Raw genomic sequence first — 72,089 nt, forward strand, 5'->3', positions numbered from 1 at the left:
CAAACTGTAAAAAACAAAAGGAAAAAACACAGATTATTTAATGTCTGATTTATGCAGATTGAAGGAATTCGATAACAAAGCAAACGGCTCTAGCATTCGAGCAAGCTAAACATCTTTGTCGTCCTTGTGCTCAATTTTGACACGAACAACTCTGGTAGGTTTTGTGGCCGACGTCTGGCCAGCTTCATCATCATCAACAGCCACATAGTCAATGCTTTTAGAGGACCTCTTAGCACCTGTTTTGGTGGTTGGTGTGTCAATCACACATGTATTGCTGCATGAGTCCTCAGCCTCTGGTACATCCTGCAGACATTGGCGGCAAACAATTTGATCAATTGTGTTACGGATTAAACCTTTACGGACTCATGAAAGATTAATGTAATAATTACCATCTGAACATTTGAATTGTTTGGCGCAGCACAATCCACACTAAGCTCAACAACAGATCCATCGTCGGAGTTATTAATTGTATTTGTTTCTCTACTGACTTTAGTCTCGTAGAGCTAACGTGCCTGCATGCACCTTCCATTCCACCGTAAAGACTCATCGCCACTGTATCAGAACACTTTTCACCACCGTTGCCTCCATCGATTCCTCACCGAACAAATCAGTTACCATACATTGATTGATTAGTAACTAATTTAGTAAGGGAACCATAGTTTCAATTATAAAATTAAAAAAGTATACCAAAAATTATATTAGGAGAATACCAGCACACATATTTGTTAGCAAACAAATGAATAGTCACATAACCGTTTAAAATTCCAGAGTAAACTTAAAAATGTCGTGATTTTATAGGAACTAAACATATTTATTTATAAACATAAAATTTCATTAGATATAGATAAAGAAACTATAAATTGTAATAAGTTAAATATAAAGTATGTAAATAAATTAAAAATTAAAAATATAATTATGTCTATATATACTATATTTTATTACCGTGTTTTTTAAATTCGTTTAAATATTATTTTAATTAATGGTTAAGAAAAGGGAAAATTTCTTATACGATATTTAGTGTGACAATAACAATAGTTAAATATCATAGTAATATGAAATCATGAATATAAATATGATAAAGGGCGACAACGGATTATACCCATGTTGGAGAATCGACTTAAACTAAACAATTTTAGAAGCTACTATGCATGTGTTTGATTATGCGGTGACCAAAATTGAGTTTGATTGAATTGATTTTATATATTTTTTTTGAAAAATAAAAGAAGGATTATATTAATTGGAAATGGATCCCAAATTTCTTTTGGATTTTCTTCTACCCAAATCTTATTTAAAAGACTTAAACGCACTTTTGGCCCCTAACTTTATCATAGTTGCAATTTTGGTCCCCTATTAAAAAAAACCACTTTTTAACCCCCTAAGTTTACCCTTTTTTTTCAACTTTAAGGTCCCCTTAATCTTGACTCTATCAACGCCCACGTGGCTCATCACTTAAGTGAGTTGGACGCCACATGCATTATTTTTCAATTAAATTTAAAAGAAAAAGCCACATGTGTATATTATAATTAAAGAAACAAAAAAGAAAAAGGTAATGGGAAGGGGCGCACGTGACAATCTTCATCTAAAACACAAACAACGATGTGAGCAGTTCAACATCTTACAACATGAACAACAACAAACCACTTATTATCAAAAGAAAAAAAAACTATGGTCCTCTTTAGAAAGAATTTATCAGGCCACACTCATGCTTTCTCACCTACCATTTCTTCTTCTTTTTCATGGATAAGAAAATTCAAGGATGAAGGTTACATTCACAGCCATGGTCATGTGTATTTATAGTTATACCGTATGAAAGAAAGAAGTAACAAACAACACCTTTGTGTTCTTAGTAAAGTGGATGAAAAAATGGGGGGAAAAAATTAGGTTTAGGGTTAGCTTTACGGATTAAGCATTTACCACGGTTTAGGGTTTATTTTTATCGAGAGAAACAGGTTTAGGGCTTCGTATATATAACCAAAATATTTGCTTCATAAAAAAAAGGCGAGGATAAGAATAAAATTTGTGCGATGCATTTTTTTAGATGGAATTTGTTATGTTAAATTGCAATCGTAAAAGTGTAGAAAATATTTGTTTCAAAAAAAAAAAAAGGAGGATACGAATGAAATTTGTTAGGTTAATTTTTTTTTTTTTTGAAAGGGAAATTTGTTAGGTTAATTAATAAATAAGGATTCGGATGGCCAAAACTATAGGAAAACAAATTTCGGATTTAAGTGAATTGATAACAAATTTCGGATATGACCAAAATTATAATTAGAGATAAATATGAAATAGTTGTTTCGGAAAATAGAAGAGATAAATACGAAATAGTTGTTTTGGAAAATAGAAGAGATAAATATAATATGATCAATGGCTAAAATTGAATGACGCCTAAATGCGCAAGATCCAATGGCTTAGAAAAGTGGATGAAAAAATGGGAGGAAAAATTAGGTTTAGGGTTAGCTTTACGGATTAAGCATTTACCACGGTTTAGGGTTTATTTTTATCGAGAGAAACAGGTTTAGGGCTTCGTATATATAACCAAAATATTTGCTTCATAAAAAAAAAAGGCGAGGATAAGAATAAAATTTGTGCGATGCATTTTTTTAGATGGAATTTGTTATGTTAAATTGCAATCGTAAAAGTGTAGAAAATATTTGTTTCAAAAAAAAAAAAAAAGGAGGATACGAATGAAATTTGTTAGGTTAATTTTTTTTTTTTGAAAGGGAAATTTGTTAGGTTAATTAATAAATAAGGATTCGGATGGCCAAAACTATAGGAAAACAAATTTCGGATTTAAGTGAATTGATAACAAATTTCGGATATGACCAAAATTATAATTAGAGATAAATATGAAATAGTTGTTTCGGAAAATAGAAGAGATAAATACGAAATAGTTGTTTCGGAAAATAGAAGAGAAAAATATAATATGATCAATGGCTAAAATTGAATGGCGCCTAAATGCGCAAGATCCAATGGTTTAGAAAAGTGGATGAAAAAATGGGGGGAAAATTAGGTTTAGGGTTAGCTTTACGGGTTAAGCTTTAGTAAACTAGACCATTGACCCGTGCTATCGCACGGGTCCTACTACATAAAAGTTAATCGAATCAATGAAAAATAATGTAACCATACATTGCCAAATTGTACAATCAACACAACAGACTTAGTGTTGTCATGGGTTGCAAAGTAGTTTTCAATATCAGTTGCAAATTCACCCCAAAGAGAGCAACGGATCCTGGTATTCTTGAAACACCAAATAACACAATCAACTCGATCATGAGAATAAAGTCATCAATTGAAATAAACCGATAAGTTATATATTGCACATCTTACTCTAAATCCTCGAGTGTAAGATCAATGACTTTGTTTTTTCTTCCATTCTTTTCGGTTTCGCGTACACCATCTTTCTCAACTACATGACCAATGACATCTACAACAAAAAAATATGCATTAACATTACAGCTAGTAACAAATTCGCAAAAAAAAAAGTTAGGATTTCATACCAGCAACCACGTCCTCTGATGGAGAGATCAAAATGTCTTTGAAAGACATGAATTCAAACACGTTCCGAGGTAAATTGCCTGCATTCACCTTAGTAAATCTCGCATTTGCCGCCATGTTAAGTTTGTGCTTGTGTGGCAAGAGTTTGTAAGGTCCCTCATTAAATCCTACCATGACATTCTCTAACTTATATGTTCCTCCTTCTTCAACCATTCCTTGAATCGTTGGCACCAGGAACTTACGAACAGTGGCATGGATCCTTCCTCGCTAAACAAAAAATAACATGTCATCAAAAATAAACCATATTATATGTTATCATAGTGGCAACTTGAAAAAAGGATCATTTATTTATACAATTGAAACATATAATATACCTTCTCATCAACCAATATCATGTTCATGAAGCTAACATCGGCTGGATTTTCCTTATCACGGATCAGCCATATATGGGCCACACAGACAATCAACTTCAAATACCTCCTTCCACCTGTCACAGCTGAGATGGGGTGAAAGTGTTTGCCATATTAGCAAGTGCAAGAAAGAGTTATATTTGATATATATTTGCTTAAAGTAGAGAATGGTTGTAATAGCACAACTAAGTGGTATTTAAATAGGTAATTGGCAATTCTCTTCGTCAGTTTCAAATGTGAATAATCGTAGTGTTCTAAAGGTAATAATTACTATTCAAAAGTTTTTAATTGTCATTAACGACGTTTTAAAGCCATTAACTACGTTTCTAATTGCCATTAATACTACGTCATAATTACTATTCAAAATCGAATCAACCTTCCCTAAAAAAAAAAAATCGAATCAACCTTTAAACAACAATAATTTTTTGAAATAAGTATGTCATAATTGTATTTAATAGGTAGTAATTGGTAGAGTGGTTAGTGCATAATGCGTAAAATCAACTAAAAGCGTGGAGTACCGTGGATTAAAAGGACGTTAACGACGTTTTTAATGGCCATTAACGGCGTTTTTAAGCCATTAATTACGTTCATAATTGCCATTAACAGTACGCAATAATTACTATTCAAAATCGGATCAACCATGATATGTGTTATTTTTTGAAATAAGTACGTCATAATTAATTTTAATAGGTAGTAATTGGTAGAGTGATTAGTGCATATTTTAGTGGTAAAATTCGAGGGAAATTTCACCTTGAAACGCATATCATCCTACCAATCTGTATGAGATAGCACAATATGGTGTAAATAATCCATGTGTGAAACATTGAAATGTCAGTAGCCTAATGCGACATGAATTAGTGTATGCGTGAAACAGCAAGGCCTAAAAAATGTATGCGCGAAACATCTTCAATTGCCATAAACTTAGGGATGTTTATGTGTATGCGTGAAACATTTTTAATGGCCATTAATAACGTTTTCAAGCCATTAACTACGTTCTTAATTGCCATTATAAGTGAGCATTAATAGGTATTCAATTGGCAGTAATTGGTAGAGTGATTAGTACATGTTTCGACTTGATTAGGCTTTAATAGGTATTCAATTGCATTAACGAAGTGAGAGAACTTTTTTCAAGGTCGAATAAACGGATGTGATCAAATGCTTGAACGGATGAGATTACTCGAGCAATTACTACATGTTTAGGAGGGAAAAAAGCTAGGGAATTAGGGCAAAATAGGGAGGATTAGGGCAAACATGCTAGTCAAGCAAGTCTAGCTTTTATAATAAAGGATAAGATGTTTGAACAAATCTAGGTTAATCAAATTGGGGTAGATGCCCCTACTTGTTTATTTATTTCGTTGTAAGCTAATTGATAGTTTTTTTTTTTTTCTACTAAAAAGTTTATGTTGCGCTCATAAAAATTATTGAATACTTTACTTGTGAAAACTTAAGTATACAATGATATAATAAATAATTCTTGAATGATTATTCGGTCATTTATACATATAAAATTATTTGACAGTGTAAAAAATTAAAATATCATGTAATAATTTCAAAATATAAAGATAGGTAAAGAAATGCCATTTGACATCTTGTTTTTGCACTCTTTTTTTTTTAACACATTTTTTGCACTATAACTCTACACTTGGTGATAATTAAATGATTGTATATAAACATCTGTAATATATAATTTTCTCTCCACAAATCAGTTTTTTTGGATCTCTCATTGATATATTTATAATTGTTTTCCCTCTTGCCTGAAAAATATTCCACTCGTGTTTGCGGTGCGGTTTGAATTGATAATGAGATAAGAATTCATCTGATCCAAAAATTTAAATACTTCGGGCTTGCGTTAGGATGCCTTTTAAAATAAATTTGATGAAATCCAGTTCTATGAAATTTAGTTTTTATAGATTTTTGGATATGCAAATTACAATTTTATGACAAATCTACTAAAAGTAATATTATATGGCCAAATGTTAAGGATACATATAGTAATTATGTCTCAAAAAATTTGTATTCATATTCTTAAAAGTACAACAAAAAATAAAATCAATGTAAAATTTTTTGTCTTTGAGTTTCTTAAACAAGTGTCGTTAGCATAAAGTTAGCAAGACGCGGTAAAATCATAGGCTTGATGTTAAATATAATATAATATACTATTTTTTTAGAGAAACATAATATACTAAAAATTAACAATTAAGAATGAAAATAATTGATTATGTTTGAAACATATGAAATAGTAAAAAAAAAAATTAAATTTAACTAATAAGTATTATTTATTTTTTGGGGAAACTAATAAGTATTATTAAAAAAATTAAAAACCAACAACTAATATATTATCGCAGTCCTTAATGTTATTCCCTCTTTTTTCCTCATAACTCCCGAACAAAGTTCTTTTTAAAGATGACACCAATGATAAATTTAATGATACAACCACATAACATGAGACAATTTATGTAACATCATACAATTCTCATTTAAGGAACCATATCTTATGATGAAACACACGCTTCTTAACACAATAACTAGTTAATATTTTGTCTTACAATTTGCATTCCATTATTCAACATTTCGATGTAAGTTTTATAATAAAATTAGCATTTCTTGATACAATTTTCAATGCGACATAAATTATGTGCATTTTCATACATGTTTCTTGTATGATTATTAACTTAACTACTCGCAATTTCTTCAAAATAGTAATTTTTTGAAGTTTGTTATAATAAAAAAAAAATTGTATTTTAAGTTAAAACCATACAAAAAGCACATAAGAAAATAGACCTAAGTTCTCCCCTTTCAATATTCTATCTTAGAAATAAGGATGTATTAATTTAAAAATATAATAAAGTAATCAAAGATGATTATATGAAGAAAAAAAAAATTGTTGAGAAAGTTCACTGACCGGATACGTTAGGTAAAAATCTTTCTAAATTTTGTTTCATGATGGAATGTTGTTTTTGATTACATGGGTGTGTCAAATTACTTTGTTGTTTCACACTTATTAATTGGAATGTAATAGACCAAAGGAATGAGAATGGAGGGAGTAATTATTTAGTGAACGATGGTCATACGCAAAAGTGATGAGAATCAAAATTATTCATTGTATTTTTTGTTTTGATTGAAAAAAGGATTTATTGAAAATTTGGAAAATGAATGTACACTTTGGCATGGATATCTATTGGACAGTATTCTTTCCATATCCTATAGTTCTCTACTTGATAGGTTTTATGAAGAGTGTTATAGACTTTTTTTTCTAAAACTCTTTTTAAAACTCACTCTCTTATTCGAGATTGTAACACATATTAGAAATGGATCCCAAGTAATCCAATGGAAGAGTGAATTTAGAAATTGTTAAAAAGATAATGTTCTTAACATTTCTCTATATTTTATTGGACTGTTGTGCTAGATGCCTAGATGTTAGGAAATAACAGGGTTGAAGAAGAAAAAATAAACACAATCACAACACAAGAATATAACGTGGAAACTCCAAAACCGGAGAAAAAATCATGACCGTTGTCTAAACCGACAGCCAGAGAATTATTACTATGTGAAAATTTTTACAGCACATAAATTTCTCTCACTCGCACCCCAATGCTTCGGTACAACCACACTCTCACAAAGCAAATATTTAAAGGTCAAATGCATCTAAAGGTCCTTTAAGTTTTTCGTTTTTCCCAAAGTGGTCATTTAAGTTCCAAACAAGTCCTTTAAGTTTCAAAAGTCCCAAACAAGTCCTTTTAGTTTTTGGATAGTTTCAAACAAGTCTTTTAAGAGAATGATGGTGATGATTCAGATGATAGCAACAAAGAGCATTATCCACCATTTGCCATGCCTAAAAAGATGACTAATTTTAAGTGGGTGTTAGGAGTCAGATTTGGTACCAAAGATGAGTTCAAGGGAGCAATTACCAACTATGCTATCTACAATAGGACTTGTTTGAAACGAATCAAAAACTAAAAGGACTTGTTTGGGACTTTTGAAACTTAAAGGACCACTTTGGGAAAAACGAAAAACTTAAAGGACCTTTAGATGCATTTGACCATATTTAAACTACTGATTGGTGCATCTAAAAACAAAGAACCTAGGTTCAATATATAGCTTTGGTCTTCCCCAAAGCTATATATAAAATTACAGTTGCATCGTATTGAAAACTACAGTCAAATACAACCGTATTGAAAACTACTAGAACTTGTACCCGTGCTACCGCCCGGGTCATAAATAATGGAGAAGCAAATATATTTATAATAATTTCTCATGTCTACAAATTTCACAAAATTGCTTTAAACACTATGATTTTAATATTTATACAATAAGAAAAATTGTTCAAACTTTTTAACTCAACATTAAATAAAATTAGTATATTGTAAACAAAAAAAAAAATATAGTTGCAATTTTGGTCTCCCTAATCGGCAAGACACTCAAAAATCAATTGCGGATAAAGTTAATAAGGCAAAATACAAATAAGGTGTCGTATATAGACGGATCACCGGACAAAATCAAACAAACCTCCCAACACCCCAAAGAAAAAGCTGCCAAAAAATCCAAGCAAAACAGCAACCCAGCCAAAGCCAAAATAACATTATGATGTGGTATAAATGAGAACAAAAGGCCAAACATGACAACAACTATATAGTCATCAAAACAATAGCATACCCACGAATACTCATGCATCACAGTCATCACTATAGCAGAAAGAACTTGGAGGCATAGCAGAACCGATAGGGAGATTTCAGCACCAAAAGGAAAGCCAAAGGCAGCCACCACAGCTGCTGAAACTGCAGCAGCACCTAAACCCAAACACGCCAACCAACATCACCCACCAATCCACATACACAATAGCCTCTCTTAAAATATTGTTCTGTCTAAAAAAGAGGTTTGATTGAAGGATTTCCTATAGGTGTGACTAATCTAGTTCACAGACCAAATCGTAGGGCAGTCCTCACATGTATGACATTGTTATTAGATGCTTCCAAGCTTGATAGACAATCCTTCAAAGAACCTTCGTACTTTGCAAAAATTAGCCCACTCTCCAAAAATTGTGCAAGTCATATCTGAATCATGGAGAAACTTCAATACACATTTCCATCTTAGCCAAAGTAAACCACCAAATCAGTTATGTCTCATTATTTAGCAGAGCATTTCGACAAAATCCAAACCAAGTTTAAGTTTATTTTCATATTACAAATTAAAAAGAAACTTGAAACTAAGTGCATACCAGAATTCTAGAAGTTACATCAGTCATCAGATGCAGTCAATTAGTTGTTGGTAACTTTGTGAGTCATCTTATATTACTCACTCAAGCCATGCCATGCCAATCATCCTTGAAGTATAATTTACCATTAGTCTTTTCAACCATTACCTAAGTTTCAATTTCATTTGAATCCGCAATGTTACATATGTAGCATAAGCAATTTACAACTGAAACTCTCTTGCAAAGCATGCCGATAACTTCGCTTTTCTCTATTTATGATTTAAACAAAAAAGTTTTACCACCAGATCGCATACCATACATTAATTTTTAGAACCAAATCATAGTAGCATAAAATCTTAATATTAAAAAAAACAGCACCATAAAATATTTTTCTCTTGCATATTTTAATATCACCATATATTTCAGAGTGCACAACACAATTTGTAGCAGTCTACAGTAACATGAAAAGACAATGCGAAAACATGGGTATATGGACACTTGTTAGTCTCCAACAAATATTGAAATTTTAAATGTGGAAAGAAAATGACATTCAACCTGCCTTTTTTATTCATTTGATTTGCTAATCAAACCACATTTCACGTCATACGTAGAATTAGAAACTTTGTCAACCGATGTTCAAATGATTACCGAATTTGCACGTTCAAGTAATGTGTATTGTACCATATTACATATATCGAAATCTTCAAATAGAAAATCCAAAAATCAGAAATTGAACAAAAAAGAAACAATGTCAAGGCTTGTGTAAAATTAAACCTTTGTCTCATGGTTGCTTAATGGATTGACCATCTCAGATCCAGAATTTAATGTTGCATGATGCCTTTCACATCAAAAACTTGGTCCATAAATCTGAATAACAAAAAAACAGTGTCTTCATAAGAAGTTTCACAAATCCTATTAAACCATGTAAATGACCAACTTATCAACATTTAAGAAAGAGATAAGATGTATACATGTGAAAACAACTCTAATAGGTACTACTGTCATACCAGGAACATTATCATATTTCCATAGCAGTCATTCTTCATTCAAGGTTCTACCCTCATCACTTTGTATTAGTTTCATACATTAAACTTGTAGAAGATGATAAACAAACAGAGATTAAACTATTATAACTTAATGTCTACTATAGCATTCTTTAAAACTAATCACAACATGTATAGGTAGTTTAAAACTAATCACACTGTGAGTTGTGACATATCACAAATCCAATTTGACCGGATGAATTTAATCAATCCACTCCAGGTATTTATGCTCAATAAATCTATACCAAAGCAAGTAAGCAAACGATGAAGATGCCCAAGTTCTTAAATAGAGATGTAAAACTCATTGTAATTAAGTATATCATGTTATAGAATGACAAAAAAATTCCAAAACTTTTCCAAAGAAACCATGTTAGCAGATGGATCAGTATAGTATGAAATTTTTGCAAGAGAAACAAAAACACTTCATATTCATTCCTAAAAATCAAATGTCAATTAACTGACTGTAAATTTCAAAACTGCACATTTAATTTTTGTGTCGAACTTGTTGGAATTTAGTTAAATATGGGCTAAATAAACATAAGCTCTTCATAGTCGGTTATAGTTTTTTTGCTTACCGGAAACCATTAAAAAGTTTGTAGAAAGAAAGAAGAAAACTATCTAAAAAATCCATTTTCATACAAAGTCATGTAACATAGCAACAAACACATTGGCATCAAGTAAGCCGTCTCGGCTATAGAGATATATTTTGTCAAACAACACTTGATTCTAAAACTCGTGTTTCATGGTCTCCATTATTAAAACAAAACCAAAATAATCGTCATAAGTAACAAAAACAAAGTAAAATACAAAGCAAACAAAACATCATGAGCAAACACACAAATAAGATGTCATCTCATAATAGAAATTATATTAAACAGAAACTCACAAACTCATTTAGTTCTTCAACTATTTTTAACTAAAGCTAGAAACTTTTCAAAACAAAAATTAAGAAACAACCAATCTAACAAATGGTATTGCTCAAAATGTTACAAATGAATAGAGAAACCAACGATTTTGAGTTGAAAAGTTCACAGTTTTCTTCTACAAACTTAAAAATAACAACTTTCATGCAGATAGTTAGGTTAAAAAATCACAACTGAATTTTTTTTATAAAAAACTCCACTACCTGGAAACACCAATTACTCTATCTTTGTTTTTTTCTTTCCAAACAGCTGCATTTCTTGCCAAAGGAAAGCTCTGATGTAGAATCCATTTTGACAGAACCATGAGTAAGATAAATTCTGACCTAATAGAAGAGGTATTGAAGATTCAATGGAGAGAAAAAGAAAATGTTTTGCAAAGATAAAGTGGTGGTAGAGATTTCTAAACCTTAACAAATTGATAGAAATTAATTAAAAAAAGTGAGAGAAGGAGTACCTAAAACTGATGCAAAATATTCAATCTGAACCATCGTACTCCAATCCTCACACTCTGATACTTACAATTTCACCGAATTCCAATTGAAATATCACCAATTTACTCTAGAAATTTATCCAGAAATTAAAATCCTAAAAAAAACAACACAATGCCAAAAATATCAAGATTCCACAGTTACGGAAATTTTGTTGGCAACGAAATCAGAAAAGTGCAATGCGAAGAAGAAATGGATGGAGCGAACCTTGAATTGAAGATGATGATTAGATTGACGATCGTTATAGAAGATGGTGCGATTACCAAAGAGGCTTGACTCGGCGGATTCGAACCGTTCGAGATGAAGGAATGCTTTGGTTCGTTGTGAAAACTTGAATCGATCGAAGAGAGAAAGAATGAAGAAGATGAAGGTTACAATTTTGGTTTGAATTTAACCGTACATTGTTTGTTTTACGGTTACAGTTTTTGGTTATTGTTTGACCATTCCAAGGAGTAGTAGGTTCACTGCACTATGTGTTGGAATAGAAAATAGTCTTTGGAAACAATATTGGAAATTTAATACAGTTAAATGCTACCTCCACGTTGAGGAGTGTGTTGTTATTATGGCCTTGGAAACCAACTCACTTTAGTTGAAAGTCTTCATAGGGGAACTGATAGCAATTAAATAAGGGTAAGGCACTTTGAATGAAGTAATAATTACAGGGAGCAGCTCAATAGCTTGGAAATCAACCGTTGAGATGTGTTTGGTGCCTAAATCAACGGTCAACAATCATTCCCGCCCAAAACATTAGGTTTAGGGTTTTGCAATGTTATTAGCTATGTTAACAAAGATTAGAAATAAGTTAGATAACACCCTATTGAAAGTAACGTTATAGCTTTCTACAACCACCTTTTTTCTAAACCATTTTGAAAGTAAATTTTGATGTACTGCCTCTTAAAATTTAAATTGGTCACAATCTCTAAGCAAAAGAAAAAGAATTGAAAACAAAGTATAAAGACACAAAATGAGAAAAGTAAGAAAAAACAAAAGTACGATGCAATATAGTATAAATTATACGTGATAGAATTACACAAACAGTGGAATGGCGTAGTGGTTGGGTCAATTGTTGAAAAAGGTAGGTTTGATTCATGCTTTCTGCATTTTTCGCATTTAGGTGGAAAACAAGCTTCTAGTACAAAACAAAATAAATATACTAACGTGAAACAAGCTTCTAGTACAAAACAAAAACTACCATTATTAGAATAAAGCGTTTTTATTTGAGTTTAATTGGTTTTCAACAAGAGTTTTAAAAGTCGGAAAGATATGAAAAACATCATATTTTTGTTTCATCGGGTACAACCACACATATTTAGAATAGTGATCAATAAAAATAACATAATACGAAAATCCATTACTTGAAAGGAAAGGAGCAGGGGTCATGCACAGGGGCGGACCTGAACAGGTCCTGGTGTGGCAAGTGCCACACCAGCCCAGCTGATTTTTTTCATTTTTTCCCCCTCCATACATGAAACATTGAACTGAGATAATAAATTTAATGTAAACACATCAATCACAAACAGAGTACCAGTATAAAAGAAGAAGAAATCTTATGTAGAAACCATGGTAAGAAAGAAAAAAGATGAAGAAACCATGGAACCTTAAGAAGAAAGAAGCAGAAAAGAGAAGATGTATGGCAGCGGCTGCAATAATGTGTCTGTGAGTATCAAATATGTAGGGTTATGTGTGTTTGTTGTTATGGGCTTGGGCCTTATATTTACATATGTTATTTAAAATCACTCTTCTCATTTTTAAAATTGCTCATTTACACCCAAAATTCCCTCGCTACATACGGCAATTAACTCACGTTTGCTACTTATGTGTACATTTTATTTAATAATTTAACCGCAAAAAAATTGTGCCTCACCAATATTTTTAGTCCAGGTCCGCCCCTGGTCATGCATCAGAGAAGATAAAGGACTCTTACTAGATAAACTAGACGTATTGAAAGACTACTTATGACTCTTAATTATTAGCTAAGAAATCAAAACAATGGTTATTGGAGGAAACAAATGATAACTTTGGGACTTGAGGACCAAACGGAGAATGCAAGAATCTTGATGGCATGATGAAGTTGAGTTGAGTTGCGGTTGAATGGTAAGGTGTAGAGGTTGCCTTCATTGTTTTCTTGCAGCATCCTCCCTGTCTTCAAATCCTTAATTTCCAAGTGCCATGGAAAATATTTAATTGAAACATCATTAACTTTACATAATTGTGAAACAGAAATAAGATTTTGAGAAACATTTGGAACATGCAAGACATCAGATAAAGCAAGTGGTTCTGATGATGTTGTGATAGTAGCAGCCTTACCATTTTGCAGAATAGAGAGAGATTTACCATCAGCTACAAAGAGTTGATCAGGTTCAGTTATCTCTTCTGCAAAGGTGGGATTGGCAAGATCATTTGTAACATGGTGGGAAGCACCGGAATCTAGCAGTCAAGACGAGTTATGATAATTCTGTTTTTCCACATGATGAGCATGAGGTTTTGCAAAAAATTTAGGATAGCCATGAATCTTGCAGCAAGTCTTTGCAGTATGGCCACAATTGTCGAGGTATTGAAATATTGAGATTGGTCGAGTAGAGTCTAATGCGGATGAAAAGGGTTTGTGAGATTGAGCTTACGGCTGGTTGGAACGATTATTTGCAGTGACTGGGGCAAACAAAGACACAACTTGTTGTCATCACACTGAAGGTGAATTTCAAAGTCTACCAATTTATCAAATAATTCATCAAATTGGAGAAGTGTGTATGTCGTGCGAATGGAAGTGCTGAATTCACGGACGTTGGGTCCATGACCATTGACAACGACAATAACAAGATTATCAATGGGGTGGCCTATTAAAGTCAAATCGTCCCCTATGGCGGATGTTCCAAAGGTAATCGTGAACAAAAGACGATCCTTTGGAAATGGTTGCAAGGTGCTTTTGAGTGACATAATTCTGGCACGAGAACGATTTGAGTAGGCTTTTTGAGTTAACTTCAGGCATCGGCAGATGAGGTTGCAGATGCGATAACAACTTGTGCTTCTGGACCACATGAGGTCATGATAGCAATAGTGATATGGCTGTCTTGGCGACCCCAATAAATATAATCTGAATTTTCAGTCTGAACATTGTTTTCACCAATGGAGAGGTTGAGCAAGGAGTTGAACCTGTGAAATAACCAACAAGATTGTTGGTTGTGAGGAGATTCATGAAAAGCCTGTGCCAAGTAGGATAATTTGTGCCATCAAGCTTGACGGGAAAATTGTATTAAAGGTTGAATTCTATTAAGGCTGCAGATGAAGACGACGTAGTTTGTGAAACAGAAATAAAAAAATGGCTAATTCGCTGTTAGAACACAATAGGGTCATAATACCATTAAAAGTTAGATTTGAATTAGTTTTCGGTGATTGTATCGATTTAAGTTACATATATATATACATATGACTTTATCTAAACTATAGAAACAAATTAAAACTAAACTATAGGAACTGGTTTGACTAAACAATAGAAGCCTATAATTTAGTTTAAGTTGAAACAAACTTATATTAATAAACTTCTAGATGGATGCTTCAACGAAGATAATCACAATTGCCCATTGCTGACGGTGTATGTTGAAATCAACGGTGCACCATTATATAGGAAGATCGAGTTGGTTGATTAGGGGAGGAGGGAGAGATTAGACAGTTGCTAGAGAGATCGTATAGTGCCAAGGTCGTTGAATTGAGGGAGTGGTTTCACGACATAGATTGCAATGATGAAACGATTAATGGGAAATGAATCGACGGTGAAGACTAAAACAATGATGTTATTGGGGATGGATGGCTTGAAGATTATGATTTATCCAGAGATTGATGAAATTGTGCAGTAATTGAGTGGATCACGCGAGGGATTTGGGGTAGTGGTTTTGTTATCGGAAATTGATTACGTGAGAGTCTATGGGAGATGAGATTTGGAAGAGGAGGAGATCAAAAATGTAATTAAGCCTAAAAAATAATTCATAAAACTAGCCAGCAGTAACTCTATTTAAAAAATTGACAATAATCATTTTGGTCCCTAAATGTGTAACGAGTAGTCACAATAGTTTTCAGTGTATAAAAATTTCAAAATAGTCCTTGATTGTACAATATGTTAATCAAAATAGTATTTTGCATTAAAATACTTTGTTAATATTATCATATTAGTCCTTCAATGTATTTATTTATTGTCATATATTCATATTAGTCTCTATAAGTACTTATTTATTGTCATATCAATCAATATATAAAAATAGTTAATGTCAATTTTAACGTTAGAGATTATTTTGATCAACTCAATGACTACTCAATGACCCATTTATTTATTTAAAAAATAAAATAAACGTGTCCCATCATCAATTAGGGAAGAGGAAAAGATTTACTATTCAAGTTAGCCGGAAAAGTGTTACCCTTTTTCTAATTTCATTTCAAACAAAGAAAGTAGCGGCACTGCTAATGGCACAAAGAAGAAGAGTTAGAAAAAAGGTTTGCGCCATTCCTCGCGCTCATGCTCTTGATGAATATTCTTCTTTCTTTTTTGTGCTTATAGTTTTATGGTTTTATGATTGAATTGAATGTGTGTGTATGTAGTGAAACAGGTGGGTTTTCTGTTCCTATTGCCTTGGCTGATATGCATTATTGTGACTCCAAAAGGTTACTCGGAATTGTTCGCCCAAACATTCAACATTTGATGAAGAGCCAACCCATTTCGCCTTATCTCCTTTTTATGTAATATTTCTCACTCTCAATTCCATCTTTAGTGTTAAATGTACCGATGGAACTTCAAACTTTTAGTATTGTTCGATCAATTAATATTAAAATTAGAATATGCATTTTTCTATGACAATTGACAAGAGAGGTTTGGATGAATTACTTGACATGGTGAAAGTGTTTGAGCTTAAAACTTTCTTCGATGTAGCACTGAGGTTAAAGTATTTCACAATTCAGCTAATGACGCGACCTTATGCTTCAAACACTTATTTTAATGCATTCTTTGATTGTCTTATTTGTTTTGATTTGTTTCTATATCTTTTTTATTAGTCAGACACGATCTTTTTGATTGACTTATTTGTTAGTATAATTTAGTTATATTTAAAAAAAAATCCATTTTATTATTATCATTATTTAATGAAAATGTTAATGAGTGTTCTTGGGTACTCTTTAAGACCTTTAAATAATAATTTTTTATAAAAATATGTGTAATCAATGCATTTGAAATCAAAATATTTGATTTTTTTATAATAAAATAATTTAATGAAAAATGTTAACGAGTGCCCCTGCTGAATTATTTGAAAAAAAAGGACGGAAATGAATTATATAACTAAGAACTACAAAAATATATCTTTAATCACTGAATTATATAACTTATATTATTTTCCAAATATCACCTTGCATTTTCCCATTCACAATTTAGATCATATCTTTCTCATCATTTTCCTCCTCTCCCTCTTTCACCATGTTGTATATATCTCTCTAAATTTTAGACCGAAGATCAAGAGAGAGAAAAAATAAAATATAAGATCAAGAGAAAGAAAAAGAGAAGATCAAGAGAGATAGACACAATTTGGTGAAGGATGAAGAAGGAGTGAAAAAGGTAAAAGAGAAGATTTAGATCCTCTCATTCTCCTCATTCTCTCGTATTTTGAGTTTTTTAATGTCAAGTTAATTATTATGTTTTTGATTATAGATTAATATAATATTTCCTACATTACTTTCACGTCAATAAACAAAGTTTTAAAGTTTAGAGGGGAACTGGGAGGGAGAGTTTAGAGAACAAATAGAGCGGAAAGACATGAAAAATGGAGAGTATATATTCTCCCATCTTGTATTTTATGCTCAAAGTAAATATTATATATTCATAATTTTGTTTTCTCGTTTGAAAAATACACTCACAAACAAGATGAGAGATTCATCTCTTTCTAACCCCTCCCCTTTCCTTAAAGTTCTTCCTCTTTCTTAAGCATAACTTCCAGATAAAGTCCATTTAAGGAGTACACCAACAATAAATTTCATGATACAACCACATAACATGAACCAATTTAGTTTTCATCATGCAACTCTCATTTAAAGAACCATATCTTATGACAAAGTGAAAACTCTCCTTAATACAATTAACATTTTTTAACCTATAATTTTCATTATATCATGCAATTCACATTCAATATTACCATGTAAGTTCTACAATAGAATTAATATTCCTTGATACAATTTTCAATATGACAAAAACCTTATGTGCATTTTCTTAGATGCTTTTTCATATGACTTGAAACTTAACTACTTTTGCTTTCTTCAAAACAATAGTTTAAAAAAAAATGCAATTTTGATCCTCATATTTTCAAATTTGTTAACTTTTGATCCCCCATTTTCTAAAACCAACTTTTTGATCCCCCTATTTGTAAAGTCAAAGAATTTTTTTTGGACCCCCTCCCATTTAAATGATGTGGTGCTGAGGTGGAATTAGTGAATTGTAAAAGATATTTTCCATGTAAGTATTGATGGAATTAATCATATTATTTGTTTTATTTATAAATTAAAATATAAATATAAAAGATCAATTTGTAATAAATAAAAACTTAAAAAACTAATATCTTATAAACATTTAACTTAAAAGACTACAGATGATATCTGACCTCTAAAATATTATAACTCAACTCTATCACTGGATCCCTACAATGTCTTAATCTTCAACGCCTTCAACTTCAAAAGTGTTTTCATCTATAGTGTTTTCATCATGATTTTTGCCTTCTTAAAAGAAATAATTTGCCTTCTTAAAAGAAAACATGATGAACTATCAGAGACTTACACAACCCTCAAACCATATTAACAACTGATATTTTTGAACATATTTTAAATAAATTGAAGATGAGAAGTGTAATATTTGGAGCAACTATGACCATTTGCACATTGTTTTTCTAAAGAAAGAACATTTAGGACATGAGCCAAAAACATGACATAAGATAGATCTCAAAAGACAGTTCCTTCCTAATCCACCCTGTAAGAATGACATTCATGTAACCATAACCACTTCCTACTACCCTCAAAGGCCACTACATGCAGTTCCCACGTGAACACACATGCAAATAATAATGCATCAAAATCAAAACAGAAATCCAAAACAGAAAATTTAGGGCTCCACACTTACAAAATAATTCACATTTCCTATTTTCAAGGATAGTAGCAGAGTTCGAACTCGAAATCTCAAAATCTAAAACTTATCTTTGTCTACCACTACTTTATCAATAAATACAATTGTGCATGGGTTCAAAACCGAACCAATCCAATAGAAAAACCGCAAATCGAACCAATGCAAACCGACTACTTTATCAATAAATACAATTGTGCATGGGTTCAAAACCGAACCAATCCAATAGAAAAACCGCAAATCGAACCAATGCAAACCGAAATTGCAAAAACCGCATTTGGTTCGGATGTAATCGGATCATTTTCTTGCTCAACCGCATGGTTTGGTTTGGTTTGCAGTTTTCATTTTACCAACCAAACCAAACCAAACCAAACCGCAACATAAGTAAAATATTAATTAAACATATTTCACCTAGACCAATACTCAACTTTTATAAAATGACATATTTTTTCTCTTGTTAGATTCTTTGTTTGCTTTTTGCCTAAAAAATGTATTTATGTGCTACTTGAAATTTTAGAGAATGATAAAATCTTTGTCTTTTGCATTTCTTACAAAATAGGATTACGTATTGTTCATGTGTTTTAATTTGGTATGTGTTGTTGGAAACATTGTAAAATGAAAATGAAATTGTAATATTTAATGAAATTTAAATCATTACTGAAAATATGCTGTGTTTCAGCTTTTTAACTTGATTTTAATGTTGTAAACGACATATAGTGTGTGTTTGGTTCAGCTTTGAATATAATTGATTCTGACAGAATTGATTCTGATAGAATTGATTCTGACAGAATTGATTCTGAGATAATTGATTTATGTTTGGATACAATTATGTAGAATTGATTAAACAAACTGATTTATGTTTGGATACAATTATGTAGAATTGCTTTTGAATGTATAATTACTAAAATAGACATAACTAAAGGAGAATTGATAAAGAATGAGAATTGATAAAGGGCAATAAAGGAAAATAATAAGTTGTAATAATAAAATATAATATTTACTGTTTATAATTGATTCTAGAAAAGCTAGAAGCTAGGATTTGTAGCTTCATGGAGAATTGCTTTTGGAGGATAAAAGCACTTCTGAAAAGCCAAACCAAACACGTTGTTTTTGGCTAGAATTGCTTTTGACACTGTAGAGAATTGCTTTTGGCTGGGCAGAAGCTGAACCAAACAAGCCCATAGTATCGTCTCGAAAAAAAACCGAACCAACCGATCCAACCCAAACTGCATTGGTTTGGTTTGGTTTGGATTTTATTTTTAAAGTCAACCGAGCCAAATCAAACCGCGTGCTTTTTTATCTTGCGGTTCGGATGACTTTTACCCTCAAAACCGAACCAAACCGCACTGCGAACACCCCTAAACTAAGCTTATGTTTGGTTCTATAAAAAACAACACTTCTGCTTCAATTTCTCAAAATCAATAGGTAATGGTATTATTGACAATAATAAGTCAATAATTAATGATAAGTCAATAATTTCCCAAAACCATTTATTATTTCATTTTATTATTTTTCTCTACAATAAATATGTAATGATATTATTGACAAGTCGATAACTAATGTTGAATTGAAACTTGAAAAACGACAAGTAATTTAAAACAAAACTATTCTCTAGAAACGATAAATATTGTGAAACGGATGGAGTAATTAACATTGTTGTATTATTGAGACAAATTAATCAGTCCTTGACATAAAAAGACAAGTGTTTTTTGGGTTGTCCTTATTTGTACTCAATAACATCATTAAAAATAGACAATTAATCTCCTTTAATATAAGAAAAAAACATGTTGTGGAAAACCTATTAATGCCCTTATCCCTTTTTAATGCAAAGGTCTCAAATTTTGGGGTAAATCTGGTCTTTTTCCTTACATGTTGTGGAAAACCTATTAATGCCCTTATCCCTTTTTAATGCAAATGTCTCATATTTTGGGGTAAATATGGTCTTTTTCCTTAAATTTCTAATATGATGACCTCACTTAACTGAAAGATCAATTAAAAATATCATTATTTTCAATGTTTTCAACATTGATATTCCCAATATTTTTGGGGGGCAAACTCTCAAATTTAAATTTCAAATTTCAAAACTCTTTTATATGAGATTCAATAATCTCACAATACCCATCTGTCTGGTTTTCTCTTTCTCTCACTTTTTCTCACATGTCTTTCTTCATCTCATTCATCTTTCTAATCTTCATTTTATTTTCTTACGAAAAATTTATGTTTTCTTTATAGATGAAGAACACAATAAAGAAAGATGGGTAAGGCAACAATAGCATCTTTATTTTTTCTTTGCAAATTTTTTTCTTTTTCATGTCCTTCATGACATAATCACCTGAGTTTACTTTTTTTTTTTTCCAGGTACATGTACTTCACAAATTCTACTGCACAATATACCAAACATTCAAATCCAAACTATAATAAATAGATTATTACATATCTTTAATAAAGTTTTACATTATGCACAATCTACTTGAAATACTTATGTTCTTACAAAGTTTTTCCATTACGGTTTTTTCAATGGAATATCACCATTAAAAAACTTTTTTAAGAGTTATAGGAAATAAATTTGTGTTGACCAATTTATTGTATGATATTAAAAAAATTATTTCATGGTATTAGAAGAGAGAACAAAGATTTATATATAAAATGAAAAGAACATGATGAATCTGGTATTTGTAAATCTCTAACAATCTTACTTTTTTTATGTGGAAAATAACAGCAAATGAAGATTGCCAATGGGAAAATGAGAAGAAAAAAAAAAGATGACTTGGATAATGTAAGTCAAGTAATTTTATTTAGTAGCAGAAACAACGTATTCTTGCATTTTTCGTGTAAGTTATTTTTCTACATTAAAACATAAAATTGATGAAAACTACTACCAACAAAAACAAAACAAAACTACTTTGCAAAGAAATTGTACAGAAATAAAAAACGATTTAAAAGAAAATAAATACAAACATAGTAAATAACTAAAATTTACTGATGAAATTATATTTCCAAAAGGAGAACCATTCTTATAAACCAAAATCAATATACATCTAGAACAAATAAAAATCAAATTGCTTCAGATCTAATATTAGCATTTGTTTTTACAAAACTCTAGATCTAATTAAAAAAAAAATAACCCAAAAATATATACATATTCTGAAGAAAAATAAAATAAAAGAAAAAAGAAACAGAAGCATATCTTTATACATCTCTAATTTTGTTGTTGCATGTATGAACAGGGTGGAGAAGAACAAGATCTCTTGTGGTTAGAGGCGCCATATCGTGAAAATAATAGACCCAAAAGAGAGTTAATATGATGAATGTTATAGATCTGGTATTAAACTTCATGGATGAGCTCTTAATCAATCAAAAATAGAGAATTTTGGATGGAGCTCAGGCTACAATTTCAATGTTTTGAAATACAAAAGATGGAAAGAAAATAACTGATGGAAAGAAAAAAGAAGAAATAAATCTGGTTTGACCATTTGGGTTGGTGGAGGCGGCCACAAAAGAGGTGGAGCGGCTAGGGTTGTTTGAGAGACCAGATGAGATCTGTGATTCTCTTTCTCTATAAGTGAAGAGAGAGAAAAAAATCAAATAATGAAGATTATGTTTGTTTTGCTGTTAAATAGGTGCAGTTAAAAAAAGAGAAGAAAAAATCAAAATAAAGGGGGAGACAGTGAGATGTGAGAGAAAAATAGGAGAATAATTTTTTTTTTTAGCAAAAAAGTAGGAGAATAATTAAAAACAAATAAATTTGTATGATATATCCTTTTTTTAATATATGATTTTTTTTTTTGTGTTGTGTTTGTGCATAAAAATTTGTGTCTGAGATTTTTTTTTTACAAAGTGGGTGTGAGTTGAACGTGTAGAATAGTGAGGGAGATATATATATACTTTTTTTTTTTGAGAGAAGGGAGATATATACACTTAAAAACAATATTATTTTTAAGATATATTAATTATATTATGTGTTTAATGGTAAATGATTAATGGTTCAATTTAGAATACCACCTCACTTCAATTCTACAATAATATTGAACTGTCAGCAAATAAAATGGAATATATTTTTTGATTGGTGCACTTAATTATGTATTTTTACCTAATCTAACACATAATTTATTTAGCTAAATATGCTCTTAAGAATTTAGATTGCATATGGGTCGAAGAAACTCCGCCTTGTATTTCTGCAGTCTTGGCATTTGATTTATTGCCAGACTTTCGATAATGAAATTGTTTTTCAACGTAAAAAAAAAAACATTGAAAAATGTTGATCCTTAATTAATTTATTAAAAAAATTTAATTACAATGTGTGTCGTCGATGCAAATACAAGGAAATAAACCATCTGTTTCACGGTAACATAATTAGAAAAAACTTTTTATGTAGAATATATATCATTACCCTTATAAAATATGCGTCGCTAAAAAATTAGATAAAAATAATTCCATATTACTAATGAAAAAAATACATATTATAAAAAAATTAATTCAAATGTACTTGATAAGTTGTCACCGATTAAACTAACTTTAATACACGAAACAAAGTTGTCATTTATAATAAATTGTTCCTAATAAAACTTTTATATTATTTATAATATCACTTCACTTAAATTCTACAATAATAAAGAACTTAATCAACTTAATGCACATGATAAATGATATTGAACCCTTATCAACTAAAATGCATGGGATAAGCGGACATTAATTGAAATTTCGTAGATAACTAAAATGCATGGGAGAAGTGAGGTTGACTAAAATTTCAGAAATTAACTCAAATGCACAAGATAAGTTGTCACTAACTAAACTAACTTTATACACGGTACAAGTTGTTATTTATAAAGAAAAAACAATTGTTCATAGTAAAACGTTTATATAGTATTTAGAAAATCGCCTCACTACAATTCTACAATGACATTGAGCCCTTATCAACTAAAATGTGTATGATAAGTGGGTATATACTAAAGTTTCAGAAATTACTAAAATGAACGAGAGAAGTTGGCATCAATTAAATAGAACTATTATACATGAGACAAGCTGTCATTTATAAAATGCACTAAAATGTTGACATTGATTAAGCTAAATTATCATGCACTTGAAAAGTTTTTAGTGATCCTATTTAAATGCACGGGTTAAGTTGTCACTGACTAAACTAATACTGATACACGGGACATGTTTTTTTTTTTTTTTGAAAATGATACACGGGACATGTTATCGTTGCTACAAAGTTTATAATAATTATAATACACGGGCCATGTTTTATCTACAAATTGTAGAATAATTTAAGGGTAAAATCAAGTGTAGAAGTAAAAAACTAGAAATTGTTATCTATAACTATAAAAAACACACAGAGATCAAGATTTGTGAATGATAAATATATAAAATACGGGACAAAGATTTGTGAATGATAAATATAAAAAATACAGAACCAAGATTGGAGGTTCAATGGATTTAGAGAGTAGTGATTTTTTTTTGTTACAATCGTGAGTATTTGAAGTTAGGTTTGTTATTTTTTGTTTTTTCTTTTAGTTTTGTCATGTGAAAGAAAGAAAACGTTTTTTCATTCTTAACCTATAGCAACGGGGTATTGGAACATCGGTTGCTAAATTTTATCTATAGCAACTCTTTTTTCTGCAGTTGCTAAAAGTGACCGTTGCTATATGGCAAATTTCTTGTAGTGCCAATTGCAACAAAAAAATTTGCTAAATCACTTCATCACTTCACTTACTCTTAAAGCTTATTAGGTCTTGCCATCACTTAGGCTGTGTTTGATAACATAAAAAAGCTAGCTTATAGCTTGTTGGAGTAGCTTATAAGCTTGTTTTGATAGAATGAGATGTGTTTGGTAAAAAACTTTTCTCATTAGCTTATAACGTTTTTTGAGAAGCTAATCCAAGTAGCTTTTTAGCTTATAGCCGGTAGCTTTTCACATTTTATTCCATTTTTAACCTTTAATTTTATTTTTTATTAAAAGAACTACCCGCTTAACTTCCCACGTAGTAGTGCTTAATAATTTTTACGGTTTGCCACTTTGCCTTTCTTTGGTTTCTATTTGATTTTTTTTTTGTTCCTGTTGGTTTCAATATTGTTCTAGATTTGATTTTTTTTATACGGTTTTTTTCTATTAAATTCATATCTAAATATTAGTTTATTCCATAAAAAAATATAGATATACATCACTATTTTTTTCTTTGAACATATTTACCAATATAAATCAAAAGAAATAATTTTCCATAAAAATATTTTGTAATAAATTAAAATTATTAAGATAAATTCTTAGTTAAAATATTTATGGGTAAAAAAAAGTTATAAGTTTTTATAAATTAAATTTATAATATATTAAACATATATGTACTTTTAAGTCATTTTATATTTATTAATAACTTCAAAAGCTAATTTTACCAAACACTTTAATTTAAATCAGCAAGCTTTTCAGCTATAAGCTTTCAGCTATCAGCCATCAGCTATAAGCTAGCTTTTCAGCTATCAGCTAGCTTATCAGCTATAAGCTAGCTTATAGCTTAATTTTACCAAACACACCCTTAACCTAATTTTTTCCCTCTAATTCTATTGCATTAGTTGCTAATCACTTTAACCCTAATATTTTTCCCTCATTTTCCATTCATTGTTTGAATTTCGAATTTTCAAGAAAGAGGGTTTTGGTACATTTTCCCTCACAGCCGAAACTTATTAATAATGGTCTGCTTCTTTTATCATTTTCAATGCATTCATTTGGCTGATATATTAGTGACCCTTGGTATACTCAATGGAGAATTAAACAGATACCAACACAGCCCACTCAATTATCTTTCCAACGCAGCCCACTAAACTGCAGTATATAAATGCCATGCATACTCTCAAAAAGTTCATATACTCATCTTGGAAATGCCAGTTCGTTTTTCTTTATGGCAGAACCTTTCCAATCCTTCTTTCACACTCTTCCCTCTCATATACTAGCAACCTAAGGTTAGTTGAATTGTATAAACTCTTTTTTTTTTTTATGCTTCTATATTTTTTATTTTGCATTTACAAATTATATTTCTTCACTTTTCTTATGTGTTTTCCACTGTGGCTATTCATATTCCTGAAGGAAGATGGCGCCATTTTTTATGTGCAGATTAAAGAGGAATAGTAGAAGAAAAAGAGATGGGATGAAGAATTAACCATCGTTGTTGTCACCATGCTTTTTCAATAGTTTTGTGCTGATATATATTATATCTCTTTGTTGAGAACATATGTAGAATTAGTGATGGCATTGGTTAAATGTACAGAAATAATGTCTTCTGTATTACTTTCCTTCATGGTAGGCACCTCAGAGATCTTGAGAATATTTTTAGGGGGAAGGCAGGGTTAAGTGTGATATAAGTTTAAAGAATTGTAAGCTAAATAAAACAATCCAAATATTGTTGTTAATTCTTCTTCTTTGCTCAATGTGTTTAGCATTTCATTGCAGGAAAACAATTTACATAGAATTCCTTAAGGTGCCTAAAGCAAATATAAAGGTATTCTATTTTGTTTGTGGATTGAGATAATGCAAAAGTTTCAGTTGTTTCTAAGCTTTACTGAAAGTTAAGGATATTTGAATTTTTTTCTCAACCTATAGAAAACTGGTGTTTTTGCCTGCTATTCAACCTATGGTGCTTTTGACACAAAAACAATACAACAAGAGGAATTGTGATTTTGAAGGCTAAAAATGTTTTTTTGGGTCCTTTGAGAATAATTGATTTTTGTTTTGAAGGTTTATTATTGTTATTTAGGCATGAGTGGTTTTCATGTAACATAGGTTTTTGGAATCAAGTAGTGACCAATTTGTATAATGTTGATTCTATTTGCACTTGCAATTTTTTGATTAAGTTTAGATGATTACAAGGAAGAGAACCAATTGTAATTTTGATATGTGAAGGATTGGAAATAGAATTTTAGATCCCTGTCATTGTTTAATTTTTATTTTTTAATATTCGTTTGTTTCAACTAAATGATTTCATGTCATCGCCTACTTCTTTATTATTTGAACTTAAATAGTGTAATGACTGCAATAATTATGTTGAAGAATGTATATCAATTGTTGGATATGTAGGGCATATTTAGTTTCATTTGATTTATTTCCTCACAGATTTAAAATTCAGGTGCAAAATTATGAAATAAAGAAACATTGAAATTATAAATGCAAGTATTTGTCATTTAAGCTAATTAAGATAGAAAGAGAATTAAGACCTACTCCCTCCGGTCACATTTATAAGCAAAAAACAACTTTTTAGGTACATCAAATAATTAATGTATCTAATCCATAAATGTGACCAGATACATTAATTATTCAATGTACCTAAAAAGTCATTTTTTGCTTATAAATGTGACCGGAGGGAGTATACATTTTGGTTCCATTTTTTATATATAAATTATCAAAGACATTCTATGATGTTTAGGCACGAACACGTCGACACCAATAATAATTTAAGAAGTATATGTGTTTCATAGAAAACACTAGAATTGTGTCATGTCGGTATTGGACACAATACATGTCTGACATCAGGACACACCTAATCTAAGAAGTGTTTGTGCTTCATAGAAAACACTTGAAGGATTTTTTAATTTATTTATTTTAGGATTTTTTTTTTTACCATTACTTATTCTTATATATTATAGTCAAAATGATCCGTGCGTCGCACGGGTCGAAAGTCTAGTCTTGACAGAAAAAAAAACACAGTATATACTTTTATTTAAAACTTTTAAAATTATTTTTTATTTAAAATAAATAAAAAATCAATACCTTTCTCTTTCTCTTGTTTTCCTTCCTCCATCTTCCCACCTCTCCAACACCACCACCATTGAAACAACACCACCTTCAAAAAAAAAAAAATCAAACCAATTAACAACCAAATAATACCACCTAATTACCCAATCAAAACACACATTAACCTCATAATCTCACCTTAATCATAATGAAACCATTAATATTATCATAACATAATAATTTTCCACATTTCTTCAAAATGCCAACGGTAGCGGTAAAACTCTACAGCGTATTCTTCAAATTCCTCTTAAAACACCGACTCCAAACCCGTATCCAAACCCCACCCGACCCATCAAACTCATTCGGCATCACTACCCGACCCGACGAATCTCTTTCGTCGCCAAATCCGTCTTTTACAGACGGTGTTGCGACGAAAGACATTCACATTGATTCTTTCACGTCTCTTTCCGTTAGAATCTTTCTTCCGGATACCGCTTTAAGGGATCCGGAAAAGAAGAAAGGATCTGGAAAGAGACGGGAGAAGATTTTGTCGCTGTCTTCGTTGTCACAGCCGCCGCAGAGGAGAAATAGTTATGATCCTTCTTCACCGGATTTTCCGGTGAAGGAGGATGTTAGAAGGAAGAGTGTTAGCGGTGATTCGGATAATCTGAATTCAGGTAAAATTTGTTTATAATGTTGAAAATTGTGTTAAGGAATGTTAATTTTATTATAGAAAGAGTTTAATTACTATTAGAGTGTAAAATTGTTAAATTATTTTATAGATATATTCAATGATGTCTGATCACATCAATTAATGAATATGATTATCTACGTGTTTTCATATGAATTTAATTAGTATGTAGGTTGTCATATTCATTAATTGACGCGACAACACATTATTAGATGCATGTCTATAAATAATTGTGCACTTACAGTGTATACTAATAAAACTCAATTGTCGCATCTGTTAATATAATTGAATATGCATATTCATTAATTGACGTGACGATATATTATTGGATGCTTATTGAAGAAGCGTTGGGTTTGTTATCGGCTCTTCACTGGGTTCATGAATTGAGGTTAGGACCAATAGATTTTGAACTTGACTCAAAGAAGATAGCCGGCAGCTTTGCCTCTAATAAGCAAGATTATATGGAATATTGTGCTATTATTAATGAATGTAAATCCGTATTTAGTCGGTATTATGAAAACTCTAGTGTTGAGTTTGTGCAGAGACAATCAAATGAGGTTGCCCATAAGTTAGCAAAGGCGGCCATATTGTCAGCTAGTTTTGAGCTCCTAGTTGAGCCACTTGATTGTATTGAACACACTTTGATTAGTGAAATGATATAAGATCCCTTCTTTCAAAAAAAAAAAAAAAAAAAACATTATTGGATGCGTGTTCAATAACCTTATACAGTCAATGGAGAGTAACGAAACTTTTTTCATATTCATTAGTTGACGTGAAAACAGATCCTTGAATTTATGTGTACGATTGTATGCTCATAATGTATATTAATTAAATTGTTATAGACTTTACATGGAATAGTGTGTTAGTGGTGATTTGGAGAATTTGAATTGTTTGGATAATTTGAATACAGGTGGTGGATATGGAGGATATTTACCATCAATGGTAGAGGATGATCGGAGGAAGAAAAAGCTTCCGGTGATGGTGCAGTTTCATGGAGGTGGATGGGTGAGTGGGAGTAATGAAACGGTGGCGAATGATTTTTTTTGTAGGAGGATAGCGAAATTGTGTGATGTGGTGGTGGTGGCGGTTGGTTACAGGTTGGCTCCGGAGAGTAGGTATCCAGCAGCGTTTGAGGATGGATTTAAGGTTTTGAGTTGGTTGGCGAAACAAGCAAATTTGGCGGAGTGTAGTAAGTCGAATTTGGGGGTTAAGAAAACGGGGGATGGTGGGAGGAGACATATTGTTGATTCTTTTGGTGCTTCTTCTTTGGTTGAACCTTGGTTGGCTGCTCATGGAAATCTATCAAGGTTGTTACACTTTCCACATTGTTGTTTTTGTTGCTGTTAATCAATGCCTTTGTGAATGAATTGTGCTGTGTTTAATTTAGGGCTTGTTTGGATTGACGTTATATGAGCTAATCTGTTGGCTTAAGCACTTGTGAGACTCTATAGAAGAGCTTATGAAAACAATGTATGACATCTTTTTAAGTTGTTTTCAGCTTATTTCCATAAGCGTATGATAGCTTGTGAAAACAACGTAGTTGATATGAAATTAGTCTGACTTTATTTCATCTTTTGTTGTAGAAATAGTTTTACATAAACACATATATAATAAGTGTTTTACGTTATAAGAGCTTGTTTTAGTTGTTTATCCAAACATGGCTCTATTGTAGATTGATTTGTTTTTATATATAATAACTAGTTCAATTGATAACTGAGGGAATTGGAAGAGTTCCAAGTTCTGACTAGGGGGTTTAGGGTTCAAATTCTGAAAACTAATGTAACCACGAATTTACTAATTGTGATTGCTTTGAATTTCATATGATCAATTGAACTGAAAGCTTTGGTTGGTACTAGTAATTGTTATTTGGCTTTCGTTGTGTTATATAAGTGTATGTAGAGATTAGATTATGTACAGTAAGATGAGAAATTGGTCACGTGATCTAAAGTTAGGGAGGGAGTAATGGCTTGTGCAGTGTTGTAGGATCTTTTTGAATTTAGCGAAACAAGTTTGAATTGGGATTTTCAAGTTCGTATCAATTGCAACGAACTTGTCAAAACTAGATCAATTGGTAACAGATGGACACTATCGAAACTACTAATCTACCGGTAACTAACATTGTGCCATTCAAAATGATTATCCTAGCAATGACACACCGTTGTTAATTGCGGAAAATAGTGGTTTGTTCAAAATCTACAAAGTACTGCTATAGTCACTATTTGACTAAACTTAGTGCTAAATCGCGTATCAAGGAACAATATTGGTTTGTTAAAACTCAGCTACGCAATAGCTCCGCTACTCAACGACTGTTGTTAAAACTCAGCTACGCAATAGCTCCGCTACTCAACGACTGTTGTGATATGATCAATATGTGGCTTTCATCGTGTGACTGAAATGTATTTAGAGATTAGAGTATGTAGACTAAGATGGTCATGGGATCGTGAGTTAGGGAGGGGGTAACGACCACTGTGCATCGCAGAGCAGTAGTAGGGTTTCTGAATTATTATTTTGATATTACGGTTTTTGAATTGAAGGACAACACAACTTTGAATTGGGATTTTCTAGCTGATATCAATTGCATTGAACTAGGGAGTGACTTAGTCTGGCATGGTAAACAACTAGGATTCTGTCCAGAGATTTATTCTTGAACATTGTTTTATTTACACATTTGATTGACCAAATATCTATACCAAATTTGGTCACATCTCATTGCATCTTCATGTATCTGAAAAACTGATCAGGTTCAGTCACATATTTGGTATAGGATTTTCTGTTGTTGAAGTCACAAGTGAGAGAATTATGTAGAGAAGTATGGTGTTCTCATTGCATCTTATGCATGATGAAATTATCACTACTTATTATGTAGAGAAGTATGGTGTTCTAATTGATTTGGATCTCAAAATTAATCATGGTTTGTTGCCTTTGTCCCTTCCTGCACTATTGGATATGGAAATTAGATTGTGTTGATGATAAGAAAAAGGACTTGTGGACCTAAGGGGCTTAAACAATAGTTTATGTGAACTTTTTCCTTGGACTTGGTCATTATTGCCTTTCTTCCGATTATAGTTCATTTTTAAATAATTCATTTCCTTTTATATTCCACCTGTGTATTGTTTTTTTCCCCTCTATGTATATTTAGTAGCATCTCAGTCATCCCTTTGGAACTTTTGTCAATTTTTGAATTTTATGGGTAAAAGACTTATTTGATTAGTATGGGAACAACCATTCGAAAAGTACATGAATGTTTAATCCAATTGATGGATACAGGGTTAGTTTTTATAACACTATGCCTCTTCAAAACAGGTTTCGTTTGATTGGCAAAAAAAGGCCTGCATTGACAGCATTAGTTTAAGGCTGGCACTTTTGTAGATAAGCTTTTCGGATTGCATGTTCGCTTAAGTTATTTCTTGTCATAGTTTCTTTTCGATGATAGTGTGTTGGAGTTACGCATTGCACTCTTTCATGGCCTAACACTATTTTTTTCTTTGATATTGAATCAGGTGTGTTCTTCTTGGTGTGAGTTGTGGTGCAAATATTGCAAACTATGTAGCTCGAAAAGCTGTAGAAACAGGAAAACTTCTAGACCCTGTCAAGGTGGTGGCACAGATCCTGATGTATCCGTTTTTTGTCGGAAGTGTGCCCACACATTCGGAAATAAAGTTAGCAAACTCTTATTTTTATGACAAGGCTATGTGTATGCTGGCATGGAAACTATTCCTACCCGAGGACCAATTTAGCCTAGACCATCCAGCTGCCAATCCCCTAGTCCCAGGCCACGGTCCACCTTTAAAGCGGATGCCTCCAACATTAACAGTGGTAGCGGAACATGACTGGATGAGAGACCGTGCCATAGCTTACTCAGAAGAGCTTAGAAAGGTAAATGTCGATGCACCTGTTCTTGAGTATAAAGACGCAGTCCATGAATTTGCAACACTTGACGTACTTCTCAGAAGTACTCAGGCTCAGGTTTGTGCTGAGGACATCGCCATCTGGGTCAAAAAGTATATTTCACTTCGAGGTCATGAATTCTCATATTGAATATGATAAACAAGATTATTGCAATGATCATTGAGAAAATTGTTTCCCCATTGTTGAGATTAGCTTCAGGTTGCCCTTCTTCCTCCGACACACCAGATTATAACGATGATCTGCGAGGAAAACTTTTCTCTTCAGGTTGCTCTTCCGCTGCCAATTAACTTGTGGATATGTGATATATTACTTGATTTGTTTTGATACTAGAAAAGGCCCTCTGCCGGCAATTGACCGGTTCAATTCAAGATACAGTTATTTGAAAGTGGTAGTAGTCGAACCTGTGAGACGGATGCATCTCATCAGCGCCACGTTTGGTAACCCCTGCTCCATTTTTTCCTGTGTATTATGTAATATTTCTCATGAAAAATACATAATATCTTGTTCATTATTCTTTTATTCCATTATTACTATATGTGCCTTAGACGAGTTCTTTGTTTCTCATTGTTACAATATGTGCCATAGACGAGTTCTTTGTTTCTCGATAAGATTCAGATTTTAGATTAAAAAATAATAATTGGTCATAAGATACCATTTAGTGACTATCTATGATGATGATATGAGGTTTCTTTAATAATATTTAACCAAAAGTTAAGGCCAATGTTTTGCATAGTTTGCTTTGTTGGGAACAATGTTTGTCTCCATTACAAACAAATGTTTCATTATCTTATTTTTCATTGTTGTGTCTTATGTACATTCATTATATAAATGCAATGTTCTTCACATGATTGTCAACACACTGATTCCCTCCCCTTTGATTTATAGGGGAGGGGGAACCATGTAGAGGTTTGTATATAGATAGAGAACCTCTCATGAAGCATAGAGATTTGAGATCAAAACAATCTTCATAAACCAAGTCAATTCAATATGGCTTGTTGGTCTCAATATTGGAAGCACTTTGAGGGAATGAGAGCCACTCGGACGCAGTTTGCATTGTCAGATAGAGTGATAGATGGATTTGTTCTCAGCTGTTACGCAATCATGATACTGTCAATCTAAACCGTTGGATTAAGATTAAAATTCTCACGTTCTGACTTTGTATTCTGAATTTGATTTACTAAAGTTGTACTCTGATCTTGATCAGATAGTCCAGATTACGTGACTGCGTCAAATGAGTGATTTCATAATTGGGAAATCTTTATCTTGATTTCGTATTTGCATCGGTGGCATCTCTGTTGATTTTCCGGTAAACCTGAGTTTTTAAACTATGGTTCTGGAAAGTTATTATGTTACTTTCAAAATGTTTGTTGATAAAAAGGTTGTTGTAAAAAGTTATGTTACTTTAAAGCTATAGCAATGTTCCGATGCAACTAATAAAGAGAAATATGACTTGTTTGATAATAGTAATAAAATGTGGTGTGATTTAATATTTGTTTTATTTTTTTACCCCGAAAAAGCTTATACCACAGTGATAATATTAAAGTAAATAAAAAATGGTATTCATTTTTAAATTTTAGTAAAATAAGATTATGATACCGAGAAGCCTTTGGAAAGTTTTACTTTCTTAACTTTTTTTTCTCACAAGAACAGTAGAAGTGATTTTTATTTCACTAAAAGTGGCTCATAATTTCAATAGAGATAATATCAGCAATACAAATTAGTATGACTATAAATATGGTGTCGAGGCGAAAAATTGTAATCTTATAAAGCTAATACATTTGCTTGTCGTCTAACATTAACTAGAGAATCAAAATAGCAAATGACATATCTGAGTCCCTCATTCTAACTGGTGTCGAGTCCATGAAAAATACCAAGTAATTCTGTATGGAGAATGTTACTCACACCAATATGACCATGATAGCCAATGATGCAATCACCATCACCAGATCTCAAAAGCCCGTCAAACCCGGCAATTCCAGGATCTCCAATGATGCTTCCGTCAACATTTAGAATTGTAGCATCTTCTCAAGACTCGTACCAAGAAACGCTGTTAATGTTTCGACTAAGGTTTTCATTTGTAAAACAAGCTGAAATGACATTACCAAGGACAACCGTAGCCGAAATGAGTTTATAAAGATGGAAACTCTCCTTAGCTATACACATAGAATTTCTAGCTCTCTAAGAGACTACTGTGATCACCCAAAGTTCCAGCTTTCAGGAACTCAAATATCATTCTGAAGGAAAAAATTTGTATCCACAATATGATGTGATGATTACAAATATTTGCCCTAGTAAATTATGGTCTATTAATGTGTTTTTTTGTCGTTTGAACAAGATATAAGTGCTTGTTGATTACTTTTACTTACACATTTTATGTGATTATCGTAGGTACATGTATTAAAGTCGATCTCATTAATCTTTCAATTGTGTTTATCTCTCTCATACATAAATGGACAATAAATAGAGCAAACCGAAACTCCATTTGTAGTGTATCCAGAGTCGTGGCACAATGATACGCACGCGATCAAGTGAGAGGAGCCTGTCATTCACCGCATATATTCACCGCAAAACTGAAACTCAAGGCGCAAAAACATTTCAACCAAATATTTATATCTTTTTGAGACTAAGAAAAAAGGAAAAGGTAAAAAAAAAAAAATATCCATTAATTCTTGTCACAAATAACACAGGTACTAAATAAATTGCTTTCAAAATATATATAAAACAACCACAATCCATTACAAGATAACCCCTAATTATCAACTTTCCTTAAACAACCAACTCAATTACACATGAAACCCAAAATTAACACTACAAATTGGAAAAACAAAATGGAACATGTTTCCATCAAAGTTAAGTATGAAAGCGAATTAAACGTGTAACTCAAGCCATTTTGTGATTCTTGGTAGAATCAATCTCTATGAAACACCGACACTGACATGTTGACACCGGCAATAACTTGAGAATATAATAATTGAATGTAAGCACATGTGTCGTGTAGTGTCAGTGCTACATAGATCAAACTTCAAAGGCCAGCTACAGAAAGTGAATTCCAAAATAAACAGTGTGGCTTGAGACATTCAAGTCCCATGCAATTCAATATATACATTCCATGCTTGTAAAACAAAGTTGGAGCTATTTTGTACCCTAAATTTGGCCTCGAGAGTTTTTCATCTGGTCAAGGGAACCAACGAAAAACAGCATATTATCACCCTTAGAACAGCTCTGATGTTTTTCCACCCTGCAACGCCAAAAAATTCAAGGATCAATCCAATTGAGGCCTACTTGCCACCTTACCAGAAGTTGAATGAGCTCTTGGAGAAACCAAAACCGGTTCGTTGATTGCAACTTTCATGCCTCCCATTTCTTCCAAGCGCTTCCACCTGGCTTCATGTTTTGACTTCATATCATTCGCTTGCGCTTCATCTTCTCTGAATTTGGTCATGCACTCCTCATAGAATGCAGGATCCGTGTCCGAGAAGATCTTGCTGACATTTATTGTCAAGCTTCGGACGGCTTGGTTCCAGTGGCTCTGTGCATTTTGCTCCAAAGCAGGTAAGACTATAGGAAGTATAATTTTGTAGTTCTGTTTGATCAAGTTCTCAATATGATCATTATTCCATAAGAACAAAGCCCTCTCCGCTACCTGCAAATTCAGACACAGTTAAATCATTTGATAGATTACAAGAATAAAGTTATGGTAAAAGTATCCACCATCCAGAATAATGCATCATAGCTTTCAAATAAATAAATGAAAAAAAATAATTCCTAAATTTTCAAGGAAGACATGTACAGTACACTAGCAAGATAACTTTCAAGGAAGACATGTTTTCATATTCTACATGGTTTCATTTATTTTCAAGGAAGACGTGTATAGAAACTAATGAAAACAAAAAAACAAATATTGTTTTCTGTACCGGGATGGACTACGGGATAATAAAAAGGCCATCGTGTGACATTCAACTCAGATTCATGATGAGTACATGAAGAGACGGCTTTGGAGCCCAAAAGCCAAGTCATGCGTTTAATCGCAGACAAAGCCCGTCAGGCTCAAATTTAACCCCAGTCTCTACGGAAAGAGCTCTGAGGTTCAACTTCCACTTATCATGTAAAGACTCAACACTAACCAGATAAGGAGATGTCAACAAAATGCAAGTTAAAGGGGAATTTGAACCTAATGTGGACATGTGACATGTCATCAAAACCAATCAGAATATGCCACTTAAGGACATCCTTCAGATCACATAACTACTATAAAGAGGGGGTAACCTCCTACCCCCCATCCACGTATACTCACTCTTAAACCTTACTTTGGAATCGAAATATCTTGAAAGTACATTGCATGTCATTATAGGGGAAGCATTGTAGCGGAAATTCAGGATTCAACAAGCTAGGAAGGATTCATTGCCAATAAGGTGGCAAATGGCAATGATTGTGTTTCTAGGCAGAAACACTATCCCTATTTGATGTAAAAAATATATATATTTGAAAGAAAAAACTGTGAAAACAAAATTTTTTGCAAATCAAATAGACCCTATGATGGACGATGAGAGTGAAAATGTAGGACTTGGATCACACACGGTGCAGTGGCTGCAGGGCCATTGCACTTTATTCTATTCGTAAAGAAAACTTATATTTTTTGTCGCATATTTTTTCTTAAAAATCCTGATAATATTTTAAACTGATATAGCAGAAGCACAAAATCATAGGAAACGATCACAAGTGCATGTTTTTAATTCGAACACTAACAAAATTTTAAAATTGCTGGTCATTTCCAAAACATGATTTCTCCACTGTATTATTTTCCCAATGGAATAATTAACTTCTTCCTTTGCAACACATGAACCTTTAGTCTCTAATTTGGCACTACTAGATATTGGATGAGAAGTTGAGAACATACACAAGAAGTTCATGAGTTGAAAACGAAAGCTGGTGAAATGCAACTTCAGGAGGACTGTATTACAAGATGACATCACAGAATGCATAGCAGGAAGCTCCAGCAGCCGGATATGCACTAAACACAGTGGTTACATTCCAATAAATGTATTGAAGAGAGACTATGATTATAAAATTAAAACCATAGTCATGAGTTGTTCACCTGGGTGAGGTTTTGAAAGTAATCGCACCCTTATTTTATTCTACATTAATCCTATTGTATAATTTTACAAAACTTTACATTATTTTCAAATGACTATTACAGCTTTTATGAATTTGAAGATCCACTGAAGGCACATACAGTCAATGATCCAAGTGGAACAATTATGGCAATCATATCCTCAAAATTAATGCATGCTTAAACATTGAGGATGTTTGAATACATTGACGAAAGCTTATATTGAAAAAAGTAAAAGATGGAGAGGACTCTCTTTATCATTGAGTCGGTATTATAAAACAGAGACTATAGCGGCACTATAGCGTAAAGAAATTTGAATAAATCACTATTGTTCCGAGATACGCTATTCAGTACAAAGTGATGTCAAATAGCAGCTATAGTGGCTCTATAACACTGAAGCATAGCGGAATTTGAACAACCTGCTATTTTTCGAAATCTGTGATTGACAAATGACAACATCCCCATGTGGAGAAAGAAAGTCCTATAGCAGTTTATCCGAATGGCCACACATGGCATCATTTGTACAATAAACCGTCAAAAGCAATGACAGATCATAAACGCCAAAACCAATGTTCATGCACTCTTAAAATCTACCAGAAAAGCAGAAAGAGAGTCCTATAAAAGGCCACAAAAATTGGAAACAGCATAACAAAAGAATATCATTCTCAACATTATCTTCCATCAATTTTCAACCATAAATTTCATAGAATTAAAATCGAAGGCCATGTTACGAATAGAGAGCGAGAGGAAGCATAAACACAAACAAACTATAAAAATATCTTTCACAAATTGATCACTTTATGACATTATGACTTATGTTATCCAATGAGGCCTATGTCTCATATCTTATGAGACAACAAAAAAAGGTATTAATTCAATATGGATAATGATTACTGCATCGAATGTCTACCACCCTAAGGAAAAATAAGGAACCAGTGTTGTCAAGTAGAAGATATAGCAGCATTGTAGTCATATAGCATAGCAGATTTTAATAGACCGCTATTGAACAGTGATACAAAATTTAGTACTTAGTGTTGTCAAATAGCAGCTATGGCAACACTATAGCACTGTAGCATAGAGGAAATTGAACAAGCCTCCATTTTCTGCGACCCGCGATTGACAACAGTGCCAGGCACCTATGAAGCACGAACACGGACACCGGACACCGGACACGACACGGACACTGACACGCCGACACAGATAATAATGAGAAAATGACATAATTCAGTGTAATCATAGGTGTTGTGTCGGTGTCAGACACCGACGCGTGTCCGTGCTTCATAGAGCACAAAATACAAACTTCCCATTTCTTTTTTACGAGGGATTGAGAAAGTATCACAGAAAAAATATAGAATGTGAAAGTTGATGAAAACTACTAGATTTACCAAACCTGAAAATGTGAACTGCTCAAGCAACGTCTTATTTGGCGAAACAAGAGCACCATGCATTTCTGAAACTCTGCAGGTTGAGTTGCTTCCAAGACTTCTTCCAGCTCCCCTAAGAACATAACCTCTTTCGAACTATTTGTTATCGGCCAGTATTTCAATAATCCGCGGATAATCGTATCAGCAAGCTTGCAGTCTTTTTCTACAAACTGTGTGATGCAATAAGATAACTGCTGGTGATACATTGGTATGCATTTCGGTTTATGAAGAGGAATAAGTGCTCGCACGAGAAACAGCTTGTGCTCTTCTTTCAGTGGAAGAGCAAATCCGTTGATTATACTTCCCAAAATTTCTAAGAGTTCTGCAATACCATTGTGTTTCTCAGTTTCAAAAATGAAACGGTAGAATATATTGTTGATTGCTTTTCTGATGAACGGTCGATGCACCATAAATTTGCCGTATATTCGATGAAGAACTGTCTTCAAGTAATCCCTCTCTCTAGGATCCTCTGAATCAAAAAGGTCTAACAATCTGAGAACAAATGAATGATCAACATATCTTTTCGCTAACTTTGCATCGGTCTCAGGTGATGTGACAAACCTAAGAAGAAGTTCATACACAATTTGCAAATAAGGCCATGCAGGGTCCATTGAAGGCTCTTCTTCATCCATATCAAAGGCTTCAAGAATCTTGTTCTCGCGAGGTGGAGTAGTCAATGTCCGGAACAAATTTATCGACACGGTTTTCACGATTTCTTGCATCATAACATCAGTAAACTTGCCATTAGCTGAGGAAACATAATCCACAAGCTCTACAAGGGTTTGCCGCTTAATCTCCTTTTCTTTAATGTTCTTCGATGGGTCAGTGTAGTCAAATAAAACACAGCACATTTGCAACTTTCTTATAAACAAATTTGGCTTCTCCGAATTCGGAACGTCGCGAAAACTCGGCAAAGCTTCATAAGAAGCTGACAAAGGGCCGTTCAGATTCAATTTTGAATTCATTGCTTGTACAAGCATGTCACCTCCAATACTCGAATTAGAATCAACGCCTGAAATCGATGAAGCAGTTGAATTTCCATAACTGCTTCTTACACTGTTTGAAGCAGATGAAGAAGAAGTTGATGTTCCTCCTCCTCCTCCTCCTTCATTATTTTCTGCCGATTTCGATCCCTTCTTAGGTATCCTATTTAATATCTGCTTGAGCATAACTCAAATTTCTTCAACAAAAAATTTCACCAATCACTTTAAAACACACTCCTTGGTCCTTATTGATGCTACTTCAAATAAAGCAAAGCAACAACCTCAATCTGCAAGACAAGCAAACAAATGCACAAACTGAACCCCTTATACAGAACAAATGAAAATAATAACATCTCTTCAAATTCACTTCTATCATAAGACTCTATGAAGCACGGACACAAAGACCAATACCAAACACGACATGGTCACTGACACACGGTCACTCTGACACGCCAACACAAACACAACTTTGAGACAATGGCATAATTCAATGTAATCACATGTGTCAGTGCCGTGTCGGACTGACATGTCGGACACCGGAACACGCCTTCAATCAGAAGTGTCGTGCTACATAGATAAGACTACATGATTTTTACTTAATTTTAACAATATAACATTCAAATTGAGAGAAACCCCGTGATTCTGTGAAAAATTCCTTAGCAACATTCATAGCACTTTCTTTATGACAAATCTAAAACACAAGCTCAAAAAACACAAATTCAGCATAATACTAAACATTCTTAATAAAACAAATAAAACCACAATTCTAAACACTCTTTTTTCACCAAACACTCTTAACAAAATAAACATTCTTAAACAAAACAAACAATAAATTCACACTTAAACAGAGAAACAAAAAATATCAAAATTTTAAATTAAATAAAATTAAAAAAATGATTGAAAACTACCCTTAATTGATACCAACTAACAAATTTCAAAAATTGTGTGACCCAGAAACTTTGACTTTATATTTCACTAGAGTGAGCAAAAGGGTCAAAGAAAGTTACCTTCTTTTCCTTATTCATATTGCTTCTTGATTACGATTTTTCACCAGAAAATCCAAAAAAATAATAATAATAATAATAATAATGGATCAGAAAAAAACAGGATCTGGGTCTGATCCAGAAAGACACCAAGGTTAAAATTTAACCTTAAAAAGTATTGAGGGACAACGAAATACGATGAGGAAATGGAACAACCTTAAAAAAATCGAATTTATCTGAAGAAAAAATAAATGGTTGCAGAGAAAAGAAAAAGCGAAAGGGAAAAGATTGAATTTTTATATAAATATTTTGAGTTGGAAAGAAAAAAGAATTTTTGAGAATGAAGGAAAGAAGGTCTTGGAGGAGAGAGAAAATAAAGATAGGTGGAAAAAATTGCATTTTTTTAAATATGTTTTTGATCTATGAATATTCAGATTTTAGTTTTTTTTTTTTTTTAAGGAATTCAGATTTTAGTTTTTAATCTTTATAAAAAATATTGCATTTTTTAGTTTTTAGTTTTTGACTTTCGTATCATTATTATATAAATGTACAATTTTTTGTCTAGAGACTAAAAACAAAATTTTAGATATTTATAGAGATAAAAAATATATTTAATATTTTATATATATATAATTTGTACTTTTTGGGCTGCATAAAAATATTAGTATTATTTTTCAAAAAAAAAAACTATGGTTTACAAAACAGTGTAATGATTGTGTAGTTCATCCATGTTTTTATTTTTAGGTGAAGTTGTATTTTTTTTTTTTTTTTTTAGGAAAAAGTTGTAGTTGTTGTTTTGGGTTTGTTTGGAAAAAAATATGAAAAAAGTTTAAATGAATTATGATGTAGAGGGTCATCAAGGTTAAAACAGACTTTATTTATGAAAAAAGTTTAAATGAATTATGATGTAGAGGGTCATCAAGGTTAAAATAGACTTTATTTATATATCATCCATTAAAAAGATTTTCATACTGACGTTAAAAATTAAACTTCCATTCTTGTGAGATATGAGTCAACATTTTATCAAATGAATCAACATTCGTTAGCTTGATTGAAAATTTTATGATTAAAATGTGGTTTAATAAAAAAGAATAAGAAATTAAAAGTGCATATGTTAAGGTTCTCATATCACTTTTCTCTTTATTACTTTATTTTTTGAAATAAAACTATCATTAAAGTAAAAGTGTTGGTTATTTTAGGCTATGATTCATTAAAAATGTTTTTTACCTGTTTGAGTAATTAAGGTGCATATTAAAAAGATTTTCATACTAACGTTAAAAATTAAACTTCCATTCTTGTGAGATATGAGTCAACTTTTTATCAACTGAATCAACATTCGTTAACTTGATTAAAAATTTTATGATTAAAATGTGTTTTAATAAAAAAGAATAAGAAATTAGAAGTGTATATGTTAAGGTTCTTATATCACTTTTCTCTTTATTACTTTATTTTTTGAAATAAAACTATCATTAACGTAAAAGTGTTGGTTATTTTAGGCTATGATTCGTTAAAAATGTTTTTTACCTGTTTGAGTAATAAAGGTGCATGTGAGTTGAGTTTTGGGGATTATGCAGAATTTAAACTTGTGTCATTGCGAAATGTGTCTTGTATTGTATGTTTACTAACGGCTTCATTCAACTTTGAATTTTGCTAGTTTAAGGTTTTAGCACATTTTGGTCAAAAGAAAAAATGGTTTTAGCACATTGATTATGAAATATGAATCTAGACTAATCATCCGTAGTTGGTGTTTTTGTGATCATCAACTATTTTACAATTTTTTCACAACCCTTTTAGTAATCTCCATTATTCATCTTTGTTAGTTTTTTTTTTCAAAGAATATTATTTGGTCCATTTTCAATGCAAAATTTACAATAGATAAGTATTTACTAGTAAAAATTAATTACAATTAATCTATGATCCTATATGAATATAGTGGAAAAGAGTTACTTCATTATATTTTTATGCTCTAAAAATCCAAAATTTTGGACCAATAACATAAAATGTCAAAGTTCAAGGATGGAAGGAGTAATATGTTTTACATGAAGATTATTATGAACACCTTTATAGGATGGTACAACACTAATTTTAACTCTTGAATTCATTCCATCATCATCATCATCATAGTAATTTTAATTTATGAGACTAAATTAACCAATCTTAATAATTTCAATAGCCAAAATTATGATTTGTTCCAATGCATCAATAATCGATCTGGCAACAGGAATTAGTGGCCAGCTAGTTTGTGGTCCCATCTTTGTGGCTATGAAGATCTAAATATGACTTTCATAATGTCTTTATTCAAATTTCAAGAGAAGTGATTGGCTTAAGAATAGTTTTGGATAATAATTCATATTTAATGGTAATGACAAGTAGGAGTATTCTAAAACTAATGAAAACTCCATTGACATAAGAAGGGGAATGTCATTTTCACAGTTTCCATTCTATTACTAAATTATTTACTCATACATAAATGTAAATTTTATATAGAGATGTCAAAATCAATCGATGACTCATTCAATTTAGTTATTGGTTAAAAACTTGAGGGAATAACTAAAGGTAAAGATCCCCTAAAAAAAAAGAAAAACTAAAGATAAAGATAACCCAAAGTATATAAGGGATTTTTTTATGTAATGAATTCAAATTCAGTTTAAGAATACAACAATGTTAAATCTCTTGAATGAGAGTTTGTCACCTATTATGGTTCTATCCGACTCAAATATTAGCATCTGCAATTCCGTGCAGAGGATATTCAAAAAAGCCTAAGCTATTAAGTATTAACTAATATAAACCTTTTCTCACTACAATCAGCTATTTAAATCAAATATCATGATGTCTTGTTATATTTCATATAAGTATCATACCATTAATTAACAACTCAACCATATTAACAAATTGTAAGGATCGATAATAAACTAAGATAACTACATTATATTTCAATTACTTCATGTAAACAGTAGCTTAGAAACAGTAAATATCAACCAAAAAAAACAATCTAATATCTCAATTATTGGCTATACTATATGATTATTATAGACAAGCAAATAATGGAATCATAAATCAAAGAATTATATTACACTAATCAGTCAATGTGCACAAAGATTGGAAATCACCAAACCATATTCAGAAAAGGAACAATGTATATATCATCACTGCACAGTACAAGAAAACAAAGTGAGTTTTCATTTCTAATATACATGCCAAGATACAAGAGTGTCGTGTCATACAACGTGAAGGGAGTGAAAAATCCCAGTAAAAGAATCGCAATCCACTGCATTAATCACGCCATTTCCTTGATTAAGTCTTTCGGAAGTTGCCATTAAATTCTCAATGGTCTATCAATGCTGTGTCGGTTTCTGAGAGAGGGGCTGCATCAACAAAATTTCGGACTGATCAATTAACCAACATCTAAGAAATCATAAACATTTGCTAAAACTTATGCAGGAAGCACAACTACATGTTTTTCAGGGCTCCACTCAATCCCAATAGCAGAAATGTAAATTCCAAAAATAACCCCTAGATTTTTCAGAATTTTGGAGTATACATATATGTAACTTTAACTAATCCAATATCCTTATTTGTAGTTCAAGCATGACTTTATGTGTCACAAACACATGTCTTCTTCAAACTGCATTTCATCGTCTAGAGAACACTGAAGCTGAGGTCTTCATTCTATGGGTTTGTTTGGATTGACTTATTGAGCTTATCTACTGACATAAGCACTTGTGACATTGTTTGGGAGAAATTATGAAAACAACTTATGGCATGTTTATTAGTTGTTTTAAGCTTATTTCCATAAGCTCTCCAGGATAGCTATGAAAACAGGTTATAGATTATACAAAAACAGTTTAACTTTTTTTTTAATAGGAAGCTTGTTTACAAGAGCTTATTATAGCGCTTATGCTATAGCTACAAAATAAGTTGTTTATCCAAACAGGGCGTAAATACTTTATCAGATCAATACCAAAATATTGCTTTAACATTTCACTTATTCCTTAGAGAAGTGAAACCAGGAACCTACCCAAACCCAAAAGTAATACCATTTTTTAAGCTTTGAATTAAATTTCAAATTAGCAAAGAATTTTAAAATCATTGAGTGATTAGAATAACTAAAAGACAAACTCCTGAAACAAAATCAGGTTGAAAAATAATACATACCCAGCAAGTCTTCAAACTGATCAGTCAAAAGTGACGAGTCCATTAGCATGGGTGGTGAGAAGACTTCCTGTGCATCCTCAAAGTCAAACATTGACCGCCGTGCATCAGATGTTTCATTTGAACCGATATACGAGAGAAACCCATTTACATTGTCAGAATACGAAAGCCTTTCCATATCACTCAACATATCTGAAAATTCATCAAACTTGCTCTCCTGTTCATCTGATGCATGACTCTCAAGCAAAGGATCGTCCATTGGAGAAACAAATAACCTTTTGCTCCTCAATGAAGTTACGTTTTTTTCTGTATCTGAATGAGAAAAGCTAGTTTCTGAAAGGGGGACAAAGAAGTGCTCAGAACTTCCATCAGAATGGCTACTATTCCGAGATGATTCTACATTGTATGACTGCAATGACAGTGCAGCTTCTCTTACTGACCTCTTCAAATTCTGGACAAACAAACTATCACTACCTACAAAATAGAGCCATTATCAGCCACTTAACTTCTAGCATACAGACAAATGAAATTCTCTTGCAGAGCCATTAGCATCAATATATGGTAACAAGTATGAGCACAATATGATTTAATATCTCTGAATACTGTTAGACCTCTTACTGGAGAACAATATAAGGGGAAAGGGTAGAAGTAGATTATGGCAGTTATGGTCAGTTATGTTTTTATCATTTGTTAGTGTTATTTATTTTTAGTAATAAATACAGGAAAGGGGAAAGTGGTTGTTGGTTAGTTATTGAGTGTTTATGGGAGGGAGAGACCAAAACTCTTGAATTTCTTGATAGGATTTTGCCTTGCAACAGTATAATATCTCTTTCCTTAGTTTATATGTTATTTCCTAATTTGATGTATTGCAAAAAAACACATTCTCTATTTTGAGATAACGGTCCAGAGATTGTTATAAATAAATGGTCAAATGCATCTAAAGGTCCTTTAAGTTTTTCGTTTTTCCCAAAGTGGTCCTTTAAGTTTCAAAAGTCCCAAACAAGTCCTTTTAGTTTTTGAATCGTTTCAAACAAGTCCTATTGTAGATAGCATAGTTGGTAATTGCTTCCTTGAACTCATCTTTGGTACCAAATCTGGCTCCTAACACCCACTTAAAATTAGTCATCTTTTTAGGCATGGCAAATGGTGGATAATGCTCTTTGTTGCTATCATCTGAATCATCACCATCATCCTCTAAAAGGACTTGTTTGAAACGATTCAAAAACGAAAAGGACTTGTTTGGGACTTTTGAAACTTAAAGGACCACTTTGGGAAAAACGAAAAACTTAAAGGACCTTTAGATGCATTTAACCTAAATAAATTGTTTCTACTAAGTTTATCACTATAGATACCATTTTCTATTGCAGACTCTCTGCTTTTAGCCAAGACTGGACAGTGAACAACCCACTTCACTTTGTGCTAAAATAGTGGGCCCCCTTCGCTAAAATATAATTTAAATTAAATATAAAAAATGGAGATTGAGGAGGATAGGATCAAGATCCTAATCTACTGTACAAAGGCTTTGATACCATGTCAAGGACCAATTCTGCAAAAAGCTTAAGCAATTTGGTAGAGACCCGAAATCTTTTGCCTAAAAAATTATGAAAACAAAACGCACCTTCTGAACTTGCTGCTTCATTATTTGAAGGAGCGTCCAAAGATTTACTAACAGAAAGGTTCTCTGTTTGGCTGGTTTGAGAAGCATAACCATGCCGCCTTTGCACATTTCCAGCTTTTCCAGAAGACGGGGTCATGCTAAATAACTGAGGAAGTTTTAAAGTGGAGGGACTAACAGAAACCTTGTCAAGCTGAACATTAGACATTCTTGAAGCCAACTCACCAACATCATCGGTACCACTTTCCTGAATAATATTAAAATTGATAATAAAAAATAGGGATAAAATCAGACCATGTATTGTGAAAGAAATAGCAACAAAGAAGTAATAGTTGCGACATAATAAAATAGTAGATTACCATCCTCCCACTGCTCTGTGCTTGGATAGGTGATGTTGACTGGCTATGATGTCTGTTCAATAGATGTGGAGTTAGATTGGAGGCCAAGCAGTTCACTTTTTCTGTACACTCTGATATGGACTTCTGAATTGTTGGGGCAACGTCTTTGAGTTGGTTGATAAGCACCTGTAATTGAAAAATGCAACAATGTCAAATTCCTAAAGAGGAATCTTGCGAGTATATGAACAGTAATTACAGGTCAACTCCGTATGATTCAGAAATCCTAAAGAAAAACGCAACAATGTCAAATTCCTAAAGAAGAATCTTGCGAGTATATGAACAGTAATTATCGGTTAACTCTGTATAAAATACTATACCACTAGCATGAACAGGGGGAAGACAGAGAAAAGACTCATTAGACAACATATCAATATTTATCAGTAGAACCAGCACGTAATTGATAAAATCAATGTAACTAGCACAAGGTTTTATTGCTTTCTTCTTTACTTCTCATAGAACAAAACCAATTGGTATTTGATAAGTATCGAATCACTCGGAAAACCCTCCTTCAAAAGCTAAATATTAATTAAGGAGGAAGAAACAAAGTACTTAAGTTGTTTACCCAAACACCTGATATTATTATTATTTTTGTTATTATTATTGTTGTTATTAATTATATTCATATATAAGAAGCTGTTAACAAAGGGCAAATAAAATGTCTGTTTGCAGCTGAAAAGAAGAAGATATCGTCCACAAACACTGTGACAAGACATATAAGGCAAAAAGCTCCCTTCAGCGAAAAGATGCAGGATCAATGAAAGTATGGTAGAAGTTGTCTAAAAACTTGATCAAAAAGCTCATGACAAATAGAAAATGAAACCGTGTTTAGAAGCACTTCAACACTGATAAGATTTTTCATATTTTAAAGCTTGTTTTAATGCATCACCTGGAAGCTAGCCAAGTGTTGCTGATGCTCTGCAAGAGTTGCTGCTAAAGACTCAGCATGGCCACTTGAACTCCCTTCCTGTGCACTACGCAATATATCTGGACCCTCTCCATCATTTGCTTTTGCCTGCAGATGGTCAAAAGCTTGAGTATGTAATAAATAAGAGTGAAAAGTGTAATCCATTTACTACTACTAGGCATTGTGACTCAACTGAACACAATTGAATCAATAAATCAAAATCCCAAGCTTTTGGTGCAACACAGACTAGATTATCCAATTTTTCAAGATTTTGAACTATACAACCATAAATATACAAACATAACAAAAATATCGGCACAAACATATATTAACTAGCCATCATATGTTCAAGGAAGAGATCTTTATCATGATTTTAGAGTTTAATAATTCTCCCAGATCTTTCTTGTAGAAATATAACTTAACAAAAGTAGAATGTTAGCTGATAAAATATGAAGATGACTAAATGCCCAAGGTTTTTTTACAAAAGTCAAGACATTTGATAAAGAATGTAACTAAAGAAGTTTGGTTTTTTATTCCCGAAATAAAAGTGATTAGGTTAACACAAAACTTGTAGGATAGAGGTACTCATACAGATCATATACAGGTAACCATCTTTAAAGGAAAGTTTGTAAACAGCATACCAGATGAAGTGATTGTTTATGTATACGTTGCAAAGCATGTGTCCATCGCCGTATAACTTCTGCTATGTCAACAGTTTGGTGGACTCTCCCATTTCTATCATCCACTGTTGTCAATGTCTCACTGCTAAAGTGAGATCCATCAATCTCCCCTTTGTTGTCCGTTTGAACTGAAGACAAATCCCCAGAATCACCAGATAATACATCTGAATAAGGAGCCTGGGAACTCTGGTCCATTGCTGCAAGCAGAGATGATCCAGAGATTCGGTACCTGAAGTTTATGTACAAAATGGTTAGCCAGAACAGTTGATCTACAGATATTGGAAAGGCAAGGTAAGTGCAGTACATTACCTATGTTCCCGATGAGCTATCAAGTCTTCAATAGGCCCTGATGCAAGAACTTCGTGTTGACCTGTACATTAATATTGACAAAATTTAAACACCATTAGTAGACATTTACTCGACAAATGCAACGGGGAAGCAAAATATAAATTTTTTCACTTACTTTTACGAGCTAATAAAGAATCCCATAGGCGAGTAGCCTTAGAAACTAAATGGGAATTCTGACTTGAACTAGATACGAGATCATCCCAGAGTTCTCCTTCCAATTTGACTTTATTTCTTAAGTCGTGCAGTTTTTCCAACTCTTGTTGTAAATAAGCCTGAATTAAGGTTTTACATTATAATCGCTTAGAGAAAAATGCATAAAGAATTGTCTAGATGTGGAGAGGTAAAATACGAACTATATCTAAATAAACTTGGAAAATAGACTTCAGCTATTGATGCACCTCTTCAGCGCATAACCCGCGAAATTCAGCAGTCATTTCATGAGCCAAATTAGACCACATAGCCTGCCGTTGTACAGCCATTTCTGCATTTTCTAAAAACTTCCTTCTTTCAAGGGCTATTCTTGCCTGTTAAAAATCAAAGACACGTTACTAAAGACAAAGTAGTGTATAATTACATCTAACCCCAATTACAATGACATTTTAGTCAAACAAAATTATTTTACTTTGGGAATGGGTGCAATCAATAGTTTTCTTCAGTCTTGTACATTAGTTTAAACAACACTTATTATAAGATGGAGCACAGCAAATAGACAACTGTATTTTGTAAAAATTCAGACTGACAAGTTTTTTTATTCCACAGACAACATGTCAAACTCCTCATAAGTAGAGTATCATTCTTTCCTAAAATTTTATGGATTATCATTAATACCTTTGTAACTGGAAGTAGAGTAGCTGCATGTGAGAATGCTACATCAGTCAATGGCGTAGGCAATGGATTAGATGCAATGTCCGAAGTAAATGTCCGTCGATGAACCTCTCGCAGAGCATGCAACGAAAGTTGCCACAAAAGTTCAACAAACCTACATTAACATGAACATTCAAATAACTTTAAAACTGTCTTTACAAGAATTCAAACAAGGAGCTTCTGTGAACAAACCACATGAGATTACGTCATCCGATTCTAATATAACAACAACAAAAAAGAAATGTTTTCCCAACGTGGGTCACAACTTCTCTTTGGTAAACTCCTCTTTGGTAAAACCATTTAGAACTAAATCCTTTAGAACTAATACTTAGACTATCATCCATCTAATCAATACATCTTACTAGGCTGGGGTTCTATTGGTCTTCTTCTCCAATGATTAACTATTTTACACAAAACTCTGCCATATTTTTCGTAGATAATAGGTGTTATCTGTCTATTCACTCACAATCTTATCTTGTTCTATATGTCCACTCATCTACCCAACTATCCTCATGAATATTGAATACTACACTCAGCTTATGCTCTTTCAATACGTCTAATTAAAAAAATTCTGCGTATTAAGAAGCCATATAATGATTTCTAAACACCATTATTGAAGATCAATTAGCAGCACCAACATTACAAGCTCAACGCCCCCACTAAATCTGCCAGTGTAGAGCTACATCAGCTGAAGAAGTACCCTGCTGCACAATGCATCACCACTCTAAAAAGCCACCGATTAAAAAGAAGCAGAAGACAGTACCGACCAGCAACGAATCCAACAAGATTCCCAAACCACAACCTTATGCTAGAGCTAATAGAGGGATAGGCGGATAGCATTCCATCGAACCTTAACGAATAAACCAATCGCAGCAAGCGCACAACATTTCTCAGTCAAAACTAAATCAGACTAGGCCCACAATATACAATACTAATAACATTAATAAATTGAAAAAAGGCAAACCCCTAAATAAAACTTATTTTTCCCAAAACAATGAACTAAATACAAGCACAGATAACAAATCACCTAGACCTTCTGCAATCAACAATTACATTACATGAGATTGAATACCAACCTAGGTCCACAACAAGTAGCAAGCGAAGAAACCCTCGAATTGCTTCTAGGAAGTGCTCCTTGAGACTCAAGCTCACTAATAATCGCTTGCACAACCTACCAAACACATTCCACCAAATTCATTCAAATTTAAATGCACAACAGAATAAAAAAATGGATTTAGTTCATATATACAGTCAGTCTAAAGAATTTTACATTGTCAATCATAAACGTTGGATCATTAAAAACATTTCACTTTTATCATAACAACTTCTAAAGCCACACACAATTGGTTCTGTTGTCGTGATATTGTAAAACTTCTACACTGGCAGTGCATACAAATTAAACTTTTAGAGTATGATTGGTTCCACTTTTGGAGGAACCAACGTAGATTCCAGAGGTTTAGAACTGATTTTGGTATGTTTGGTTCCTCTAAAGTAGAACTGATTATACTTGTACCTAGAAATCGTAAGTTCTAATTCTAGAATTGATTTTTACACTCAAATTTAGTTTATGTTTGGTTCTAAGGTGACAAGAATTGTGTTTGAGTAAATTGATTATGTAAAATTGATCCCGACTAAAAGTGAGTTGAATATAAAGTGATGCATATTTGGACACATGCATGTAATAGTGAGTGACTATAAATTTGTGTGTAAAAACCAATTCTAAAATCAAAAGCTACAAATCCTCACTTCAAGTAGAATCAATTTTGGAGACAAGGTAAATTCAACTCCAATCCAACCAAACATGTCAGAATCAATTTTACACCTCCAAACTCAATTTTGACCTCTCTAGAAATGGAACTAATCATACACTTATTGTTCAACTTACTTTGCACCAATGCATCCACATTTCAAACATAAATCACTTTACCTTCAACTCAATTTTCGCCAGAATCAATTTTACATAATCAATTCACTCAAAATCAATATTTCTCACCGCAGAATCAAACATACACTAAAATAATTCAAAAAATAAAAATAATAATAAGAAATTGTTACCTTACGAAAATCACGCGATTGAGCAGAATCGAAAATCGGCCAAACCTTATCGAAATCCTTCAAGATCCAAACAAAAAACAAGTTAAACTACAAGATCAAACACAAATAACAAAAACGTAACAAAATCTCGAGAGTGAAAATTACTTTTGAAGATTGAATTGGTCCTCGAAGAGAAGAGAGAATGAAATATAGCAACTGTTCTCCTAATTTAGGGTTGGAATGACGAAATGCACCAACACGAGGAGTTGAATTCGATGCTCCAACTCCAATAACCGATGGATCCAAACCTAACAACAAACAATTCGTGTACATTGCACTTTCTAGTTCGATTTCTCTCTCTTTTTCTCTATCCATCGTCATCACCTTCTTCTCATACGGTTTTTGAAAATAAGCTTAACTTAAACGCGCGTTTTGAAACAAAGCTTAAACGCGCGGTTAAGAGAAAGCTGCTACGATTTGCTGATTCTTACACGGCGGAGGTTTGAGATAATGAGATGTGAAATGTGGATCCAAAAGCACTTAAACGCGAAACGCGCGTTTGAGAAAAAGCTATAATTTGCTTCTTCTGCTTCTTTTTTCTGTGTGTTTGTTTTCTCTCTGATCTTTCTCTCTCGCTGTGTTGTGTTTCTTTATTTTATTTTTCTTTATTGTGTGTTTGGTTATGTAATGAGATAAACTGATTTTGAAAATTTGATTCTAGATAAAATTAGTTAAATGTAAAAGTAACAATATATTTAGTTAGAATCAATTGTAAAAATTAAATGTTTTGAATTTCGGTTTGAAGAAGTATTATTCGATTAGTAAGGAGTTGACCTCTATTCGTAGTGAGTTTAACTATGTTATCGGTCGCCACCGGTCTTTAGTAGCTAATGGTTACAAATGTCATAGAGGTTTGTATTGACCTTCGTGATCTCTGTAACTCAATCCATTTAAATCATAATTCACGTAGTAAATGAGTTTTAGCGAGAAGAATAGAATCCAAGTTAACGCAAAAAAAGAAAAATAACTTTACAAGATGAATAATTGAAATGCAATATAGTCTAGTGGTCGAAGCTCACGCATTTTAAATGTAGAGAAGTATGGTATCGAGGTTTGAAATCCGACCTCTACGTATATTATGCATTGTTCATATCAACCGAACTGAGCTCAGAGAGAAATATAATATAATATCTCTATCAACTAAGTTAAATTCACTAATGCGCTTATATCTCATGTAATTGGGTCGCAACTTGCAAAAAAATTATGAATGAACAAAATAAGATTTTAGTTATTTTTAGGTAATGGGGTCCTTGTGTTTTTTGTGAAATGTGAAACGACGCCGTATTAGGATGGGAAGGTGTGTTTTTGAATTTGAAGTGATTTTGGAGGGTAGTGGTAGGTTACCACCGTTTTTGGAGTAAAGGTAGATTGCCGGTCGTTGCCGGCACGATTTCTTGTCGTTTTCCTCAACTATTTCAAAACTTTTTTTACTCATAATCTATCTTTTTTTCTCAAAAAAAAATATATAATAACTATCTTGAATTGTATTATCAATACTCTATTTTGAATTGTATTATCTTTTTACTTGAACACTTTCATGAAATTATAATAACGAGTAAATAGGCAATTTCCCCCCCGAAATTGCAAGGTTTGTCAAATATCCCCCTGTAGTTAACGAAACATCAATTATCCCCCTGAAATTGCATAACGTTAATCAATTTACCCCCTCCGTCAATTTTTCTGTTAACTGTTTACGGTTATGATCAATTACCCCCCTGAAATTTTACACTTATGTGCAAAATGCCCCCTGAACTTGAAAAATTAAAAAAAATTGAAAAAATTCTGGAAAAATATTAAAAAAAATTAAAAAATTCTGGAAAAATGAAAAATTAATAAAAATGAAAAAAAAGGAAAAATTAAAAAAATCTGGAAAAATTAATAAAAAAAAATATGAAAAAATTTAAAAATTCTGGAAAAATTAAAAAAAAATCTGAAAAAATTTAAAAATTCTGAAAAAATTAATAAAAATAAAATAATCTAATAAAATGAAAAATAATGAAAAAATTCTGGAAAATAAAAAATATTCTGATTAGTATATTTGTCGAAATTTCGAAATTCTGGAAAAAATGTATTTTTCGAAATTCCGAAATTTTGATTAGTATATATGTCGAGCTTAGGTTTTTTCAGTGTATTTTTTCCTTTATTCACGGTTTATAGATACACAAAAAGTTCCCGGTTTATAAATACACAAAAATTCCCGGAAAAAATACTAATGAAAATTTCGAAATTTCGAAAAATACATAAAAAAAACCTAAGCTCGGTTTATAAATACACATATTTTTCCCCTTATTCTCGGTTTATAAATACACGAAAATTCCCGGAAAATTTTTGAGAAATACTAATGAAAATTTCAAAAATTTCGAAAATTTTTCGTTAAAATTTCTTTTTTCCAGAATTTCATTTTTATTTTCGAAAATTTAAAATTTCATTAAAATTTATTTTCCAGAATTTTTATTTTCGAGAATTTCCAGAATTTTTATTTTCCAGAATTTCATTAAAATTTAAAATTTCGAAAATTTCATTTTTCCAGAATTTTAATTTTTTAGAAATTTAGAAATTTTTTTTTCCAGAATTTTTTAATCTTTTTTATTTTTTTCAGAATTTTTTCATTATTTTTCATTTTATTAGATTATTCAGATTTTTTAAATTTTTTCAGATTTTTTTCATTTTTATTAATTTTTCAATTTTCCAGAATTTTTTAATATTTTTTTTCATTTTTTTTAATGATTTTTCATTTTTCCAGAATTTTTTAATATTTTTCTAGAATTTTTTCAATTTTTTTTAAATTTTTCAAGTTCAGGGGCATTTTGCACATAAGTGTAAAATTTCAAGGGGGTAATTGATCATAACCGTAAACAGTTAACAGAAAAATTGACGGAGGGGGTAAATTGATTAACGTTATGCAATTTCAGGGGGGTAATTGATGTTTCGTTAACTACAAGAGGATATTTGACAAACCTTGCAATTTCGGGGGAGAAATTGCCTATTTACTCTTATAATAACTATCTTTCAATTGTCCTTGTGAGCTTATCTCAGTTGATAAAGACAATGCATAATATATACAAGGTGTGGGGTTCAAACATCGGCCACCACAAAAATAAATATCTTTCAACTTAACTAGAAGTTTTGGATCGAATCATACTTAGAAATGCACCAACATTGAATCTTTAAAATGAGAGTTTTATCATCCATCATAATTCAATCTAACTCGATAGATTAATCTTTACGGTAGGAGACAAAGATATCAAAGTCATAATATCTTTCTATGTCTATTTTGTTAAGAAGAATTTTATTTTCTGTCAAAAAAAAGAATTTTATTTTCTTGCTTGTTACCGTTATATTTATAAATTAAGAAAAGTATGTTGTATAATTCATGTGTATATTTTTGTATATTTTCCTAAAATAAAAATATTGTTGAATATGTACAACAATGATTAAGTTTTTTTTTACTAGACAATCAACAAATGAGCTAGAGCATTTATCTTTTACATTCTGGGCAACATTTTTCATCATATTCAAGATTATATTTCCATTATTATTATTATTATTATTAATAAAGCAGTATTTTGAACTTGTTTGAGTAAAAAAAAAACTTATTCCTGATGTATTCTTTAAGTACAATATGTTCAATTCTACAACATTGATTGTGTACTCTAACAACAATTTCATCACGGATTATGGCTTATGAGCGTCCTGTTATGATTCAAATACAAACAATGCCAAGTCATCAAAGTGGAATCAACAATTGGTTAGAGAAAAGGGACATGTGTCACTTGATCCAACAATTAAGGGATAATATTCTCTTAACCTTCTATAAAATAGAGCAAGTGGTTAACAAGAAGGGTGTCTAGAATTTGATGAAAGTCTCTACTTCCTCCTTTTGGCATTCTTCGGAATAATTTCTTCTTCCTAAGCCTGTTCTTAGATCTATCTTTATTTCAGCTCCTTTCACTTTAACAAATTGTTCTTATCAACACTTGTATTCTCAATCAATTGTTCCTTTGTACTCATCTTTTACTAATGAAAATTGTTTGAGATTCATTATTTTACTTGTGCTAAATTTGAGATCATTACACGTCCACGCTGCTATTTTTTATGATCTACTCTCCTACGCGTGCATGTAATTAATCAATGAAATAATCTAAAAAACATTTTTTTTAGGAATAAATTCATTGCATTTCATTAGTTAAAATGTGCTAAATATATAAAGATACATCATCTATAATATGAATGTTAGGATTAAATGGGGCTGCTTGAGCTAGGAGTGTATTTTAAAAAATAGTAATTTATACAGAATTTGAAATGTAACTTTTATTTAGATCATTTTTTTTATTTAAAATGAACAATATTTAAGGATAAAGATTTTTTTTTAAAGAATATTTAAGGATAAAGATGATACTATATGTTAGTATTATATAAGAGCGTCCACAATGGTAGTTCACTGATAGGGACTCCTTAAATGGACCTCACATGTACACATCACTTAATATTATTTTATCAGCTTTGAATGGGCTAAGGCTTTTCGAATGGGCTAAGGATTTTAACATGCATAATCAATGCAATTCCCATGCTCAGGTTTGGATTCGGCTAATGGAGTTACCTTAGGAGTATTGGATGGAGAGAACCCTCCGTGAGATTGCAAATGCCGTCGGCACCCCACTTCTAATAGATAATGCGACTACCAACCGGTTGTTTGGCCATTATGCTAGAATTCTCGTAGATATGGATTTTACTCGCAAGATCTTCTATGAAATTGTTGTTGAAAGAGAAGGCTTTGCGTTTCCTGTTGAGGTTGTTTACGAGCGCATGCCGGATTTTTGCACACATTGTCAAAATATAGGCCATGTTGTTACTGCTTGTCGGTGGCTTTACCCCCGGAAAGAAAAGGATAGTAATGCAAACAAGGAAAAGGTAGTTCAAGAGAAAAAACAGGTTCCAATAAAAAGAATTGAATGGGTTCCTTTAAAGGATAACCCTTCTGGAATAGGTTCATTTGCGGCGTTTCAAGCTCTACAGTTAAATCCGCAGCCAGTTCCTACAGAAAATGTGGAAACTCACGTTTCCCCACAGCAAAATCATCAGGCACGTGATGTTCAGCAGTCAAATGATGTCTCACAACCACACCAACAGTCTTTTGAAGCTCCGGTGGTAAATAACGATGCAGCTGACAGTTCAATACCGCAAGCGGATGCCACTACATTACAATTACAGTCTGTTCCCACTAAATCGAACCTTGAAAAACGCACGAATGTTGTTCCCATTCAGGTTGCTGCTACTAACCAAGACCAGCAACATAATGATACTTTGGCCTCGAACCAAGACCAACACGATAACGAGATTTTGGCCATGCCACTAATTATTCCGGTTGTTGAAGAAGTAATACAACGGGAAAAGCTCCCCAACAATTCGATTCATGTTCTTGAAAAAATATCTGAAACAGCGGAGACACAAGAAGATGAAACTACTGCAGCATCTTAGCCTTCCTTTACAGATGTTAGAGCATCCACAATGGAGACACCCATTTTTGGGTACTTAAATGGGTCCCACACGTACACATCACTCTTTTATTATTTTTTAATAGTAGTACCTAATAAGCACTCAATCCCTCCAACCCAGATCTCACACAAAGTTCTTAAATGGGACCCACTAATCAACTATCAATAACTTTATATCACTACATTTCAATTTTTTAATATTAAAAGCGTGCGGGTCCCGTTTAAAGTTGGGGGTCTTAAATAAGACCCCGGGTCTTAAGAGACCCCCAAAAAAAAATTCCCCAATGGGGGTACCTATTAGGTACGGTGTCTTAATTGGTAAAGACACCACCATTGGGGATGGTTATGGAGTTGGAAGCACAAACTCAGACAAACACTACAGAAAATGCAGTAACTGATGACATGAATGTTGAGATTATGCAAGAGGCCACTGCTCCTGTGCGTGTTGCTCCTGTTCAGCACCAAGAGATTCCGGTTTCGAAGAATGTCCAGAGTGATTTGGATTTATGGGCACGTATTCGTGAATATGACCAACGGATGGCGGCTGAAGGCTTCACGCAAGTTTTATCCAAAAAGCAGCAACAAGCAATGAAAAAACAAGTGTTAGGAAAGGCTACCTACAACACCCGGGAAAAGGGTACACCTCCATCTTCTTCATCATGAATTTCCTTTATTGGAATGTCCGAGGCTTTCTTAATTTAGAAGGAGACAGCCTTAACAAACCAGTACCGAACGTGCAAATTCACCTGATTAACAATTGGTGGCACAATATTTTGCCTACTGTTTTGTTAGAGAACATGAGTTTGTTGTCTTATGGTTCTGCTGGTATCTTTTCTTTGTTGTGGAATGGCGCAATTGTTGGAACAGGGTTTCATGGTAAAGGAAGGGTTTTTAGATGGAGTGGAACTCCTTCTGTTGTTATTTTGTATGCCTTTTGTTATAGTGCTCATCCAATTCCTCCTACTCTCTAATACGATGAGTTACAATTTATCATGCACATTTGGCTATGCAGCAGCAACAATTCTAGGGTACTCAATGTATGGAAAACAAGTTCAGGTAACATTACCTCCAAACAGGTATAGTTGAGTTCATGCGTGGCAATATATACTACCTTAGCATAATTTGTATTAATGCTTACTCCAGTTATAAGCCATAGTCATTTAAGTGTCTCAGCTTGACGGAGTTGCATCGGGATTTTATCGTGATAGAGTAGGATTGCCTAACTACATGTTTCCTTGTTCCATGTAGTCTGTTGTTTGTTCCTTTGGTTATTTTCTTCCGAGGGTTTTAGCCTAGTCCCCCCTCTTCTTGTATATATTTTTCCTTTTTTTTTTTTATAATAAAATCTTAGAGTTTGGCGGCATAGGATGGAGGTTTCCCGGGGTGCCAACCTAGTTGGAACGTCGGTGATGCCTGTCCTCTCTCCTTGCTTAGCAACAAAAAAAAAAACACAAACTAACTAACTAATCTCAACACTAACTAACACATGAATTACTTGTCAAGAAAGTCCCTCAACCAATATGGGTTACTTCACAACACTACAACCAACTCATATTCACTAATGATTCCATCTCTATCAATGACTCTAACTCATCAAACCTAGGTATCTTCAAAGGTTATATGAGTACGTATGTCAACTAATTTTATCTTAATGTTGCAGTATCCAGATTTATTCGTGTTGTCTGAAGAAAAATATGCATTTGTTAAGGACATTATACGGTAGGAAGGGGATGAGAGAGGAAGTTTAACTCAAGAGGAAAGGAGGTGGGAAGAGGAGCTGAAGGATAAAATTCAAGAGTTAAATTTGAGATTTATTGGGGAATATAGATGGACTTGGTCTAGAAGTTCGTATTCGGTAAAGGAAGCTTACGAGTCAATATTAAAGGGAATGATGATTGAAGATCATAGGAACTTTTAACAGTTGAAATGGTCTAGTTCCTATGAAGGTGGAGAGAATGGTGTGGAGGATGATCCAAAACAGGATCTCAACAAAGGATAATTTGTTCAAAAGATGGAGTTTTGAACGAGTCACAAATCAGATGTATAAACGGGCGCAATGTGGTTGAAAATATTGCTAATTTATTCTTTGAATGTCCTACAAGTGTGGGGGTCTCACAAAGGATTCTATCATGGTTGAACTTCTCAGCTGCTATGAATAATAATACTTTATCGAACTTAAATCAATTTGCAGCTTTATCAGGCAGGGAGAAAAAAGAGGGAGACATGTCTCATCATTATTTGATTTGCATGTGTTTGGATGTTATGGAAACGTCGCAACGAGAAGACTTTTAAGAACATAAATGGGACGATGGATGAGATGGTAGAAGAAACAAAGACGTTGCAATGGAAGTGGCTAAAAGCCTAGATGAATGGATTCATATATTCGTAAGTCAATGGATTCTAAATCCGTAGGAGTGTTTTCGATGCGTTGAAATATGTGAATTCAGATTGGAGAGGGGGGGTTGTTTCAGTTCGTGTTTCTGAAATTCATTGAAAGACTAAGACTTAGACATTAATTTTCTATTCTTGTTGGATTAAAATAGTTCACTGTAAACTAATTAAGTTTTGCAGTTGGTGAAGCACAATCATCTAAAGAAAATGAGGATGCAAGTCATTAGAAAATTTCAATTAACAAAATATGATATATTGACATAAACAAGAATTAAAGTCATGAAAAAGATCAGACATGGAAAAGAAAAACAGAAAGAGCTACTTCACATTAGCCACATGTAACAAAGGAAAGAAAAAAGAACAATAGAAAATATTTGAGATAAATAAACAAATAGTGACACGAGTTAACGAAAGGAAAAAATAGACAGAAAAACAATCCTCACATAGTTTTCACGGTGCATTTGTGCTATAAGGTTTGGAGGGTTTATTGCTCCAAGAAGAGGAGTTGAATAGGTTGGAGGAGGTGGTGTATGGATATTTTGGAAGAGCCCGCCCCCTCCAAAGTAGTGGTGTTCTCTTGGACTCTACTGGACCGAAATTCAACTCAAGTAAATCTTGCAATTCGGCATTTGGTTAATCCAGAAGCTTCGAAAAATCGTGTGATGTGTGATAGGGGAAAGGAATCTGGACAATACCAGCTTTATTCAGAAGCTGCTTTATTCTTTCTATCACTCACTAGTTTTCCTCCATACCTGACAACGATTTTACCCTTTTTTTTTCTTCCTCTCTTGCAGAAGATACCCATTCTCTCTATTACCAATCAATCAATGACATTTTGTAGTGGTATTTAGTTATTAGCATGATATACAAGTAAATTTGTATTGCAAAACAAACATTTGAAGTTATGGGACACTACCAAAAAATAAAAACATTTGAAGTTATAGCAGACCATGAAGGCTGCTTGATAATTGATATGGTTATAACCTTAATCTCGGTGCCATATGCATTTTTCTAAGAAATTGGAGAAAGAAATATACAAAATTAAAATCATTAAAATACGACGCTTGTAGAAAAAGCAAAGCAAGCTAATCGATCAGCAAATTTGCCTCGGAAGTATACTTTAATCTTATATCTGATATCTAGAACCCTAGATACACTTTCTAAAAGCAACCCATAACAAGTGTCGACTATGACGCAACAAAGGAAACTTCAAAAAAAATTATACAACATTAGAGCTGTAACTAGGTTAAGACTCTTTCTATCATTGTAGTCATCGGTAGCTCAAATTATCGTCAAAATATTACAGTGGTGTAGCTGATGTGCATAACAGAAACACAGATTTGACCTACTTGATTTGCAGAATTGATCTCAATTATTCCCAACTGCTATGGATTTAAGTTACTCAACTATTTCGACCTAACACTCTTTGAAACAAATCCTGTATTATGGGTTCTTTGAAGATATACACTTTGCTTCCATTCCAAGCAATGAAAGGAATTTTCATGTGGCGTCCAATTTATGTTTAGACAGGACTAGAACTGGAACTTGCCCTACCAAGGATTTCACCACCTATATAATGTCATTGTCTCATTTTTATAAACATTTTCATTCATAACAAAATTACAAAACCTAACTCATATTATGTATCTGTAGTTTAATTTTCTCATCCTTTTTCATACATCAATCAAGCATCTATTATAGATGCTACAACACCAACCAAAGTCTCACAAAAAAAAGCTCACTTAAAACATTTAAGCTGGAAAAAAAAAATCACTGAATCTTCCACACAAATAAACATCATTTAATAAAATTTGAATAGAAGTAATTTCCTTCATTTTGTTCTTCCATTGAAAATCAAATATGTACATTGAAATTGGAAAATAGATAGTTCATTGGCAGGAAATAAATAAATCATAGAGAAAAGCATAGAGAAAATAGTTATCATCATTATCAAAGGAAGATGTAACTTCGTTATGATAACAAAGTTATAATTATTTTATTTGCATGACACCTCCCATTAGCTGATTAAGAGTAAAACTTGTAGGTCTTGGCATCAAGTATAATACTCCTCAATGCTCCAATGGGTGCTAGAATCATTATGCATACCCCAAGAACAATACATATCTGTAATATATGGAGCAAATATTAAACATGTGTTTATAACATTAAAAAATTATTAAAAAAATGAGAGAGAAAAAAATACAATAATTAAAGATACCTACCCAATTAATCCACCAAGACAAGCTGAATCTCTTTGGATTGTAGAGTTTAAGCCACATGATACATGGAAGCTGAAAATTTAATAGAATGAAAAGTTAAGCAAGATTATGATTATCCTAAGAAAATTTAGTAATTATATTTACAATTTTTCATGGCTTACAAAATATGTTGTTGGAGCAAAAGCAAATCCTCCAAAAAATCCTAAGAGGCCACCGAAAAATGGAAAGGTAATGGCAATGAACATTGTTAATGCTGAAAGAAAAAAACAATGCAAACACATTAAATCGAAGCATTTTACTTGATTAATACTTGTCATTAAAAATCAAAGTTGTACACTACTTTATTTCACTTACCCACGTATACATTACGCACAACAAAACGAAGCATTTTACTTGGTTTGAAATTCAGTTTCTCCACCAACCACTTATTTTCAATCATGTCAAACACCGGCATTGCAAAAACCTACACCAACAATCAAAATATGAAATTAAAATTACTTTGTTATCATAAAAAAAAATATATATATATATACAAACTACAAATTTTTAAATGATCTATAGAATTAACTTCTTCTTTTTATGAAATTAATTATGGAAACATATTTTCAAGACAAAATTGTCGTACCCAAAAGAAATGAGATCGATACTTTTAAATTTTAAGAACTACTTTGAAATTTACCTTTGATCATGACCTTATGATCCCATCTTAAAAATTTATGGACTAAATCAAAATAATGATTAACTAAAAAGTTTCGTAAAAGAATTAAATTTTACCTGATAGCTTCCAATCACATGTATAACCACAAAAAAGTTAGCCATTGCAATAAGCCAAGCTGGGTTTTCCAACGACACGAGGATATTATCCTTAACCTCATTGCCAAACACCCAATAACCAATAATAGAAACAGGGAAGTAGCACAAAGCGACAATAATGTAGGCGACAATAACACCTCTCCACATTGGACCCTTAGATGGTTTCTCAGGTGTAGACGGAATTGTTGCTTGTATCTCCAGCACCACGTTGTGTCCAGCAAAGGCAAATGCAACAGAGCCAAGTGCATTAAAGAAATTAAAGACAGATCCTGCGGTAGTTGTAGCCTTGCTACTATATTGTACATTTTCTAGTACTCCCTTGTGTATACTACCAGCCCAAGCAATTATAGAGTAACTGAAACACAAACATAAAAGATTTAAATTAGCATGTTTCATTCCACAAGTTGGATATAAAGAGTGGTGAAAATAAAATGAGTAAAATAATGGAATATTTGCATAATCCAAAATACATATTTGAGCCTAAAAAGTAATATAGAGAATAAAAAGATGTCGATATACCTCATGGACATGACTGCTGCCACCAAAGATACACCAGTAATGGAGTTCAAGTTTGGTAGATGAGACAATACAAAGTGAGCAGAGGCAAAGATCATAATGAAAAAGCTCAATTTGATTGGTTTGCAACTTGGACACACTGTATTGTGAAATTTTTGCAATGATGCACCTCCGGTGACCATGTAGACAATGTTCGACCCAATTTGAACCACAAGTTGTTGAGGCATCACAATCCACAACCCTAACTTTTCACCAAAAGCATGTTGCCCTAATTCATTATATGTATCAAGACGTTTTCCTGGAACCATCTCATGCATCTCAACCATTTGCCACAAGGTGTACAGTGTGATGATCCATGAAAGGACAAGTATAGCTAAACCTGGACCCCTGAGTAGAGTAAACAAATATTGATTCATTAAATCCTTCAAAAAATGAAAATAAATTTAAGTCGTACATATAATTTGCAACTTATACCATTCATTTTAGTGAAACCTTTATCAAGTACACCAGATTGGTAAAAAATAATAAATACAGTCAAATTATACTATAGTAAAGTAAAAACTAAAATAAAAATTATATTATATTATTTTTTTTAATATAAAAACAACTACAATATATAAATCCAATTTGCTTGGTTTTAAGTGATACTATATTTCTTTAAAAAAAAGTAATACTATATTTTCCTTAAAAAAAAAGTAATATAATATATTTGAAAACATAAGAATCATACAACTAATTATTTTTTGTTTGAAAGAAGGAATCATAAAACTAAGTTGTTTGTTTATTTTATTTTACAGAATATTTGATGGTAATTGTAATTAGGGTTTGAAATATACCATCCAAGAGCTGCCATGGCAAAGGGGAGACCAAGAACACCAGCTCCAACCATGGCAGTGACATTGTGGAAAGTCGAGTACCACCATTTTGCATTCCTTCCAGAATTACTTGGGAGTTCGTCTTCCTTTTGTTTTTCCAACTCTGATTTGCCTTCAATCTATTTGAAAGTGAACAATAAATTAATAGAGTTGTGGAAAGTGAACAATATATATATATATATATATATATATATATATATATATATATATATATATATATATATATATATAGAGGACATATCTAGTGAGAATGACATCTCTATGTGAGAATGTGAGAACACATTATTATCCCTTTAGATTAAAATGAATGGCTTAGATTTAAATTTCCAATAAAACATCACATGGACCATCACCTTCTTTTGTTCATCTCCATGACTGAAAAAAAAAAGATTGATTTCTCTTTTCATCTACTGCGGCAACAAAATCATCTTCATCTAAGACATGTGATTCCAAATTTGCAATAACCAGCAGTAGAAACAATAAAGAAGAAAATATAACAATTGGTTCAAGAAACTTTCGACAAATATTCAACCGAATAAAAGGGATATGTCCAATTCAACAATCTAAATCCTTGTGTCAAAAATTCAACAATCCAAATCCAGTTCAACACAGAGAGAAAGAAATAGGCTATGAGACATCTTGGTTTCCGTCGGAGAAGGGTTCAAAGGTGGGGCGCCAGATCCGGTGCTAGAAGAGATTTTTTTATTTCTCTCTCTTTCAATTTCTTTGTCTTTATTATAAAACATTTGGTTCATAGAAAAGACAATCGTATCTTCTTCCTCACCCTCGTCTTCAACGCCCACCTCCACCCCTTCAAAGGCTTCTCTGTTCATTATACCCATATTCGGCTCTGTTCTTTCTTTTTGTGGGTTGAATTGAATTTATTTTGTTGGCAGATTTTGATTTGAATCGTTGAGAGAAGAAAAGAAGGGGCAATTCAATATTATTTAGATTTTTTTTTCAAAAAGAAAAGGGGTTATTTGGATAGAGTGGATCATTAATTTAAAATTGAATCCAATTAATTGACTGAACAATAGAACTAGAATGATATGCAATGATTTTAATCCTGTGCTGAAAAATTCAGAATAGTAATGATGGTGAGATTGTAAAATTTTTAAATGAACAAGTTAGTTTTTTGATGAAGATACTTGTTGTTAATATGAACATAAGGTGAAGATGATGGTCGATGGAAGAAGATGAAAAGGTAAAACAGGTTTATAAGAATTGATAGACTAGAGAGAGGCACATGTGTGTCTTTTTAATCTGAATCATCTATTTTTGATCCAAGGGTTGAGAATTATTCTCACCATTCTCATATAACTAACTCATTCTCACTATATATGTCCTCATATATATATATATATATCTTTGTGTGTATAAGATTTGAATATATATAAAAAATTACTTAAAAAAGAGTTGCACTATCTTAACTTAATTAAAAAATGAGTCTGAGGTTCGAACCCCAACCCCTACATATAATAAATGCATGTTTTGAATTATTCTATAGAATCCGAATATTCTATATATGATATAGACAACTTCATCAAATTCAAAATTTCTTAAGCGCATGGATATGCCTATTTTGATTATTAGTCTCATCGCAATATATGATTACTTACACCTCTACAAAATTGATTAATTATAAGCAATATGAACAAAATAATAACCTCTACAAAAAAAAGAACGATATAATAAATAATAGTTAAACATAAAATAGGTTTGAAACAAAGACACTTACGGTTTGGCCGTGAGGAATTTCCATGACTGCACAACCGATAAAAGAAAGAAAGAGAAGTGAAGAATGATGTGGTTATTTGGATTAGCAGTGTTGTTATTTATAGGATAATCAAATAGAGATAATCAAGTAACAAACAAATAGAGTTTGTTATTTACACAATTTTGATACTTATTCAAGTAAAAAAAAAAACACAAAATTTGTTACTCAACAATTTTATTTTGTTTTTGGTTAACTAAAAAACGACAACTTGTTATGTATTTGTAACTAAACATCGCCTTTGTCCTCGTGCTTAACTCAGTTGATAGGGACAATGCATAATATATACAAGGTTCAGGGTTCGTGTTATTTGTAACAATTTTATTCAAACAAATTAAATTATATATGTTTTTTAAGTAATTTTTTCGTGCTAAGTGCTAACGTTCGAAAATTATGAACGTTGTTTTTTATGAAATTTTGATTTTGATTAAAAATAATGCAAGGTCCAGGGTTCGAACCCTGACAACGACCAAAAAACACTAAATATCGCCTTTAAAGGAGAAGGAAAAAGAAAAGAAGTGTTATTTGTAATTTGCAACAATTTTATTCAAACAAATTAAATTATATAATTTTTTTGTAAGTAATTTTTTCGTGCTAAGTGCTAACGTTCGAAAATTATGAACGGTGTTTTTTTTTATCACATTTTGATTTTGATTAAAAATATAAAAATGCTTTTTTCTTTCAAATTATAACAAATCATTATCTATTTCAATGACACCAAAAATATAACAAAAAAAATATAATCTAAATTCTTTTTTTTAATCACATCAACAACAATCTAAAAAAAGTTGTTTGAGGGTATAATTGTAATAATGAAAAAGTAAGTATAGATATAATCATCTAGTTTGTTACACTTTTTAAAGGATAAAAGTAAAAAAAATGGACATATATGTATATATACTCATATCCTGTTTGTTACACTTTTATTTTAATATTTGAACTATTGTATTTACCCGGCGTTGCCTGGGTTTAGATATATAATTAAGTATGAGCAAAATTTTGCATGTATAATATCAGCAAACAAAATTCACCATTGATTGGTATGAGAAAAATATCTTAATGGATACATGCGAATACAATAAAGTAAACTATATTTTAAATACTAATAGATTAATAGATACACATGCGGATGAAATTAACTGGATTTAGATTTTATTAAGGAAAAATTAACGGGATTTAGTAAAATTATCAACACATATAAAACAAAATAAACATTTTTTTAAGTATTTGGACTCGCAAAAATCCGTACCCGTTAGTAAAATTATACAATTATCGTAGTACTTAAGTAAAAATCTTCTCTTTAAGAAATAAAATATAACTGGATTTCCTAATTAATGATTTTTGTTTGATTAGTAATTTTTTGGCAAAGTGAAAGTGTGTGATATAATATTTCTGACTTATCAAAATAGAATGAATAAGTCTAAGAGATGTCACCTCAGTGGTAAGAACTTGACTTTGTAACTTCAAGAGACGTTGTCGAAATTTCACATGAAACACTTATAAATTAGTTTGTGATAATATTGAGAATTCAATACTTCACATGAAATACTTCAATTTTTTTCACATGAAGTACTTATCCAAATTTCAGATTTAATACTTCAATTTTTTTTGAGTATTTTATAGTTTTTTTTATTGGTTGTGATAAGATTGAGAATTCAAATAAGCTCAATATCTTTACTCCATTCATATTCAATTAGTTTGTTTCCTCCACTTTTGTGCGATTGCAAACGACAGAAAGTTTGACGTCGGAGCAAGGGATCATGGAGGTGGGCATATTGGCAGTGCGAATCTAGGTGTTGACTGAGTCATAGCAGAATTCGCCGATTAAAGAAGCAGTAGTAGAGATACATGATCCAAATGTCACATGATTTGCGGATAGCAAGCATCGAAGGGGAGGACAGAGAAGATCCTGGAGAAAGAGAGAGGGTTGTGACTGATGAGAGAAGAAAAGAGAGATACCCTTTTCAGAAAAGAAAAAAAAAGAGAAGATAAAGAGTGGATGTTTTGGTGAGTTCATGAGAAAGAGCGGGGTTTGGGACAATGGCGAAGCCAGAAAAAGTAGTTTGGGGTGTAAACACAAAATTAAAGTTGTAATAAGCATTAATCATGAAGTTGAAGTGTCGGAATTTGAATAAAAAACCTCGGGTGGGTACTTTAAAAAAATGAATTACATATTTTACCACTGCTAAAAATTATAAAACTGTTTTTTTATATAGTAGAACAGTTAATCACCCCCTCTACAAACTAGAAGGTATGTAAACTTCCGCTAACCAGTCAAGTATAACCATGACAAAATCATGTATAACACTTTTGAATCGTTGAAAACAAAAACCATTGAAAAAATTGTTTGAAATCTCCCAAAATGGCCTAAAATTTTTAATTATTAATTTTTTTCGGGTGGGTCACTACACCTCTTTGCAAGAATTTGGATGTGTTGAAATCTAAAACCCTCACAAAATTGTTCAAAATCTCGCAAAATAGGCCTATGATATAGTACTTTTTTAAATTTTTCCTAGTGGGCCACATGAAGGGCTCCACCTCTGGGTTGGGATTCATGAGGGAAGAAGAAAGAGATATATTTAATGGCATGAATAACATCTGGGTTATTGTATCTAATCCTCTTGACACTTGATTTACTACATGAATAACAGTTGGGTTGTTGCATGCATTCCTCATGAGATTTGGTTTATTGCATGAGTAACACTTGGTCGCTGCATGTAATTTTATTGACACTTGGTTTGTTGCATGTATTCTTCACGAGTCACGACACTTGGTTTATTGCATAGGTAATGATGAATAAAATATATAAATATTGACAAGTGCACCAAATCGTAACAAGTAATAAATTAGTAAGTTTATTGTTTCCACATTGATCGTCATTCAATTCGATAATTAGCGAAACTAATTTGAAAGTAAATAAAAGTAAAGAGATTAAAAAGGTTGCTGGGTTAGATTTACCCTGCCCATTAAAAACTACATTAGATTTCAAATATAAAATATATATTTGAGTAATTTTAATTGTCAAAAGAAGCTTGAGTAATCGTTTGAAAAGTAATATCATACTATTTACTAAGGATATTCGTGATATAGTTTGAATCAGTTTTGTGGAAAAAAATCACATATTACCAAAAAAAATGAATACAGGTGTATATATAAAAATATGTATGTATGTAATGTATGTGTGCGTGCGTGGTTATAATTGAATTTGGTTTTGTAAAAGTAATATGAAATTTGATCTGATTCAAGTAGTTTTCACAAAAAGGATATCTAGACACATCCAACAACATTACATTTTTTTAAGAGGCCAAAGACAATAGATTTAGAAGACACCTTCAAAGCATAAACTGTGCCTAGAATGGAACAAAAAAGTACACAATCGATTCAAGCTAAATAAATTAGTCAAGAACACAGACAAAAAAAATTTACAAGTCAATATAAGTCATATAAACCAACAAATTAGCCCACCATGAATTAAAGTCGAAGGAAAAATATGGTATGTGCACCTTCAACCTAGATATGGCAACAAAACCCGTATCTGCGGGTACCTGCTCAAAACAAATCCAATTTGATGGGTTTTTCCCGTTTAAATTGGGTTTCGGCATGAATTTAGGTTTTTCCCGATTTTAAAACACGGGTACAGGACGGGTAATGGGGATATATGTACTCAACCCGAACCTATACCCAAACCCGTCCCGAATGTAGAAAATCAATTTACTACCCCATTTCGGTCTCTCTCTTCTCCATCACCATAACCATCAATCATCATCATCTCTTTCATGGATAATGCATTACAACATCACACGTGGGGCTGAAAAATACTTCTTTTTTTTATTAAAAAAAATATCCATTGCGGGAATGGGAATGGGGCAGGGACAAGGACGGACCCACGTCTTGCACGTTGAGGGCTAAGGCCCTCACTACTTTTTCAAATCTTTTTTTTTTAATAACAATACATATATATACTACTCCATTGATGAATAAAGAGAATAATGATTAAATGCCTATATTTAATAAATTAAGTCAAAATTACACAATGTCTCTTAACTTAATTTTAGATAACACTTTCGTTTAATATCTTCTTTTTTTTTTTTGTCTTGATTAAGTCCTTTATGTTATAAAATGTCAACAGTTATCTTTTTTATGAAAATAAAAATAAATAACCAAATACTCCAAAAAAAATCATCGAACTCATAAAGAAATCCAAATCTTTATCTTGCAAACCTAGAAAATGAGATTTCATTGAAAAAACATCATAAAAATGACATGGTATTGTCATTTTATAACATAAAGGACTAAATCGGAACAACAAAAATGAAGGACGAAAGTGTTACATATTGAAATTAAGTTAAAGAACAAATTATGTAATTTTGTCATAAACTAAGAACCAAATATGTCTCAATTTCCAAATTGCAAACCCCATTCCAACTGAAAACATGGCAACTGCAACTATTGAAATAGTTTTCTTTATTATGAGTATTTAGAAGAATTGGACGCAAAATTGCATAGAAGATGAATGGTTTACTTGCATGGAGTATATTTTTAAGGACATTGAAAATCAAAAAAAATCATTCAATGTTTGAGTATGAAAAGTCGTAAAAAATGATTATGATATACATTTATGAGTTTTAAAATAAAATATTATATATATATGTTCAACAAATTTATAATCATATGCCTACACTACTTAAAATTTCTGGGTTCGTCCCTGGGCAGGGATACCCGAACCCGTCGGGGATGGGGATGTGATTCAATTTCTCATCCCGGTTGGGATGAGTAGGGTAACAGGTAAATATATGGGAGTAGTGTATGGGAACGGGGTAGGATATGGGAGTAGGGTATAGGGATGGGGTAGGTGAAACCCGTCCCCACCCCGCCACATTGTCATGCCTGCTTCAAACACAACCACAAGTAAAGCTGAATGCGCTATGTTAACTGATTCACCGATAAATCCTTGTTAAAAAATGAGCGTTGCGATCTTTTCAAATAATCCAAATACAAGAAAGACAGAACACCTGAAGACAAAACCTAATATCCTTCCTAAACATATGTAAGCCATCGAATTGTAAAGCATGCTCATGAATGTCAGAAGGATGAACCGTTGAAATTACCAACCAACTAAGAAGATAATGCTAAATACTACCGTAAAAAAAACAACCTAGAAAAAAAATTAATAGATTCTTCTTTCCTACACCCTTAAGAACATAATAACAATCGTTAGAGTAACACACCATGACGGAATAAATTATCTTTTGTTGAAATTCTTATCTTAAATATTCCCTAAGACATCAACGAAGATTTCAGAGGCATAACTTTGTTCCAGATTACTTCTAATTGGACGTCTTTGCAAGGCTGCATATATTGGTTGATGATCTGATAAGCATCTTTAATTTCATATCCCTCAAAAGAGTTATGATACAAAACCCATTTGTCTACATCATTATCCTTGAAAAAAGTCAACTAAAAGAAAAATATTGATTCAACTGATCTTCCTTCCCAAGCAAACAAACACCTTTTCCAACGATCAACACATTCCCATCAACCTCCGACCCTTTCCTCCTTATTTATGCAACAATAATTCTACGATCAACACATAATTTGAACAAATGCCTAAGTCTAGACCGCTGATGCCCCCCCCCCCCCCCCCCCCCCCCAATTCAGCCACGCCGTCATCAATAACACGACCAACCCTTTCATTGAACCAGATCTTTTCCCCTCCTCTCATCCCTTCATTGATATCACATAAATTCTTCCACGACACATACACGTTTCTCCCCCCTCTCCTAACACGACCCCTTCAACCCCATATTTTGTACCTAAGACTTTAAACCAAAACCCTCCCTAATCAACGTACAACCTCCAACACCCCTTTCATAACAAATCCAAATTAAATACCCTTTACTTTGCCTTTTTAATTATTACTACGAATTAAGAGCAATTGCTTTTTTAATTTGAAAGAACTATTAATGTAATTTCTTTTTACATAATACAATTCCAAAAATATATCTACTTAACATGACATGACATGATTGAATACATGTGTAAAAAAGTTTTATACTGTCAATGTATACAGACTAAATATTCTATACATTTTTATTCAAAAAAAACAACTACAATTGATACGTTCTCTTATATGTATGATCATATCACACCTTTCCATGACTGATTTAAAATGGAGAAGGACTCTATGAGTAAAACTTGTAGGTCTTAGCTTTAATTATGATTGTCCTCAATCCCCCAATAGGAGATACAATCATTAAACATATGCCAAGCACAATGCATATCTGTAATAATAAGTGAAGTAAAATACGTTAAATATTAGCTTAAAAATGATGAATTATATGAAAAATAACTTGAAACAAAATCAAAATTCAAATATACATACCCAATTAGCCCACCATGACAAGCCAAATTTTCTTGGTTTGTAGATTGAAAGCCACATGATACATG

General features: G+C 32.2%; 5 protein-coding genes and 6 long non-coding RNA genes across 16 annotated transcripts in view; 4 read left to right on the plus strand and 7 right to left on the minus strand.

Annotated features, from left to right (window-relative positions):
• The window catches only part of LOC146913311 (uncharacterized), a 595-nt gene extending 18 nt beyond the window's left edge, over positions 1–577 (minus strand). The window contains exons 1-2 of the long non-coding RNA XR_015013394.1: positions 390–577; positions 1–303 (exon numbers count right to left, since the gene is read on the minus strand). The exon at positions 1–303 is cut by the window's left edge and continues 18 nt beyond it. This is a non-coding gene — a long non-coding RNA (uncharacterized LOC146913311). The remainder of the gene's footprint in view (positions 304–389) is intronic.
• A 2,759-nt stretch (positions 578–3,336) lies between these two features.
• Positions 3,337–3,751, minus strand: LOC146913312 (uncharacterized). Its single transcript, XR_015013395.1, has 2 exons — positions 3,586–3,751; positions 3,337–3,424 (listed from the first exon to the last, which is right to left on the minus strand). It is a non-coding gene; the product is annotated as an uncharacterized LOC146913312 (long non-coding RNA).
• Positions 3,752–8,289: 4,538 nt separating this feature from the next.
• Positions 8,290–13,702, minus strand: LOC146913313 (uncharacterized). Of its 5 annotated transcripts, none has more exons than XR_015013398.1 (6): positions 11,758–13,702; positions 11,517–11,647; positions 11,266–11,385; positions 9,871–9,963; positions 9,121–9,264; positions 8,290–8,956 (listed from the first exon to the last, which is right to left on the minus strand). It is a non-coding gene; the product is annotated as an uncharacterized LOC146913313 (long non-coding RNA). The 5 variants fall into 5 exon arrangements; XR_015013400.1 differs by having other exon boundaries at positions 9,121–9,225; positions 11,758–12,360; XR_015013399.1 differs by having other exon boundaries at positions 8,290–8,991; positions 11,758–12,360.
• A 7,120-nt stretch (positions 13,703–20,822) lies between these two features.
• Positions 20,823–21,110, plus strand: LOC146913314 (uncharacterized). Its single transcript, XR_015013393.1, has 2 exons — positions 20,823–20,946; positions 21,047–21,110. It is a non-coding gene; the product is annotated as an uncharacterized LOC146913314 (long non-coding RNA).
• A 119-nt stretch (positions 21,111–21,229) lies between these two features.
• LOC146913315 (uncharacterized) lies at positions 21,230–22,475 on the plus strand. Its single transcript, XR_015013391.1, has 2 exons — positions 21,230–21,464; positions 21,916–22,475. It is a non-coding gene; the product is annotated as an uncharacterized LOC146913315 (long non-coding RNA).
• A 3,048-nt stretch (positions 22,476–25,523) lies between these two features.
• On the plus strand, positions 25,524–26,606 carry LOC146913316 (uncharacterized). The gene is made up of 2 exons (XR_015015590.1): positions 25,524–25,639; positions 25,764–26,606. It is a non-coding gene; the product is annotated as an uncharacterized LOC146913316 (long non-coding RNA).
• Positions 26,607–27,373: 767 nt separating this feature from the next.
• Positions 27,374–32,612, plus strand: LOC146913317 (putative carboxylesterase 11). Its single transcript, XM_085716511.1, has 3 exons — positions 27,374–28,081; positions 29,006–29,402; positions 31,596–32,612. Exons 1-3 carry the CDS (start codon positions 27,664–27,666, stop codon positions 32,131–32,133), a joined length of 1,353 nt encoding a protein of 450 aa, XP_085572637.1. The 5' UTR covers positions 27,374–27,663; the 3' UTR covers positions 32,134–32,612.
• Positions 32,613–34,695: 2,083 nt separating this feature from the next.
• On the minus strand, positions 34,696–40,820 carry LOC146913318 (serine/threonine protein phosphatase 2A 57 kDa regulatory subunit B' theta isoform-like). 2 transcript variants are annotated; one of them, XM_085716509.1, is made up of 3 exons: positions 40,529–40,820; positions 38,505–39,808; positions 34,696–35,647 (listed from the first exon to the last, which is right to left on the minus strand). In XM_085716509.1, exons 2-3 carry the CDS (start codon positions 39,705–39,707, stop codon positions 35,267–35,269), a joined length of 1,584 nt encoding a protein of 527 aa, XP_085572635.1. In that variant the 5' UTR covers positions 39,708–39,808; positions 40,529–40,820; the 3' UTR covers positions 34,696–35,266. The 2 variants fall into 2 exon arrangements, with proteins under 2 accessions (XP_085572635.1, XP_085572636.1); XM_085716510.1 differs by lacking the exon at positions 40,529–40,820 and adding an exon at positions 40,430–40,511.
• A 2,729-nt stretch (positions 40,821–43,549) lies between these two features.
• AUG6 (HAUS augmin-like complex subunit) lies at positions 43,550–52,156 on the minus strand. Its single transcript, XM_085716512.1, has 13 exons — positions 51,665–52,156; positions 51,521–51,577; positions 50,542–50,636; positions 49,430–49,580; positions 49,000–49,125; positions 48,717–48,873; positions 48,563–48,623; positions 48,215–48,482; positions 47,556–47,681; positions 46,631–46,795; positions 46,275–46,518; positions 44,660–45,130; positions 43,550–43,869 (listed from the first exon to the last, which is right to left on the minus strand). The coding sequence occupies exons 1-13, from the start codon at positions 51,878–51,880 to the stop codon at positions 43,829–43,831; spliced, it is 2,178 nt and encodes a 725-aa protein (XP_085572638.1). The 5' UTR covers positions 51,881–52,156; the 3' UTR covers positions 43,550–43,828.
• Positions 52,157–61,270: 9,114 nt separating this feature from the next.
• On the minus strand, positions 61,271–63,981 carry LOC146913320 (lysine histidine transporter 1-like). The gene is made up of 7 exons (XM_085716515.1): positions 63,830–63,981; positions 62,997–63,380; positions 62,439–62,832; positions 62,019–62,127; positions 61,826–61,917; positions 61,668–61,736; positions 61,271–61,569 (listed from the first exon to the last, which is right to left on the minus strand). The coding sequence occupies exons 1-7, from the start codon at positions 63,880–63,882 to the stop codon at positions 61,471–61,473; spliced, it is 1,200 nt and encodes a 399-aa protein (XP_085572641.1). The 5' UTR covers positions 63,883–63,981; the 3' UTR covers positions 61,271–61,470.
• A 6,612-nt stretch (positions 63,982–70,593) lies between these two features.
• Positions 70,594–72,089, minus strand: part of LOC146913321 (lysine histidine transporter 1-like) — a 6,828-nt gene continuing 5,332 nt past the window's right edge. The window contains exons 7-8 of the mRNA XM_085716516.1: positions 72,025–72,089; positions 70,594–71,923 (exon numbers count right to left, since the gene is read on the minus strand). The exon at positions 72,025–72,089 is cut by the window's right edge and continues 4 nt beyond it. Of these exons, the coding sequence (XP_085572642.1) occupies positions 71,825–71,923; positions 72,025–72,089 (164 nt within the window). The 3' untranslated portion in view covers positions 70,594–71,824. The remainder of the gene's footprint in view (positions 71,924–72,024) is intronic.

This window comes from Medicago sativa, chromosome 6 (genome assembly GCF_051527215.1).
Source record: "Medicago sativa cultivar Bolivia chromosome 6, Bolivia_mono, whole genome shotgun sequence".
Lineage (NCBI taxonomy): Eukaryota > Viridiplantae > Streptophyta > Magnoliopsida > Fabales > Fabaceae > Medicago > Medicago sativa.

Coding starts and splice junctions, on each gene's coding strand:
- AUG6 (XM_085716512.1), bottom strand. CDS start 51,880: ATGACGATGGATAGAGAAAAAGAGAGAGAAATCGAACTAGAAAGTGCA. Junction 48,624..48,716: donor TTCTTTATTAGCTCGTAAAA/GTAAGTGAAAAA, acceptor ATTAATGTACAG/GTCAACACGAAGTTCTTGCA. Junction 46,796..47,555: donor AACACTTGGCTAGCTTCCAG/GTGATGCATTAA, acceptor TTTCAATTACAG/GTGCTTATCAACCAACTCAA.
- LOC146913318 (XM_085716509.1), bottom strand. CDS start 39,707: ATGCTCAAGCAGATATTAAATAGGATACCTAAGAAGGGATCGAAATCG. Junction 35,648..38,504: donor TGAGCAGTTCACATTTTCAG/GTTTGGTAAATC, acceptor CTGAATTTGCAG/GTAGCGGAGAGGGCTTTGTT.
- LOC146913317 (XM_085716511.1), top strand. CDS start 27,664: ATGCCAACGGTAGCGGTAAAACTCTACAGCGTATTCTTCAAATTCCTC. Junction 28,082..29,005: donor TTCGGATAATCTGAATTCAG/GTAAAATTTGTT, acceptor ATTTGAATACAG/GTGGTGGATATGGAGGATAT. Junction 29,403..31,595: donor GCTCATGGAAATCTATCAAG/GTTGTTACACTT, acceptor ATATTGAATCAG/GTGTGTTCTTCTTGGTGTGA.
- LOC146913320 (XM_085716515.1), bottom strand. CDS start 63,882: ATGGTTGGAGCTGGTGTTCTTGGTCTCCCCTTTGCCATGGCAGCTCTT. Junction 62,128..62,438: donor ATGTGATTGGAAGCTATCAG/GTAAAATTTAAT, acceptor TTGTTGGTGTAG/GTTTTTGCAATGCCGGTGTT. Junction 61,918..62,018: donor TGTGCGTAATGTATACGTGG/GTAAGTGAAATA, acceptor TTTTTCTTTCAG/CATTAACAATGTTCATTGCC.